Source organism: Peromyscus eremicus, chromosome 19, assembly GCF_949786415.1.
Source record: "Peromyscus eremicus chromosome 19, PerEre_H2_v1, whole genome shotgun sequence".
Lineage (NCBI taxonomy): Eukaryota > Metazoa > Chordata > Mammalia > Rodentia > Cricetidae > Peromyscus > Peromyscus eremicus.
Genome location: NC_081435.1, coordinates 45,212,954 through 45,285,042, shown reverse-complemented (window position 1 = coordinate 45,285,042; position 72,089 = coordinate 45,212,954). Strand labels below are relative to the sequence as shown.

General features: G+C 43.5%; 1 protein-coding gene across 1 annotated transcript; it reads right to left on the bottom strand.

Moving 5' to 3' along the window:
• Window positions 1-32,872: 32,872 nt before the first annotated feature.
• Window positions 32,873-60,346, bottom strand: Prrc1 (proline rich coiled-coil 1). The gene is made up of 9 exons (XM_059246393.1): window positions 60,199-60,346; window positions 53,312-53,434; window positions 52,328-52,717; window positions 50,803-50,963; window positions 46,739-46,841; window positions 44,660-44,823; window positions 40,364-40,467; window positions 37,767-37,869; window positions 32,873-33,261 (listed from the first exon to the last, which is right to left on the bottom strand). The coding sequence occupies exons 2-9, from the start codon at window positions 53,412-53,414 to the stop codon at window positions 33,052-33,054; spliced, it is 1,338 nt and encodes a 445-aa protein (XP_059102376.1). The 5' UTR covers window positions 53,415-53,434; window positions 60,199-60,346; the 3' UTR covers window positions 32,873-33,051.
• Window positions 60,347-72,089: the final 11,743 nt, after the last annotated feature.

Here is a 72,089-nt window from a genome sequence, read left to right as displayed (position 1 = left end):
TAAGTTATCTGAATTTGAATCAGCTAGTAAAATATTGTTCATGTAATAAAAAAATTATAGATTTAGGAAACTGTTTACATATTACTTCCAATGGCTGTTATACAAAATATTGGCACAGAGTTGGGCTATTTAACATTCCCTTTGGGAGAACCCTCCATTGATATCTCTTAATTGGCTGAGAATTATTATAAGTAGGTACCATGAAAGCAAATGTTTCTCTGTCTTTTTCTTGTAAGGGTATTGAGAAGAAATCGTCTTTTTAATCGATAACTATAAGAGGCCATCATTTATGTAATAAAGTAGGCAAAGAAATTCCAGACTGTACAGTGCCCAATGGCTGATTTACTTTAATTTCTGTTAGGTCTTTTATCATTCTCCATTTACCAAATTTCTTTTTAATAACAAATACAAGAGAATTCCATGGGCTGGTTGATTCTTCAATATGCTGAGCATTTAACTGCTCTTGTACCAGCTCTTACAAGGCCTGCAGTTTCTGTTGTTAAAGGCCATTGCTGAACCCATATAAGCTTATCTATTAACCATTTTAAAGGCAGAGCTGTTGGTGTCTTTGAAAGATCATCAATTGTTGTGTCCTGTTCTTGTACAATCTGGATAGCCGGTGACTGATCTTTATAATAATACCTCGTAATATTTCTCTCAGAAACATGTGTTACTTTATAGTTTGTTTCTGAGGTTAGAGGAATGTTAATCTGAGTATTCCATTGTTATAATAGATCACAGCCCCATAAATTCATAGCTACATTAGCCACATATGGCTTTAATTTTCCAATCTGTCCTTCTGGCCCTATACATTCCAGCCATATTGTGCTCTATTTCACTTGAGATAATGTTGCAGTCCCTAACAGCTGAACATTTAACTCTTGAGTAGGCCAATTTGGATGCCAAAATTCTGGTGCAATTATTGTGACATCAGCACCAGTGTTTATAAGGCTTTCCAAGAGAATGCCATTTATTCATATTTTTGGTCTTTGTTCATTTATAGAAGTTTGCAAAAAAAATTGCTTTATGATTTCTCCTGAATTTCCTGTTCTCTCTGCTACAGCTGTTTTATCACTCTGAGCAGCCAGGTTTATTCTAATAGGCATTTGGTTATATAAATCTTCTGAGAAGTGGTTTCTTCTATGATGGCAGGAAAAGTCTGAACTTAATTTGCCCTGGCAGCCTGCGTGAGGCCCCTCAGGGAGTTTCCCTACTGCATAGGCAAAGAATTACCTTGTTTGTCCTTAGTTGATACACATTCATTGGTCCAGTGTTTACCCTTACCACACCTGCATAATCCAGAATGGAGGGACATTCTACTGCCATTGTTCCTGAAGAAACATTGTTTCTTGAAATGCCCTGTTTACAATCCCTTTTCAGATGACCTTGTTTACTGCAATTAAAACATCTGACACTCTTTTACTTCAAAGCTCTTAATATAACCTCTCCTATCTACATATCATCATGGTCATGAGACTTAATATTAATTGTGTCCTTGATCTAATCCTCCAATGGTGCTGATCGTGCCTTTAACAGCCTGATTATTCTTTTGCATGCTGCAGTTGCATTCTCAAAGGCCAAAGATTCAATGATTATCTGTCTAGCTTATGAATTTGGTATCATGCTATTTACTGCTGAAGACAGCCTTTGTAAGAAATCCATAAAGGATTTTCTGCAGCCCTGTATGACTTTTCTAAATGATTCAATTTTCTTCCCTGCTTCCTCAATTTTGTCCCACGCATTCATGGCTGCCATGTGGTATAGAATTAAGATTTGGTTATCATATAAACATTGTCTGTGTATATCACCATAATCGCCTCTCCAAGAAGCTGATCCTGGGAAATTTCCACACCTCTAGTCCTACATTGTTGTTCTATTGTTTTACCTTCCTCTTTAAGCCAAGTTCTCCATTGAAATTGTGGACTGGGCTCTAGGACAGCTATAATTAATTCTTTCCAGTCCTGACAAATAATTCTATTACAAGTTGACCATGAGTTTAACATCTTCTTTACAAATGGAGAATACATACCATAGGATACTATAGCTTCTTTAAATCTCCTCAAATCTAACATTTCCACTGGAGTCCAGTTAGCTCATACATACCCTTGAGCATTTGGCAGTTCCTATGAGGTTACCAGGTAGATTAATATTTGCTGTCTGGAAACCTGAGGCTGTTTCTCAGTAACCATATAATTCAATGCTGAAATAGATTCACCTTTAATTTCTTCTGTCTAGGTTTGAATTTCTCTGTAATTCATGTTCACAGGTTTCCCTAAAGCTTTTATCTTGGCACTCAAATTGACCAAACTTTTAAATGCTAAATTAAAATGATCAAACAAATAATATTCATAAATGATGTTATGTAAATCCTATCAACATTAATTATCCTCTCATTTAATTGTTCCATTTTCAAACTGCTAATGTGTTATCAAACAGAGACCAAATTCCTTCCATTGTACAAATATTTCCCATTTTTAATGTGGAAAAAATTCTCTTTTAACTAATTTCTTCCTTTAAGATATCTTAATTGACTTACCAAGTCAGTCAACTGCATAGAACAGTAGAAGTCCAAGGGAACTTCAGAGCAGCTACCTAGTGTTGTAGCAGTCTGAGATGGGAATTCAGAGAGAGTCCACCACTCACCAGGAGAGAAAAAGCCAAAGAGACTCCAGCCTGTATTGGGTGGAGATCTGGCCTTGTACAGCTCCAGCCTGAGCCAGGGGCCTGCAAGGCCACAAGCAGCTTTTTTTTTTGTAAATCTGTGCCCCACAAGTTGCATGCCAAATGTAAAACAAATATTAAAAGGTCTTTATTAAATAAAAAACCCAGAGTCAGACATTGGGGTACAAAGCTGAGATATCAGAAAATTAGAAAGAAGTCAGCCATGTTCTTACCACTTGGAGATCCTCCACCAAAGAAACCTACTTCCTGTATACCCAAGCCTATTTATACCTTTCTGTTCTGCCGTCTCATTTCCTCTCTGCCTAGCTATATCACTTTCTCTTCTTGCCTAGCTGTGTCACTTCCTGTCTGTCTGCACAGACCTCCAGACCTTTATGGTTAACTAGTCTTGGAATTTAAGGTGTGTGCCACCATGCCTGGCTGTGTTCCCAGTGAGGCCTTGAACTCACAGAGATCCAGATGGATCTCTGCCTCCAGAATGCTAGGATTAAAGGTTTGTGCTACCACTGCCTGACTGCTATGTTTACTATAGTAGCTGGCTTTTTCCTCTGATCCTTGGATAAACTTTATTGGGGGACACAGATAAAATGTCACCACAAAGACTAAAATCATTCCCTGGAGTTCAATGTGGTGATATGGGAAGCCAGATGAGTCTTTCCTAAAAAAAAAAAAAAAAAAAAAAAAAAAAAAAAAAAAAAAAAAAAAAAAAAAGAGAGAGGTTTAAACCATAGCTCAGTTATAAAATTTCTAGTTCCACCCCATTTCACCACAAAATAACCCTTTGCGGCTACTTTTGTACATCCCCCTGCAAGGTAAATAGGCTAAACAACATGCAGTCTGTGGAAAGAGATTCTCCTAGGAAACAAGTCATCCATTTAAAGATGGCCTCCTCCACAGGTCAGGGGACTTAAAAACTGCAAGTTTCTAAAGGAGAAAAAATTTAACTTTCTAAAGTCCATGGAAGAGAACCTGCTGGCTTTATTCCTGAGGAGTCGATTAATTAAACTTAAGTCCCCACAAACTCCTCCAAATGCCAGTTCCAAATTAAGGAACATGAATGTTCATTTCAGTTTGACCTCTTTTTACCCGTTTTAGTACCTGGCAGATTTGTGGAAAGTAGCAGTGTGCTGATTGAACAGAAATGGGTATTAACCAGCTGGCAGAGAAGACGGAGTGGTCAAGGACAATCTCAGGCATTTACAGTTGGTAACTCCTCTTTTCATCCTGTACTCAGCGAAGCTCCTCTTTTCCACATGTTCATCTTTTACTGTCTCATCCTTTTTAAAGAATCTTCTACTTTTTATTCTCACCTTGAACAACTTCAACACCTGCCATAGCGGTGTGTTTGGGATAAGAAATTACTTTGAAGTGCTTCTGACAAATGGAGCTTGTTTATAGAATACCACTAAAATGTGCTCATTTCTTTTTTCAAAAGCATGCCAAGATGGTAGGTTGTTCATGGAGCAGACAAAGAGGCCATAAGTGCCTCCTCTACAGACAGTTTGGAGGACTGTGGCGCCCCTAGGGATTCAGGTCACACAGAGTTACAGCACTGGCTTTCACCACAGAAACCTCCACAGAGGTTCCTTTTCAGAACCTCCACCGTCTCCAATCATGTTTCCTTATTTATGAACATCAAAGTATGCATGAGTTTTTAAAATTATCTTGGAACTGAGATGGCTCATCTGTTAAGAGCTGAGTTTGGTTTCCACATCTGAGCATAACTCCAGCTTCAGAATATCCAGTGTTCTTTTCTGGCTTCTGGGTGGCACCAATGCTCACATACACATACCCCCATATACATAACTAAAATAGAATAGGAAATAAAATTTAAAAAGATCTTATTCATTTGGTATTTGTCCTCTACCTCTACCTTGATGCTTAAACTCTAAGGGAGTGGCCTTATTTGTAGACCTAGATAGAATAAGATATGGTACATAACAGAAACTTAATAAATCAAGTTCCAGCCTTATACTACAGGACTCTCATCTAACTTCTCATCCCATAGACATCACTAGAGTTCCATTTGACTACAAGAGACCACCACCCTTCATGGTATTACTATCCCAATGTTAATATTAACTATTAGTATTTGCATAGTTTTACTTTTCCACAAACTGATGTTTAATAGATTTAATGTACTGAAATACATTGAAGTGTTTTGTATCATTTAAGTAGTTCATATTTTCTAAGTTATATGACCACAATCAATTATTAATATTGAAGGGTCCAGGAACATAGAAATATAAAATCATCAGTCATCAGCTCTCAAGGTTAACTGCAAACAATGGCCCTCTGCTTTACAGCCTGCAACTCTGTCAACAGCCAGGGGTTAACTTTTAACCCCCTCACCCTTATAGCCAACAACTGCCTGGATCAAAGTTAATTTTTAATAGTTGTTTCTACATGACTTCCAGCATGCATCCCATGCCTGATGTTTCTACATGACTCCTAACATGCACTCTGTGCCTAATGCCTTCCCTTTTACTATAAAAAGGGGCTCATAACCCCCCCCCCTCCAACTGCCACAGCCTTAAAATCCAACTCTGGCTTGGTCTTAGCTAGCTGATAAGCTTTTGTGCCCTGCAGTGATGTTTTTTTATTTTTTATTTTTTTATTTTTTTTCTGGAATAAAATTTGCTTCTGGTTTAATAGACTTTGGTGGTCTGTCCCCCATTACCATGAGACCCTGGACCCAAAAAACACATTCAATTTATTTAATACTTAATTGGAACTATGAAGAGGGCACCTAATAATTTCCACTTACTCTTGACTATCCAATGTAAAGTATATTCTCAGCCTAATCCCTCTGGTGTCCAGGGACAATTTGATATCTAGCAAATCCCCCAACCCTGACTGATTTTTGTTTCAGAAGCACTTCATCACAAGCTGCCAAAATCCTTTCTCAGAGTTCCATGGCCAGCTTCACACATCAGGACATGGTACTATATTTCAGGTTCATGGGGTCCCTGAAAAAAACCATATGGTCAAGCTGAATGAAGTTGAACAATAAAAATAAAACCTTTGGAAAATCACAGACGTTGTAAAGAGTGAAACCCACACCAAGCCATTTGTTATTATCAGCCAGTAGTTACCATCTTACTACTAATGCAGGGACCTAGATGGTGCCTGGGATGGAGTAAGGACTTTGTGGTTGGTTACAATCGCTATTCTGGGAGTGTGGCTGAAAAGCCATCATTTCAGCCATGAGATAATACCTAAGCATTACCATTTTTTTTTAAATAATATGAGAAGCATGTGAAGCAGAGTGGCTCTGCTCAACATCAGGACCATGTCAGCTTGTCAGTCAGTATGTACAAACACTCACTAATTTGGGAAGGGGATGCCAGCCGGAGCTAAGGTCCTTGAAGTAAGTGGTATTTGAGTTCAGAGCCTATTTGTTTGCTAGCCACAGTCAGCTCTCTCCTTTCCAGAGATCAATTTAACTAGAGCTAATCTGCAGATAACTGGAATTAAGGACTTCCAACCTCTTAATATGGCTCACCCCACTTGTAGGCTTAAAAGAACACAGTGCTTTACCATTTTTTTTTTACCTCCCCCAGGCACAGAACACTTTTCCTAGCAGGGCAGGGCCTCCCCAGTCTCTCATGGATGGCTGTCAAGCAGAGTGAGGAAGTAAGTTGGAAATCCACAGAAATATGATGTCTATTTATTTATGCCTAGTGATTGGAGGGTGTTGAGATATGGTCTGGCAGTGTAACTCAGCTGGCCTTCAACTCATGATTCTCCTGCCTCAGTTTCCCATGTGCTGGGATTGCATGAGCATATCATCATGTCCAGTTAGTATTTGTTCACCTGAATAAAAGCCTGAGTTCTCTGAAAGGGAAAACTTCAGACACCACAATGTTAGTGACTTTTCTTGTTACAAAATACATGAGAAAGGCACCTTCATTAAAGAAATGTTTACTTTGGTTCACAGTTTGAAGATACAACTCATCATGGGGGAGAAGGCATGGCAGCCTGAGCTTGAGGTAGCTGGTCATATTGTGTCCACAGTGTGACCCATAAAGGAGTCGCACTGAGGGGTACAGAGAGGAGTGAACAGTGGAGCTCAGTTCCTGGACCACCAACCCATGCACTGGTGTTGCTCACAGAGAGAGTGGGTCTTCCCACCTCCATTAGCCCAATCTAGAAGCATTCTCATGAGCCAGGAAGTGTGTTTCTATTGTGACCCATCAAGTTGACACTTAAGTTTACCTACCGCTGACATGAAGCAGAGAGGATGAGTCATGAACAGTGGAGAGAAGGCAGTGGCTCCTGGAAATTCAGAGCCTCTGGCCATGATCTGGGCAAGGGAGACAATGGGAGCTGCTGGGCTGTAAGTCCTGGGATGCACCTCCACTTTCAAAGATGTCAATGAAGACTAAACATTGTGCTCAAAGGAAACACAATGGAAGAATGGGTTCTTTCTTACATGCTTTTGTCTTCACCTGGACAACAAAGCGATCTTAAAGGACTTGAGTGGCATTTGAAAATTTACATGAGGAGGTGACATCATTGCAGGCTATGTCTGAGAAAGAGAAGTCACTGTCACGGCCCAAGAGTTGACAATGCCCTGTAATGCCAACAGCACATGCTCACCAGCAGGACCACTGGATTTCTACTTGCCATGCACTCCAACCTCTCTATTCTCTCCCTTCAGTGGGAGTCCAGTGCTTCCACCAGGCATGGCCTCTGAGCACTGCCACATCTGCCGTCACCCCCACTTTGTACACACACTCACCATATTAATTCCAGGAGGACATAGTCCCCGATATCACCATCTCTGAAATCATCCGTGGGCTGTGGTCTTACTTAGATATTTCTGTATTTCTCAAATATGCCATGATAAGGGAACCATGTGCATGACTGTAGAAATAAAAAATATATTTGATCTCCCCGGGTTCTTGTCACAATACTGTTAAAACCTTGAAAGAATATCATGAGCGGATGAATGTTGTTATTATTCATTTGGAGCCTTATTTCGATCACATCTTAAGTTTATTCTCTTGAGGAGACTGAAGTAACATAGGTACCACCTAGCAAATGTCCAGATGGGATGGGTCACTTGAAAAACAATGGCACAGAGCTGGTGTCATCAGCATGTACCAGGACACAGGCAAAGGGATGGAGAGACAAGTCTCCATAGAAGCCACAGAACGACATGACCTGATGAACTTGGAGATGCCAAATGTATGGAGATATCGGGAAGGAGGAGAATACGCTGAAAAGACACAGAAGCTCCAGCTACCCCAGGTACACACCTCTCCCCCTGCTACTTCTCCATCAGGTTCTCCCTCAGCTGTGTCCTTCACAATAAGCCAGTCCACCGAAGTGTTTCCCTAAGTTTTGTGAATCATTCCAGCAAATTATCATTCCTAAACAGGGCAAGGGTGAGTCATGAGAAGCCCTAGTTAAGAACTGGCCAATCAGAAACACCAGAGCCTCAGACTTAACACGTGTCATCTGAAGAGAGGGCAGTCTTGTGTGGCTGGGTGCTTTACCTGTGGGATCAACACTAATTCCGTGTGCTGCCAGAATTGACTAAAGTATAGGATACCCAGCTGGTGTTTGGAGAGCTGGAGAAGTGTTTGGTGTGGAAAAATAACACACATCTGATTTCAGGTGTGCTGTGCAGTGTGATTACCAGGTAGTTATAGTCCCTTGGTGTGCACATGCTATTTTAAAAGAAAGCAAATAAATCTTCTCTCTAACTATGCCATGGTTTGTTTAACAATGGGTTCCATGCAGTTTCTTGTGAAACAGTTGTCTCTGGATGGTTCAAAATATGAAGGCAATGGCTGACATTGCTACTGTGGAAGCCAGCCTTTGAGCCTACACTGAATCATTGATGTCTCTTCCTAGTCTTGTTTTTTGGTTTGTTTTTATGGTTTTTTATTTGTTTGTTTGTTTTTGAGACAGAGCCTCACTCTGTAGTCCAAGGTGGCCTAGAGCTCACCACATAGCCCAGGGTGGCTTTGAACTCATGACAACTTTCCTGCTTCTGCCTCCCAAGTGCTGAGATTACAGGTGTGAGCACCCAAGCCTGGCTCTCATCTTGTTCCTTAATAAATAAAATGTAGTGTGTGAGTTTCCTCCCTTCAATGTGAGGTGCTGGACATACGCCAGACAACACACTGTTTACCATATTCAGAAATCGACAATGTCTCCTTGTTACCAGCTGGATGGAAGCCACATGCCCACAGGTTTCTTTTTTTTTTTCTTTCTAATTTTTAGTTTATGTTTTCATAAAAAGTAATAGTCTCCTTGTAGCATGTTTTTACACATACTTAGCTTGGTTGACCTTCTCCAGTTCTTCTCCCCCATCTCTGCCCTCTCTGTCCCTCCTTAAACATTTCTACATACATGTTTCACCTTTCCATTTTGTTATTTTATGTACTCTGTTGCCTTCTTCACTTCCTCCCTTGAAGTCTCCTTTTCCCTTCTCACGGTCTCCTTTCAGGTTTCCTGGACTGTATACACACAAATACACACACATACATAATACATACATACATACATACATACATACATACATACACACACACACACACACACACACATGTATATGAAGCAAGATACACATATGAGAGAGTATGTGCAGCTTTTGTCTTTTGGGGTCTGAGTTATCTCACTAAAGATAATCTTTTCCAGTTGCATTCATCTTCTAGCAAATTACGTACTATTTTTCTTTATATAGCTTTATCCCAGCTCTATTCAGCCCTCTCCTTTGGAAGCAGGCTAACACACTTCGGGACAGTACACAGGCACACCCACATTTTTTTTTTTTAACATGGGGACTAGTGATCTGAATTCAGGCTCTCACGCTCACACAGCAGGTATCTTATTCACTCAGACATCTCCCAAACCCCAAGATTTGAATTGTAGATACAAAAAATGATAAAGGTGTGCTCGAAGCATACAACAGGACACCTGTTTTCAGAGTCTCTGAGCAGACAGCACTGACACTTCACACAACAGATAGACTCCCTCTCTCACACACTCCTGTGATCACAGAGTCTCCTGATTTACTGATCCCTGCTGGAAAGTTGGATAAAAAGTGCCCCTAGCACTGCATATCAGTGCTGACCAGAAGTCCTGACTCAGCTGTTAGCAGTGGGGGTTGGTTTACGTTCTGAGTTAGTTCCCATTGCTGAAAATGTAATCATCTAAAATCGTGTGGATTTAACATCTCGCCATTCAGTAAGAAATCTAACTTGGGCTATCACTGAACCAGATAACCGATGGTTAGCAGGGCGCTCTTCCTTCTGGAAGCACTGAAGAAGAATGCAGCATCTTTTCCAGCACTGGGAGGATGCTCCGCCTTTGGTCCATGGCTCCTTCTGTCTCTAATGTCAGCACTGGGAATTTAAGCCATTTGTCACCTGGACTAACTCTGACTTCTTTCCTGCCACCCTCTCTCATTTTTCAGGTTCCTTTGGTTTCCACTGGACTCAATTCCGGATAATCTTTTGCTCTCAAGGTCAGTTGATTGACAGCTTTAATTCTATCAGCAAGCTTAACATCCCTCTGCCACACAAGTCCCTGGATTCCAGGGATCAGGCCACAAGCCTCTTTCTGGGCATTATCCTACATTTTACAAAGAAAGAAAATAAAGGCTGACAAAAATCTATTGGATAACAGGTCAATGATGGCAGAATGTGGAAGTAAAACAAGGATACAGGGAAGAGGGCACAGTCAACAAGTGTCTTGAGACTGGGGGACAAATAAATAAATTCCCCTAACATGCCAGGCAAGGTGGCTCACTCCTATAATCTCAGAACTTGGAAGGCTGAAGCAGGAGGATTGCCAAGAGAGCTCAAAGCTAGCCTGGATTACTCTGGGAGTTCCAGGCCAGCCTTGGCAATAGAGTGAAATTCTTTCTCAAAATTAGAACAAACAAACAAACCGAACAACAAACACTCAGAGGTAAAAGAAATACACTGAAGCCATCTGTGAGGATGAGCTTATTGTTCAGAATAAGGTTTTAAAGTCCCCTGCTACTATTATAGTAGGGCCTATTCCTCCTATTACTTAAAAAAAATATATTCTTCACATGTTTTGTTGCTATAATGTAAGGTACATGCTCATTTATAACTAGATCCTCTCTATGAATTGACTATGACTATATGATGACTTTGGTATCTTCAGTCACAGTTTTGTGCTTAAGGTCTGCTTTGCCCCAATACATGTAAAGAAATGTCTGATGGGGCAATGTCTTTCTGTAAGGCTGTGAATATGTGTTGCTCTGATTGGTTGATAAATAAAACTGTTTGGCCTATGGCAAGGCAGTTTAGAGGCAGGCAAGAAATTCAAAGAGAGAGACAGGAAGAAGGTGGGGAGAGATGCCAGCGGGCTGCCCAAGGAGAACATGTAATAGGACGCAGGTAAAGCCATGGAAAATGTGGCAATACATAGACCAATAGTTATGGGCTAATTTAAGATATAAGAGCTAGCTAGCAAAAAGCTTGAGCCATGGCCACGGAGTTATAATAAATATAAGCCTCTGTGTGTTTACTTGGGTCTGAGTGGCTGCAGGGCCCTGGCAATGGAAAAAACCCCAGCTACAATGTCTGTTCTCTATTGTTTTCCATTTCAGTGAATATCTGTCCTTAAAGCTGAGGTTCTTATAAGTAGCCTACAAGTGGATGATTTGGGGTCAATTGATGTGTGCTTTTTAAATTACATAATTTAAGTCATTTACATTTAAAGTAATTATGGGTGTATAAGATTGTTTTTCCATCTTGTTAATTTTCTGCTGGCTCCTTTGTTCCTTTTGTTTTCTCTTGTTACCTTCCTTTGTGGTTTGCTGGCATTCTTCAGTGTTGTGCCTGGCTTGCTTTTTCATCATTTTTTGTTGTCTTTAGATAAGCTTGTATAACATATAGCAGTCGTGTGTGTGTGTGTGTGTGTGTGTGTGTGTGTAGGCCAGAGGACAAACTTGTGTGTTGTTCCTCAGATACTGCTCTAGTTGTATTTCTGCAGCTCTGACAAACTCCACAACTCTCTGACTTGCGCACTACCTTCTTTATATAGCCTAGGATCACCTGATGAGAAATGGTGCTGATGACAGTAGGCTTTGCCCTTCTGTATCCATTAGTAATCAAGACAATCCCTAAAAGACATGGCCACAGACAAATCTGACCTAGACAACCCCTCAGTCTGGGCTTTACTCTCAAGTCACTGGAGGCTGTGTCAAATTGATAGTTAATGCCAACTGAAACAAGTGTTGTCTACCTTTTCCTTTGTTTCAAGACAGGATCTCTCACTGGCCTAGAACTTGCCAAGTATGATGGACTGGCTGGCCAGCAGTCCCGGGAAGCCACCTGTCTGCCTCTAAAGGGCTGGCATTGCAAATGCATGCTACCACACCCAACTTTTTTTATACAGGTTCTAGGGATCACACTTAGATACTGGTGCTTACATGGCAAGAGCTTTACTGAATGGTATGCCTCTCCAGCCTGGTAACCATCTTTTAAAAAGATAGCAATTTAACCCTGATCATACGTAAAAATTCTACTCTCCACATAGACCATTACAGGATTCTGAACGTGGCTGTGAACTTCGCCAGTGAGCTTTATTTGGTCACTTGTTTCTATATTTAACTTCTTTCCTTTCACTTCTGTTTGAAGAGCTCTCTTCATCATTTCCTGTAAAAAGTCAAGTGGCAATGAACTCTGTTATCTTTTGTTTGTCCATCCTTTCTGATGAAACTTTTGGGTGGGTAAACTATTCTGGCTTGTTTCTTTCTTTCTTTTTCTTTTAACTATTTTTTTTCTTTTACCACTTTAACAGGACAAGCCTTCTTCCTTTTGCTTCTAACAAAAAAATCTATTTGTCCTTGATTTTTGACAGCTTCATTCTAAAACGTCCTACTGAGACCTTTGTTGCAGTTTTGGAGTTAGTCTAGCTATGTTGCCTAGGCTGGCCTAGAACTTATAATGCTCCTGCCGTGGTCTTCCTGGTAGCACAGATTTCTGGTGTATACCACACCTTCTCATCAGTGAACTTTTAGGTTAAAATTCTTCAGTGAACTTTTGAACTTCATGTTTCTTAATATCCATAGCTTTCCTTAGATTTGAATTTTTAGACCTTATTTCTTCAAAGAAAGCTCTTTCCCTCCTCCTGTATCTTCTCTTCACAAATCTCTATAATGTTAACATTAGTTTTCTTGACTATTCTTTTTTTTTCTTCTCTGATGAGATATTTTCATAGGTCATTTCTTCCCACTTGATCAAGTCTGCTATTGACAGTTTTTATTATGTGTTTTCATTTCAAGATTAGGAATTTTACTTATATTTGAAAATTTAACTTTTTTTTGAACTTCTATTTTTGTTCATTTATTTTGTGATGTCTTTAAGTTGTCTATATTCTCTTGCAGCACAGAACGTCCTTAAAAATAATCATTTTGAATTCTTTGTTAGGCAAGCCATAGCTATCTAGTTCCTTAAGACCAGTTACTGGAATATTTTATTTCTTCAGTGATAACACTTTTTATTCATGCTTCCCTTCTTTGAAAGTCTTTTATTTGCTGCCTTTTTGACTGAAGAAGCAGTCACCTCTTCTGGCTTCTACTGACTTCAGGAGAGACATGGTCACTAAGGATTCCAGTGGTGGCATTCTGGAAATTTTTTTCACACATTTTCTTCCATACCTCTTGTTCCCCATGGGAATAGTTCCTAACAGTGTATGTTCTCTCTTGACTTTACAAAGCCAAGCCGGGTGCTGGGAGCCTCCCATTTGTGTTTCCCAAGGGTGGTACCCTGAAGTGTTCGTTCAAGTAAAGCCAGCTGTGCACACTACATGTTTACACTGATATTGACGTCCATAGGTGTGTGCTCAGGGAACTAGCCTGGTGGCGGGGCTGAGGCATGAAGATCATGAATCAAACCCACAGGCAGGTTGGTAGCATACAGAGTTGATATCAGGGCCTTCCTGTGAAGTCCATAGATCCTCTTGCCTGCTCCAACCTGTGACAGCCATTCATCCATTCAGGTCATTACCCATAAAATCTGGGTGGGATAAGGAAGACATGGACTTGTTGCTCACTCTCTGTACTCTCACTTTCCTCCGTGGGTGGGAACACTGGCTGGGGATGGATTTCCTGGCACTAGAAATGAAAGTGCTTTGACCTTCTTTAGTGCTTCTGGTACCAGGGCCGAGGGCCATTTTCCTTCTGCAGTGTCCTACAACCTCTGTACTGGATTCATCGTCTCCCATGTGGGAAGTCTCGTCTGTGAGTAGCTGGCCCAGTGCACAGCCCTTATGTAGAAAGAGGATGATAGAAAGTTCATATTGCATCATCTTGCCGTCACTTCTAACTTATAAATTCAAAGGATCAGGCTTGTTGCTTGGTTGAAGAGCTACATGGGTTCGTTGCCGAAATGACCCAAACTCCTTATCTTTACTCTGGGAAACATTTTCAATAATATACCCATTACAAAACACCTCAGGGTACCCTTAGTGAACCACCAGAGATAATCTTCATTCATAAAGCTTTTATGAGTCTCACTGTGTCCTGGGCACTACGCTATCTGCTGAAGATGCAGATAAGAAAAAGAGTTTTCTCTTCCCCTTAGGTATAGAGGTGTAACAATCATAACCAATGCAAGGTATGTAGTGTACTTGAGAGAAAAGTCTGTAAAAGGTTGTTGAGTATTAATGCAAAAGAGGAAATCACTATTCTCATTAGAAGACAGAGAAGGCAGAATACAAAGCTAAGAGTGTGATTCTAGAGTTATATTTATAGATCTGGAATTCTAGCCAGTGACAGAATATTTGCACATTAATTCCCTCATCTAGAAATGATAATCAGGCCAAAGCACAGTACAGACCATGTTACATGTATCACACAATTTTGTTTTCATGTTGAACACATCTCCTGGTTCCCTTGCAGGTAGGAGGTACCATGGATGATACGATAGACCATAAAATTGTGGGTAAAGTGTTGTGATACCAGTCATAAGCTCCATCCTCAAACACCAGGTAGTCTACATGCTTTGATTTCTCTACGCAAAAGACTGATGTCTTAGTCACTGTTCTATTGTTATGAAGAGACACCATGATCAAGGCAACTCTTACAAAAGAAAAAAATTAATGGGGGCTTGCTTACAGCTTCAGAGGATTAGTCTATTGTCATCATGGCAAGAAGACTGGTGGAAGATAGACAGAAAGGCAGGCAGGCATGCATAGCACAAGAGAAGTAGCTGAGTGCCACACCCTCATCCAAAGGCAGCAGGTATACACAGAGAGAAAGAGAGACAGAGACAGAGACAGACGGAGACTGGGCCTGGTGTGGGCTTTTGAATCCTCAAAAGTCCCCAGTGACACATCTCCTCTGCTGCGGGCCACAAGTATATGAAATAGAGATTCAGCTGTATATGATAAAGCTAAACCTAGAAGGGTCAAGGAATTCTTCTAGAGGAAAGTCAAATATCAAGGAATATTTGATGTTATTTGGCTTTTAATATATCAGTCTTCTGCTATGAATTTCTTGTGCACTTATATACTTCTAGGCCTTAAGAGAAAACAGTATAAACTTCTCAGATTTACTGCTAATCTGATCTGAACTAGGTAACACCCCTATAGAGCCTAGGAGACTGGCAGAATGCAGATGCATAGCTTTGCAAATGAAGCTCAGACCATCCCTTTCCTGCAGGCCTAGTGGCATTCCAGAGCTATTGACTCAGAACAAAAGGGATTTTTGCATATCCAGGTGTGAGTGAAGGCTGGGGAAGAGTTCCCCAGAATTCTGGGCAGAGTCTTGTGGCTGGGGAAAAGAGAACAAGGCAGAGTTTCTGTAGATGATAGGACAAGAGTGGCTCAGGCTGAGGAGTGAGGAGCAAGGAAAAATTTTTGTAGATTGTAGGTGGATTTGAATCAGGTCAAGAGAGGAGGAGAGGAAGGGAAGATGGAAGATGGAGGATTGGAGGTCAAGGATGAGATCAAGAGCATAAGAGCTTAGTTATTACTAGGACCATTAGAGGTCGGGAAAAGAAAGGACAGAGAGGAACAATTTATAAGAATAGAAATAAAGCTATGTAGATAGAATTTAAATGGACAAAAGAGCCCAGTAAACTTAGATTCTTTTCCCTCAGATTACCCCACTTCGGCCATAGTGTCTTCCCCAGGACTCTGAGAGAAATCTTCTCAGGGCAGGCCCTGGGAAAATTTCAATATCTGGTATTCCTCCAACAAGGCCACACCTCCTAATCTTTCCCAAAAAGTTCCACTAACTGGAGACCAAACATTCAAATATAGGAGCCTATGGGGACTATTCTCATTCAAACCACCACAACTTAGATGCTTCAGCCGTGTTGTGAAGGGCTCTTACAATCCTACATTGACAAGCTGCCCAAGGGAGTGTCCCTGAATGAGAATACAAAACAGTCTCACAGCAACTCTGAAACTCCTTTATGCAAATATCAGCCTATCCTGATGAATATACCTCAACCTCAAAGGCTGATGGGAGATGTAATGAGATCACAAACCCTCTCAATGAACAACAGCCATTATTGCCATCATTGCCATGATACCAAGAAGTGAACACACACGTAAGTAGAACTAGAGGGGATTTGCTGAGTAGATAGATGAGAGTAAAACTCACAGTAACAGGAGTAGTGGGAATTTTGAACAGACTTGGGGAAGAACAGCAAAGAAAGGAAGCTAGCTGGGTGTTGTGGTACATAATGGTGACCTAGGGAGGCTGAGCTGGGAAGATCATGAATTGAAAGCTGATATGGTCTGCACAGCCAGACCCTGCCTAAAACAGAGTTTTAAGAAAAGAAAAGAATGGGGACTGGGGATATAGCTCAGTTGGGCGAGTGCTTGCCTACATGGAAAAAGCTCTGGGACTATCCACACTGAAAAACTGAGCTTGGCGGCTCACAGTTGGGACCTCAACACTCAGGAGAGACAGACAGAAGGATCAGAAACTCAAGGGTGTCCTCACCTATGTGGGTCATTCAAGGCCAGTCTGGGCTCCATGAGATCCTGTGTGAAAAAGAAAAACTGAAAAGATAAAAGAAAGGGAAGAGAAGGAAAGGGAAGAAAGTGACAGAGAAAGGGAAGGCTGGAGGAAGGGACATGTAACAGATGGGGAAAAAAGAAAAAAAAGAGCCCCAATAATGGCCACCCAGCAGCTACTAGTGCTGCTCAGAGCAGGGTTCCTGGGCCCAGGGCTCCCGCTGACAGCCACTCACGGCTACTGCTGTTTCTCTAGAGTCCATTCCAGACCCAGGTGGAGACACGTGAATCGCTCATTTGTTATAAGCTGATGAAAGCTCCTTCCTGGACACTTGTTTTTACTACTTGGAACATGTTTCTTTCAGCACCTTCCGGTCACAGGAGTGGTCTTAGGAAAGGGTGAGAGCAGAAATCTCCACAGAGGCCGACTAACAAAGAACAGCACTCTCTTTGTGTCTGTCCTGGAGCTGTGAGGGAACAAAGGACAAATGTGCAGGGCTCTCCTATGGCCACTCCGAGCAGCAGACATGTCCCTGGTCCCAGAGTTGCTACTCATGGCCGTGCAATAATTTTTCCTGAGCTGTTCTGAGGGATGCTATAGCCTTGAGCACCTCACTTACCATCATCAAAACAGCCCAGAGGCTGCCTGGCATGGCGGGGGCTAGAGCTTAAACACTTCTTACTAGCTCTGCCAGACTTGCTAACTTTTGCCAAGCCAGCCCCCTAAGGACTGAGTCTGTGGGGTAGTTAAGCATAGGTCTTGCTTATGAGATAAAATGAAAATATCTCCCAACTGGAATGGACCCAATCAACACCATTTACAATACAATCTTGACAAGAAAAAAAAAAAGCTTCACATGTCTGATATCCCAGTAGTTGGTATTTCTAGGCAAAAGAACCACTCACGCCCCTCCCAAAATGGGAAGTGACTAAAACAAGAAAAAGTTAACATAATAGTCAGAAAAATAAAATGCAGATATACTGCCCAAATGTTCACTGCCACCTACAGGCCATGAAGCGTTCTTTCCCAGCCAGTCTATCCACAGTAGGCATTTGGGAGCCAGGCTACCAGCTAGTCCCAAGCTTCCAGGTGCCTAGTGTACAGAAATTAAAGTTCCTTATCCCGCAGTGCTCTTCTTCCTGAAAAGGAAATCATATCTACTTATGTGTATCTGTAATCAAAACCTACTTGTCTATGGCTTCAGAAAGACCCCACCAATCAGCCCAGGCTAGCTGAGGATTAGGACCGAGCCAACAAAGAGACCTATTCATTCCTCAGTACTTCCGGAGAAGCCTGTGGTCCAACAGTCTGATTACAGCCTGATTTTTAAAAGGACATTTCACAACTGCAGCTAAAGATATATATTTGTTCATTTAAACAAACACTGGGAGATAAGAAACCAGCATAAGAGGAAATGTCAGCTGTGATTGGCGCTTCTCTCTCTTTAAGACAGACCATTTGTGTTATCTAAAGAGCTGACTAAATAATCTACTCAAATGGCCTCCCACACTGCTGGACCACACTCCCTGGACAAGATACTGTGGAGAACTGGGAAAGTCCACTGAAGTGGCCACTATGAAAATGCCCGGAAGCCCCTCCCCCTTCACTGGCAGAAAGACTAGGGGAGGGGAGTTTTCTTCTTTTACTTCTTTGCTTTCTGTTTTTTCTCCCGTTCCCCCCATTTTGTGATGCTCTTTGCCTGCTGCTGTTTGATTTCATCTCATGTTCTTAAATCAAAGAAAAGAGAAGGAAAGGGAAGTAACATTTATTAAGTACCCACTTCTGAGACAAGGGGCTTCCAAGTATTATTTACTCATTCCTTCCATTGATTTAATCTGGGAAAGAATCTTGGCATGCTCCCAATGGAAGCATTTTTAATAAACTTTTTTTAGGCAGCAAAGGCAATTTATTAAGTACTCTATTTTAGGACATCAAAGTCCTCAATATGTCCAATATATTAAAATCTGCCCTCCCTGTGCGCTCTGTAGGGTATACAGTTTCTGTCTTTAATCCACACATACAAATCTCAGAGACACATCCTTTCTTTTCATCCTGTGACATGGACATCAGGTTTCATGGGCTGGCCTATCACCTCCCTCCCGCCTCCAAGGCCTTGACCACCTAAGTGCCCAGTGCAGTCATAGCTGGAGAAAAGACACCCAGCACCCTTCCAAATGACATTCTGAATTCCAGCCTTCCCTAACTAATGGTCCCCCTGTCACCTCCTCACCACCCTCCTTCTGTCTAGCTCAGTTCTTCCTGGCCCTAGGCTTGCATGAAGTAGAGTTATCAAGATCTACTCTGATCTCCCCTCAGCCCCACTGGTCCTTTTAATCTCCATAGAATGAATCCAGTCATACATCGGCAGGAAAAAATTAAAAGACAGACAGAATATAATCCAGAGTCGAGGGGGGCATCCTGGAGAGGTGATTGCGGCAATGGCCAAAGGGACCACTGCAGAGGAAAGCATTCTGACAGGGTAAGACTTGACAGTGGCCAGAGAAAGCATTGTACAGGGGACTGCCTCAAGAGGTAAGAATGGACGCTGGCCAAAGGGACCATTTTGCCAATTCATATGCTTTAGTAGGCTTTTTACTATCTCTCAAAGTCCCTGGAACAGACAGCTTTCCTGGGGAGTGTTTTCCTGTCTGGGTGGTAGACAGGCCCATTTGAATAAACTCTTATGTGAAGGGACATAAAAGGCTTTATCAACCAGAAAGCTTCCTGCTAGAGAGTAATCCTATGCTCTTTTTTTTTGGGGGGGGGGCATTTCAATACGTTCTATCGCTACCTTAGGCCAAAGACATGAATCAGATCCTATTCTTTTGACCAGTAGTCAAGATTCCCGAAGCTTCAGTTCCTGGTTTTACAATATGCTGATTATGGGGGGGTCCTCCCCAATAACCCCACTCTTCTAGATAACTAATATCTGAATAGTTACCTGGCAACCATAGCTGAGGAGAGGAGCAATGAAGAGTTCTCTCATTGCTCAGTGTTTTTCAAAGGAAGGCATAATTCCTTCAGTTTAAACATCTGTAGAATGAGACAGCTACTCCAATGGAAATAGGTCAGATTTATTTAGAAGATGTAATGGCTAATCTTGGTTGTCGATTTGACACACCAGGGAAGAAGGAACCTCAACTGAAGAATTGCCTCCATCAGACTGGCCTGGAGACATGCCTGTGGTACATCTTGATTGCTAATTGATGGAGAAGGCATCAGTTCACTGCGGGTGGCACTATCCCCTAGACAGTTAGGCTTGGGCTGTATAAGAATGTGAGCCTGAGAGGGAGCCAGTAAACAGTGTTCCTCTGTGACTTTTGCTTTAAGCTCCTATCTTGGCTTTCTTCAATGATGGACTATAACCTATACATGAAATAAATCCTTTCCTTCCCAAGTTGTTTTGGTCACGGTGTTTGGCACAGCAATAGAAAACAAACCAGGACATGCAGAATAGACGACCCTTATTGGACCCATTTCCATATCCATAGGCCCAGTTCCCAATCATCCTTCATACAGGTGCAGACTATGACTTCCTACAGAGGGAATCCGATGTTGCCTGCAGACTTGCATGTAGGGAAGCAGCTGAGCAGCCCCAAGTCAAACTTCTCCCTGAGTCTGCAGTCCTTGTCTCCTAGGTCTACCACCCGATACCTGCTGGCTACTGAGAACCACAACTCGTGGCTCTTGAGCTCTTGGCTCTGCACAGAAGAGGGAGGGGCTTACTATGCCCTCCATTTATGATGAAGTAGCTGGGGCCCAGAGAGCTTTCGGAACATCTCTAGGACACACAACTAGTAAACTGTGGCGCTAGGATGTGGACACCCCGACAATGGAGAGCCTCTTTCTCCCCCTGAATGCTATGGTGTGCCTACAATTCTCATGTGCCCATCGGGATGTGCTGTTGAAAGTTTACATACCTATGGACCTCACAACCTTGTATTCTAACCCATAATGCTCTGAGGATGGTGACACTGAGTGTCTGTCTACATAGAATCTACTAACTACCCAAAGGTATTCTAGATGTTTTATGCACTTACCTATTATACAGACTAAGCTAGGACAAAGATATTGATGAAAATGAGAAGGGCAGTCTTGGATCACTTGGATCAGGCTTTCTTGTTTTTTTTGATATGGCAATATTTGGTAAAAACCTCTCTGGGGACCCACAACCAAACATTAGGCATAGCTCAGTGAATTCTGCCGAAGAGGGCAAGAAAGGATTGCAGGAACCAGAGAGATCCATAACACCACAAGAAAATGGCCCACAGAACCAACTCACCTGGACTCATAGGGGCTCACAGAGACTGAACTGACAACCAGGGAGCCTGCATGGGATTGTCCTAGGACCTCTGCATATATGTTACGGTTGTGTAGCTTGGTGTTCTTATGGGACTCCTAACAGTGGGAGCAGGGGCTATCTCTGACTTTTGGCACTTTCTTTTTCCTCTCACTGTGTTGCTTTGTCCAGCCTTCATATGAAGGGATGTGCCTGGTCTTCTTATAACTTTATGTGCCATGTTTGGTGGATATCCCTGGGAGGCCTGCTGTTTTCTGAAGGGAAAGGAGGAGGAGCGGATCTGGGGGAGAGGGGAAATAAGGTGAGGCACTGGGAGGAGAGGAGGGAGAGGAAACTGCTTTCAGGATGTAATATATGAGAGATAAACAAACAAACAAATAAATAAAAACCTCTCTGGGGAAGATAGGACATTTTAAACTCCCTAAATGTGCTTGACCAAGAACCTTTTGTGTAGAAAAAAAGCATAGGACCATTGTTTTGCCAGGCACTCTCTAGGAGAGCTCTGGTTGGCAAATCAATTTAATATATTTTTCCATGCTATGCAAGTAAACGATTTTGCCAGATTTTGCTCCCCTGTTGTAGAAAGAAACAGGAGTTCTGGGAATAAGGCTGAAAGAAGGGAGGAGAAGGTGGGCTTACTCTTGGGGAAGGCTAAGCTTTCCCAAGCTCAGGCTTCTAATCTGCAGCATGGCTATGGTGCTATGTCCTGGCAGAACTGTGTCAGAGATGACGATGTTGGTTGTAAAAAGGGCCACGTGCACTCCAGCAGTGACTGTCATTCTTTATCCCATTGCTGCTTACAATGAAAATGTCACAACATTGGGTAAATCTTGGAGTTGAGTGGAGCCTAATTTTCTCCTTTTAAAAATAGGAATAGAATTCTACTCCATAGCTCATTCATCTACAAACTTTGGTCCAGTGAGGCACATGGTAGCTTCAAATGATGTGACATCTAGTTGTTTTCCTCAGCCAGCCCTCTCTCACACAGGGACATCTCCTCTCCCCTCAACTCACTTGCTTAGTCCTAGGGGAGGTGCACAGATTCCCAAGGCAGGTGGAACTCAGGATTTTGTTCCCCTTTTGAGCTGGAATCTAGCTGGATTGCTCCTGCTGGTCCTGAACTCATATGAGGTCCAGCTGCCTCTACCTCTTCTGTTGTGTATGCTCACTTCCTTTTCTTTCTTTTTATTTCCCATCCTTCCCCTCTCTATTCATTCATTCATTCATTCATTCATTCATTCATTCATTCTTCTAAAGAAGAACCAGGGATTGGGAAAATATCACAGATAGGCAACGGTGAGCCATTGTTTGTGTGTGTAAACTCAAGCATGGCTAGCGTAGAGTTCCAGTTCTCTCTGGCAAAGCCACGGAAGCTGGAGCACTTGCTGCTTCCTTAGGGCGTCGGCGTCTGCATCTGCACAGTCCCACACAGCACTCCTGAAGCTCCTGCCAGAGCACCTATTCCTTCCCCATTGTAGAAGAATATAACTTCCGGACTTCACAGGGCCCTAAGGACACTCCACACACTGTATTGTACAGATTTGTCATATAAAGGATAGCCGATGATACCAATTACTGTTGCAGGTCAGGAAATAAATTTGAAAAAAAATCAGGAAGGCTTTACACACTGTCCTAGTTTGCTTTCTATCTCTAATGAATACTATGACCAAATAGCAATGTGGGAGAGAAGGGTTTATTTCACCTCACAACTTACATAGAGCTCTTCATGAATAGAAGTCAGGGCAGGAACTCAAGGCAGGAGCCGAAGCAGAGACCATGGAGGAACACGGCTCACTGATTTGCTCCAGATGGCTTGCTCAGCCTCCTTTCTTATACAACCCAGGACACCAGCCTACGTGTAGCACTGCCCACACGGAGCTGGGCCCTCACACATCAACCATTAATTAAGAAAATGCTTTGCAGGCTTGCCTGCAACTCAATCTTATGGAGGCATTTTCTCAACTGAAGTTCCCTCTTCCCATACAACCTGGCCTGTGTCAAGTTGACTACTACTACTACTACTGATAATAATAATAAAACAGCACATACATTAGATGAGTACATAATAAGAGTCAGGAAAACAGCAGTGAAATTAGTATGTTGTCTTGTGATCTTGTGAAAAACATAGAGTCTTCAAGTCTCCAACTTACTAGATCCCGAGACAACTGGAGTGCTCTTTTCCTTCAGCAGCAGAAGTGGAGAGACTATGGATAGAAGTACGGAGTCATCTTTTAAGAGTCATTTCCATTTGAAATTTGAAGATGGTTCCCCTAGGATGCCTAGATATTTTACGTGCACCTGGTGCCCTCTAGTGACAGTGTGCAGGGTCTTCAGCAGCATTAAAGTTGAAGCAACCATTGTTATTTCTACCAGTTCTTGTGGGCAGGGGCAGAGAGGCATGTGTTGGAACCCCTTTCTAATTCAATTGGCTGGATGTCAGCTTGCATCCTGAGGTTTAGAGGTTAGGAGTCCCCATGCTTTTGAAGTTTCACTTTTCTTTAAAAAAAAAAAAGGGGGGGGTACTTTCTCACTTGTGTCTCTGGGAGCCCCCTGACTTGGAGTTGAGGGTTTCCAGGCTGCCTTGGGCAACTCAGATATCCTCCTCAAATCACCCAGTCCTCTCAGCTCCTCGAAACCAGGGGTTACAGAGCAGTTCTCCAACATCCCACAATGCCAGACAGAACGGAGTTTTTACCCTCTGTGAGCCCAGCTCCTTTCAGGTCAGCAGAGGACCAAAAAGTATCAAGGCAGATGCATTCTCCACAGGGAACACTGTGCAAGCTCCTCCCCTCTCCCAGCACTCCTTCCTTGGCCTGGGCTTACACCGTGTTGATGACTGCCACCGTCCTCAGGAGAGGCCTTGCTCTCCTCCCCACGACTCCTCTCCCTGCGGCACTACCACCAAGCTGTCAGTCTAGACACCATTGCTTCAACCTAGTTTAGCCACTTCCCACAGAGATGATTTTCTTCCTCTCCCAAACCCGATTGTCTCTCCCCTGCCATTCATCTGTTACACTGCTCCCAGCAATTTTTCACAACGTAAAACAATCTGTTCTGACCACCTTAGGAAAGACATGATCCAGTTGGTTTCTTGCCGCTTTCCTCCTCTTCTTCAGCACTGTCTGTCCTGTCCTACAGCGGCGCACAATTTGTCTCTGTGTAGAGATCCCTGGCTCTCTCGTATGACATACAATGGCATCTCCAGGAAGCACTCCTTCCTTGTGGCTATCCTGTGAGCCTACAAAGCACTTTGTAAGTACCACTAACAGGAGCCCTGCCAATGCCTGTCTCACTTCAGTCTGCTTCAGAGCAAACACCTGACTTAGGTTTTTGCAGACATCTCAGAGTTCCTGGCATGCAGTCCATATGTACACACACAGGGTAACGGATCAAATGCACACATACAGGTTGAGGTATATGGATCTAATCTTTAAGGTTTATTTAATCTACATCTCACCAGTCAAAACACATGTTGGAAAGAGCATATGATTCAGCACCCAACAGGACAGTTTGAATCTTTATTCCATCTCTTCCTAGTTGGGTGACTTTAGGCAAGAGAGTAACTCAGTCTTGGCTTTTGGCTTACAAAATGAGGTAGCATTTAGCACCCATGTAAGGTGAAACTAAATAAGACATTGTATGTAAAATTCTGGAGTACGTGAGATATGGTATGAACGAGCAGTCCTCAAACATGGCATAGTACCACTGAATACAGTTCTAGCTGGCTATTTTTTCCAAATTTAACTTTTTATTGGCTCTTTGTGGATTTCATATCATGCATCTCAATCAAACTCATCTCCCCATCCCTTCCCATCCACCCTCTACCCTTGTAACCTCCCCCGCTCCAGGATAAAACAAAATTTAAAAGAGAAAAAAAGACAAGAAAAATCTTGTCACAGAAGCTGTAGTGTGACACAGTGAGTTACACAGTATACCCTTTAGTCCATATTATTATTTGCAAGTGTTCATTGCCATGAGTCATTGGTCTGGTTGAGGCCTCTGGGTTTTGCTACATCATCAATACTGGGTCCTCACTGGGGCTCTTCTTGGATATCCTGTTGTTGTCCTGTGTCGTGAAGATTCTGCTGCTCTGGGTTTGCAGGACAGGCCTCCTCATGTGCTCCAACAGTTCATAGACGGGGAGGATGTTGGGGTGGGCCAACTCATAACCCTGGTTCTGGGGCTGGGTAGTTGCAGGGCTGGTCAGCCCACCTGCTCTCCCTCATCCTCAACACCGGGGCGAGTTCTCCAGGACTGCCCCGGCTAGACTAGCTCACCCTACGTAGTGAGCAGCAAGGGGCAGAGCTGCTTCTCCTGCTCTCTGCCCTCCGGTCAGCTAGCTCACACCTACACCACCAGGGCCCACTCTGCTATGTTGCCTAGGTGAGGTGTAGGGGCCACTCTGCCCAGTGCTGCAGCTGGTAAGAGGCAGGGCCACCTAGCTAGCTAATTGTATACCTGTATCTGTCCACTCATCTATCCATCCATCTGATACACAATATACATATGTACATGACAAAGAGGATTTAATCTTCCTGTAAAAATAAGGTTCAGAAAGTTCAGCTCTGAGCTCACACTGAACAGATCTGCTCTTTGCTCCACAGCCCTTCAACGCTTGTACATTTTCATCTGCATTTGATATAAACTGATGTTCTCTTTTTAACTAATGGAAGCTTTTTCAGTGATCAAGTATTACTTCATAGAAACATGTCCATCGCCAGGCGGTGGTGGCGTACACCTTTAATCCCAGCACGTGGGAGACAGAGGCAGAGGCAGGTGGACCTCTGTGAGTTGGAGGCTAGCCTGGTCTACAGAGTGAGTTCCAGGACAGGCTCCAAAGTTACACAGAGAAACCCTGTCTCAAAAAACAAACAAACAAAAAAATTAAAAAAGAAAAAGAAGCATGTCTACCATGCCTCAGTTCCATAGTGAAAAGCATGGGGAACTGTGGGTTTATTAATCGGGCATTTCATCATTTTTTTCCCTCCTATATGTGCACCAGAGCCAAGTCAGCTGAAAAAAAAAAGTGTGTAAGCGAAGTGTCACTTTCTCATCTTGTCTCCAAAGCTCCTGCTGCCAACACACATCTCATCTACCCAAAGTGGAGTGTTGTACTTAAAGAGACTTCAACAACCAGTCCACCCACAAGATACACACACTGCCCTCTTCCATAGCATCAGATTCAGAGCGCAATGCCTGACTGAGTAATTCAGTTTGAGGATGAAAAAGGGCATGGGGGCGGGGTGAGATTGGCTGTGAAGTCCCAGCTGATGGGACGATGGCTTGCGCCCTTTTAGAGCATTTAATATAGGTAAGAGGTGAAATGACCTGGCTCGCCAGCAAACAATTATGAAAATGTAAAAATGTGGTGTGAACTCTAACCCCACGTGCTTTCCATGATCAGCCTTCTAATTAGTGCTTCAGCTGCAAAACTCTTTCAGGTTTTCATGCTATGCAAAATATTTAAGAATTAAAAACCCAATTAGGTGTGTTTATTAAGGGAAAATGCTTCAACATTTTTGTGATGTAATTCTTCATATTAAAGAAACCACCGAAAACAGGGAAAGTTTAGAAGAACTTCAGGCTTTTGCACTTGGCTTTGGGTGTTGGGATGAATCTGAGGAAGGACAGTTCTACAAAGGGAAAATGAACTTACTTTTTTTGCTCTGGGAGAAAGCATAGATAAGCAGCCTTTTCTAAATGTCTGTAACAAGTTGTTCAAAAGATATTTTAAAGGGTAGCCAGTACTTCACTTCAAAACCAGTTAATGGTAAGAAAGCTCCTTCAGGGTCAGCGATGGAAGTTTATATCCACTTCCCCTCTCAGCTCCAGGACTCCATCAGCTGAGCTCTTAGGAAAGCGGTTTGATGAAGACACCCCATTAGGACTGAGTTTTCCAAGGCCTCCTGCTGTGGAATACTCCTGTACACTGTGAAAATGTGTTGCTCTCATTGATAATAAAAAGTTGATTGGCCGATAGCCAGGCAGGAAGTATAGGCAGGTCAGCCAAACTGAGAATTTTGGGAGGAAAAAGGGTGGAGTCAGTGGAGTTGCATGGAGACACAGAGGGAGCAAGCCACGCTGGAGGACAAGTAAAGCTATAAGCCACAGGGCAAAGCACAGGTAAGAAATATGGGTCAATTTCAACGTAAGAGTTAGCTATTAAAGCGCAAGGCCCTGGGTTCAATCCTCAGCTCCGGAAAAAAAAAAAAAAAAAAAGAGTTAGCTATTAACAAGACTGAGCTAATGGCCAAGCATTTATAATTAATATAAGCCTCACTGTGTTTATTTGGGAGCTGCTGGCAGGACAGAAACTTCCACCAACAGCCACCCACTCTCTGCACATTGTCCAGCTGTGGATCTCTGTATTTGTTCCCATCTACTGCAAGAAATTTCTCTGATGATGGCTGAGCAAGACACTGATCTATGAATATTATAGTGTCATTAGGAGTCATTTTACTGCTACATTCCATTAGTATTTTGTTTTCTCCTAGGTCCGTGATCTATCTAGTCTCTGGTTCTTGGGCATCCAAGCCATGTCGGGCATGGGTTCCATCTCATGGAGTGGGCCATATCCACTCAGATAGTGGTTGGTTACTCCCATAACTTTTACACCTGCATATCATACAGGCAAGTCACCATTGTATATTAAAGGGTTTGTAGCTAGGTAGATGCTTGCTGTTTTCCTTTGGTAGTGTGTAGCACACCTTCCAATACCATGGATGGATACTATTCAGTAGGGGTGGAGGCTCTAGGTAGGCACTACACCAACTCCTCCATGTTCAATGAGTTACATAGGTGTTGTCGTCCAGAATAGAGCCTTATCCTTAAATCTGGGTATTCCGCAGTCTGAGAAACCACAAATTAATTTACATTGGAGCATCACTTTTGAGTTCAAAACTGGATGTTCTTCCAGTGACATCAAGAAGTATTTTCGAGTAAATTTCCTGTGGGGCACTGCCTGTCTTCTTCTAGCAGTTTGTTTTAGGTTTCACAGAAACACTGAAGTCCTAAAGTGAACGCACTTGAAAGCTCCTTTACAATTTCCCTCATCTACAGTTCTAACTTCCTTGATGCTTTGTCTTACCAGTCTCACTTCTGATCTCAATTTCCTTTTCCCACCCCTTACTTCTGAAATTAAGTATAAATTCAATATGGCTTGTTCTTGTCTTCTTGTCTATTAAAAATAATAGTGTTGACCCTTGGCAACAACCACAAATCCCAATCGATATGTCTACGGTCTTCTGGCAAGATTCCCCACTGGTCTCCGATCCAGCTTTCCTAGCCCCACCTGGTCTACACAAAACAGAAATGTGCTGCTGGAGATGCCAGCCCACAGTAGCAAGTCCACTAAGGACAAAGGTCTTCAACAGAAAGGTGAGAGGTCTTCCCAAACTAACCGTAACTGTTACCATAACCAGACTTGAAAACAGTCCATACAAAACCTGAAGACACCGACAGCAACTTTACTCATAGCTGCCAAAACTCAGACAACTGAGATACCCTGTGGTAGATAAATGGAAGAGCATTCTGTGGTACATCCAGAGAGTATTATTTTTCAGAGCTAAAAAAGAAACGAGAGGCCGGGCGGTGGTGGCGCACGCCTTTAATCCCAGCACTCGGGAGGCAGAGCCAGGCGGATCTCTGTGAGTTCGAGGCCAGCCTGGACTACCAACTGAGTTCCAGGAAAGGTGCAAAACTACACAGAGAAACCCTGTCTCGAAAAACCAAAAAAAAAAAAAAAGAAACGAGAAAACAAACCATGAAAATGCATGCAGGTAATGTTAAATGAGTATTACTCACAGCAGCAGCCAATCCGGAGCGTCACAGATTTCCTCTATGATATCACAGCAAAAGAAATGCTCAGGAGACAGTAAGAGTCACACTTGCAAGTGGGTGGAGAGCTGGGGATGAAGAGGCAAAGTACTGGATTTCCAGAGCAGTGGCAATACTGTACTAATATTGTCATACCCATTTACCTAACCCAGTGAGTCTAAATGTAAATCATGGGTGGTGACACTATGTCAGCGCCCTTCATGAACTGCTGTGGATTACTATGGCAGTAGATGCTGACTATGGGTAAGGATGAATACTTGTGGAGATGAGTGAAATTCAAAACCTTGTACCTTTCTCCCCAATTAATATTGTTGATCCAAAAACTACTCCAAAACAAACAAACAAACAAACAAATAAATAAATAAATAAATAGGGCAGGTATAGAGGGAAAAAAGAAGTCATGCCCAGGCATTAGAGCTCTCTTCATGAGCCCTTGACTTCCCACCATTACCTGTATCTCCAATGGGGCTTCGCTCTATACTGAGTTCTCAGGCCTTCATGTTGGAAGCTGGTGCACCTGAATGTCAAAATTCTCTAGAAAGAAGGTGCTTGAGGTCTGATAATTTGTGGAAGTTGGTCACCAATTTAGAGCCAAAAATGAGTAAGCGACCATCTGATATATTAATACAAAGTAGCATTTAAGTCACTGCACTTTTGAGAAATAAGTCAAAGTATTTATTTATGACATATTTACATACTTACAAAATTGATTTCATCTAATACATCACTCTACATAATATCACAAAATGAATACAATATCCTAGGAAAAAATCTACACTTCATAATAATTTATGTTTAATTCAACAACTTTTACAATAGATTATCAATTTGGCTTCACAAATCACAGTCCTTATTTTTTTTTTCCTTCTTTTTGCCAAATAGCAAGAGTAAACTAAAGGGCAGGCTGAAGTAATTTAGTTGACCCTGAGTAACTGCTAATTTGCATAATTCAGAATAGATGTACATCGTGTGCTTTCATTTTTCTTATTTACCTACATTTAAGACGGCAGTATCTTATCTCAGAAGACTGAGGGAGGAAGAATGAGAAATGATGGCAAGGGAATCAGTAGAGAGAACTCCCAGCTTCTTAAACTTTTCCAAGTTCAGAAGCCCACGAGAGAGCTTCAGTCCACAGTTGTCTCAAAAACTGAGTAGGGACTTGGGGCTGAGGCTGGGGCTCTTCAGTAGAGCACTTGCCTAGAGTAAATGGGGCTCTCAGCTCCACAGCCAGTATTGTTACAAATAAACCAAGCCAGAGCAAAACAAGAAAAACAACAAAAACTCAAGAGGAAGACCTTGGAACTAAATAGCTGAGCAATCTCGTGAGGCTGATGTTCAATTATTTTTCCTGCTTTATTTTCCTACTGATAAAAGTAAAAATTCATTAATCGGTAGGAAAAAAACCACAAAAGCCCCCCCATAACAATGGTGTTTTTTTACCTAAAAGGTTTAAATGCAACAGCCGCCCGCCAACTCCCTAAAAATGTCAGTGTGGAACTTACACAGACACAGGCAGGAGGAGAAAAGGCGCAGGGACAGAAGGGCTGGGAAGGCACCGTGGCTGTGCACTGGCCAGGCCCCACACAGACTGAGCACGGAATCCCAGGATGACCATGGTTAGGGAAGATGAGCCGGTGGAGCCAGCCCGGCTCTGACATCCTCCACAGAGAATTCTGAGCCAGACCAAACTGTCTACAGAGAGATCAGACTGGATCACACAGTTCTCTCTTCCCTCCTCCTCTGCCCCTCCTCCCAGAAGGCAGACTAGGGAACAACAATTATCCAGTTAATTATCCAGTTATTAAGCCAGGGCGTAAGTCTGCCACTGTTATTTAGAACTCAAGAAAAACAATACCCAATGAGATGTCAGTGACATCCTGTGATTCTACTGACTGACCCTCTGAAACAGGAACTAAGACAATGCAGACTCAATAAAACAGTGAAGCGGAAAGTAGGGTACCTTCAAGATCTGTAAAATTTACTTGCCTTTGAAGTATAATAAAACACTATCATCCAGACAATACCCCATCAAATACTGTTAGACAAGGACAGTCCCCCCACCACCGTGTGTGTGTGTGTGTGTGTGTGTGTGTGTGTGTGTGTGTGTGTACACACACGCACGCGTGCATGTGTATTCTGGGGACTGACCCGAGGGCCTGACATTAGCTAGTGTTCCATCACAGAGCTACATCCCCAGACCTAAAGGACAGCTTTTAAAAACAGCAGCACAGCAGCGAGTGGTAGAGAAAGGCCCTTGCTTCTTTTTTTTTGTTTTTGTTTTTGTTTTTGTTTTTGTTTTTGGAGACAGTTTTTCTGTGTAGTTTTGGTACCTGTCCTGGATCTCGCTCTGTAGACCAGGCTGGCCTTGAACTCACAAAGATCCGCCTGGCTCTGCCTCCCAAGTGCTGGGATTAAAGGCGTGCGCCATCACCGCCACCCAGCAGGCCCTTGCTTCTTATGCATGAAGAAGCAATGAGAAGTAGTACTGTGGCTGAGTTACCCCGGGCCAGGTACATCATCACAGGCACAACAATACTTCCTTCCTGTCTAACTAAGCAACACACACAGTGCTTGGAGATTAACCGAGATGCACCTCAAAAGTAGCAATTCTCCTTCTTCTGTAAAAGTATCAGAAACAACATAACTACTAAAAAGCATTAGGGCACAGCACACTTCACATATAGAGTTCAACTGTGTAAGAAAAACTTTACTTAATTTTGACTTATGTAAACCCCAAATGGTAAAATATATTATTTCAGGGAAGAAAAAACATTCACTAAATGCAATGGATTAAATAAACTACATTGGATATAAAATCATTCCTTTGGAAACATCCATAAGAAATAAAGGCAGAAGGGCACAGTTAGAAAAGTTAAACTGTACTTAAGGCAAACTAGGAAACAACCTTAAACCTACAAGGCCCAGCCAGTCCACATCCCAGCATGGGTGAGCTCATGACTGTCCTCCCCCCACCCCCCGAAAACTGGGGAGCTATTGGCAGTTGATGGATTCTGAGGAATAGTCAGTTTTCAAGGGTGTAGTTCTTTGTAGGTAAACTGGTTGCTAGCCTCACACTTATTTGGGCAGTACAAACTAGACTTGGTGGATGTTAAAAAAAAGAGGACAAGAATTGAGAGCATGTAATGGGAAAGAAAGAGGGGAGGGGTGGAGGAGAGTGTTATTAGAACACATTAAATGAACTTCTCAAATAATAATAATATTAATAAAGTAACCTTAATTAAAGAAAACACAGACCATCCCCAAGGAAGAGGATGTCCTCTTACAGTGTGGAGGATGTGTATGGATGCAGGAGGAACTGCTGTCGTGAGAGCTGATTTGTGGAAGTGCTAACACCATTGTGCAAAAATAACACAAGGAGGATGCAGAGATGGTTCAGTGGTTAAGAACATTGACTGCTCTTCTAGAAGAGCCAGGTTCGATTCCCAGCACCCACATGGTTGCTCACAACCACCTGTGACTCCAGTTTCAGGGGTCTGATGCCCTCTTCTGGCCTCCTTGGGTACTGTACACACATTGTGCATAGACATACACATAAGCAAAACACCAATACACAAAATCACAAAAACAAAGTAAAAAAACAACACAAATACATTTCTGATCTAAAATGTACTTGGATGATCTGCCATTTAGTTTTCACATAGCAATGAAGAAAAATAAAACGTTATTTTCTGATATTCATAGTATAAATCTATAAAATGCCAAAATTTAAAACAAAAAAGAAACAAGTATATAACTTCCAGACTATGCATGTACATGACAAAAAATATCCATTCTGTTAATTTGGCCCATATTCTATAAAACATATGGAGCTGTGCACACACACACCCTGCCCCCAGCATCATGTAAGATCCATTGTTGAGCACGTGTGCACACAGATGAAAACAGGAAGCTAGCCTTCACACAGGCAGACCTCATTACATATTCTTAAGAATGATGAGCCAAGAACAATCATCCAATATGTGAGCATGGATTTCCACTTTATAGATTTGGTATATGAATTGTGCTGTAAAGATGTGTGTGTATTTTTTGAGAACTAGGATATATGAATCATGACAGTAAAGAGAGGATCTACTTCTTTTGTTTTACTGGAATGACACTGTGCCTTTATTTAAAAACATTTTTTTCTTTTGAAAGGACTGCAGTCTACAGGAAAGTTGTAAAAAGTGTTGGATTCATGGAAGCTATCCAGTCTCCTCTAACACAGAGCCCAAGGTGACGGCGGGTCTCCATTTCCCAGTAGCTGGTCTCACATGGGCCTGGGTGGCAGGCGCTGCTTGTACATGCCTGCCACAGCCTTGGCCGCGCTGTAGATCATCTGTCGGCGAGACATACCCGTGAAAGCAAGGTGCCAATCAGTCCGGCTGACGTTTAGCAAGCTCTTTTCTAGGACTTCACCCACTGTCACCAAAAGGCCTGACCACCTCAGATTGTAGTCCTGGGGAGTCAGGCTTTGTGCCTATGGAAAAAGGAAAGTGAGTTACTTGTCACATTGAAACAGCACTGGAACTCGCTGTGTTAGAAATGACACCTCAACATCTTGACTCAGCTCATTTTAATATAGAGTATGACAAACCCTCAAAACTCAGCTCGGCTGCCACCAACTGTATAAAGTTACAAGGGTCAAAGGAACCAAACCACACAGTACACACCTATTGTGTTAATAACAGCCTACCACACGCACTGTTCAAATGCAATCTGGTCTCCTTGTAATTCACATTTTCAGTGGTGCTGAGGCTGAAATATAGGGCTGAGTGCACGTTCAAGTCTTCAAAGAACTCCACTTGCTCATGACTCACTCTGAGGCCTTAAATTCTAGTTCTACGTCCAGGGTCACCTCATGTTAATAAGAGGTTTCTAAGATGATATTCTTATGGTCACAAAACTCCAAGCAGAGAGAGACTATATATTGAGTCTTCAGCCCATTTAAGACAGGACTTATTAGTCTGCAGAAGTGTCTGCAAACACGGCTGATGTGCGTCGGCTGTAGCTCTCAAGCAGCACCCAGGCCAGGCCAGGCCAGCACCCAGCGGCGCCGTCAATCACCACCCTAACCCAGTCTAACCCAGCCTGTACCCGCTTCTCTGAAAATCGCTTGCTCACACATAGGAGTGGAAGGCAAATAGATCCAAGGATTCAACAGCCAGGGTTTTTTTTAGAGTGCTAGCACAATCCAGAGAATATCTGCATGCAAAATGGATCTGCACTGTGCACAGATCCCCAACTAGTTGCTTCACAATCACCCAAGGGGCTTAAAAAAAAAAACAAAAAAAAAAAACAAAAAAGCTGGGCGGTGGTAGCACACACCTTTAATCCCAGCACTCGGGAGGCAGAGACAGGCGGATCTCTGTGAGTTCGAGGCCAGCCTGGTCTACAGAGTGAGATCCAGGAAAGGCGCAAAGCTACACAGAGAAACCCTGACTCAGAAAAACAAAAACAAAAAAACAAAACAAAACAAAAAATTCCTAGGACAACTAAATTGGAAACACTACAGCCCATTCCAAGACAAATAGTCAAGAGTTACATCAAACAGCTTCCCAGCAATCCTGACAGACACAGTGTAGCACTCTGCACGACCAGCACTGAAGTGGGCGTCAAAGAGAGACATCTCATCTTCAAAGACTCCCGGGACCCCGGGAGCCTGCTCCTCACACACCACACAAGTCCCCGGGACCCTGCTCCTCACACACCACAGAAGTTCCTGGGGGTCTTGCTATAAGATAGGTCCTGACTCAGTAGCTCAGCACAGGGGGTTGAGAAGCTTTTTATTTATTTGTTTGTTAGATCAAATGTGTATGTGATACCTGTGACACTGGGTCAAAGAGCATACTTCTGAGTGATCTGATACTGTTAAGCAAAACTTGGAGCAGCCGGGTTTTAGTGGGGATGGGGATTACAGTCTTTTAACAGATTTTTGCTAGGACACATACTGACAAGGACATTTAGAAATGCTTTCTAAACCCTTAAATTACTAAACTGTGACAAGGCACAGATGTAAGACATTTCAGGACAGATCAGGAAGCATGGCAGAGAACTCTTAAAAATTGTGATAGGGCTACTGATGGTTTCTGGTGGGGGTGAGGGTAGACTCAGTTTTCTTTAAGGAGCTGGCCACTAGAAGTTTGATCATGCTCCAGTGAGCCTATGAGCAACACAAGTTGGACTTGGTATATTTTTTCTTTTTTTTTTTTGGGGGGGGGACAGAGTAGGAGGGTGGACCTGAGAGGATGGGAAGTGAGTGTGATCAGAGTGCATTGTGTGAAATTCCCAAATAATCAATAAAAATATTATGTTGAAAAAAAGAGAGAGAAATGTGAACAGCTAGAAACAAAAGATATTTCAATGCACATAACTGTTTATCTTGGGAATTCTGAAACCACACAACAAAAAATTAAACAGAACAGGCAAACTCCGAGGCTTGCTGTGCACCTCCCCAGGCCTCCCCGACTCGTCTGCACGTGTTCTAAAGCATATGAATCCCTGTTAGTAAGGGGCCCACACTAACCACACGCTCTCTGACACCTGCAGTATGTTAGCGCTTTAGATGCATGCGGACATGTGGGCCTACTTCACTGTTAGAGCAGCATGTCCAACTAATTAGTCCTCAAACTAAATTACAATGAACAGTGGTCACACATCCAGCACGGGGCCAACAAACCTCTTTTGAAACAGGCCGAACAGTAAAGATTTTAGGTTGTGAAGCCAGTCTTCACCACAACTCCTCCATTTTGTCCTTTTGGTACAAAAGCAACTATATATAAACAGTCTATAAGTAGATCGGCAGGTCCATGCAAGATAAGACATAAAAACAGGCAATAGGCCCGAGCCGGCCCTGGGGTGACTGTGTGCTGACCCCACATCTACCTCAGCGTCTACAACGCGGTGACAGGAGTCATCTTAAACTCCAACAGTCCTCCTGCTGCTGTATCAGTAGACTGGAGATGGGCTTTGACTTTCCAGCACACACAGAGACTTCTAATCCTGATGAGCTAGGGCTGCTCAACGCAAGCCTGTTACTTCCGCAAGTCCCTTAACTCTGCTGAAACCCTTCTTTAGCATTCATGTAACTACACAGCTGCTTTGTGAGCCCATCTTCAGCTGTTTCTTCAGGACACAGTGCTCTGGGGTGTTCTGGGCTTGGTGGGGTTACCAGTGATTCCGATACCTGCTCTGAGCAGTGTGGGTGAGGCCTCACAGAAGGGGCTGCACAGAGTTCTGGTGTCCCACTGCCACTGTGAGCAGCAAGAACCAGCTGCAGTGTGTTGCAGATCTAGCTCAAGACATTAGTCAGTGACGTACTGCTGGGTGGCGCTCTTTCCCTGTAGGCTAATGGAAGCAATTAGGCTCACATGAAACAGGGCAGAGACTCCTCGACTATTAAAGACAGCAATTCTCAATCTAATACTTCTGAATCAACAGTGGTAAAACTTCTATCTTCCCAGAACCTGTCACATTATGTCCATTTTAAGTTTTATTAGAATAACAACATGCACAGCATCCGCTTAAAGCCTCCACACATGAGAACGATAGGAGAGTTTGCTTGACCTTCTGAAGAGAACTTAGGTATAAATAGGCTTCAGAAAAACCATCAAAACTCCAAGCATCTTTCCACACTGCAAACATAAGGAAGGATCACTAGCCCCTTTAGCAACTTTATGGCCACACATTAAACTGACATGTAACCACACACGTATTTTCTCAGAGAACACCAACTTTCTTCCCATATTGTCAAATGTCCATACACTCCAAATAATGGTAAAGGGGAGGGGGCAACAACTATCAGTTCATGGTACAGAGACCCCAATGACAGGCGCATCCATTCTGTTCATTAGAGAATTAAGAGAACGTTTACATCAAATATATACATATATATGAATCAGTTTGGAAACTGTCCATGGGCACATCATTAGGTCCATTTTTCAGCCAGCATATCTACAGGTAAATTCCTATCAGTTACATTTTTTAAACTTTATTTTATTTCATGTGTATGGGTATTTTGCCTGCCTGTACGTTGGTACACCGTATGCACACATCTGCAGAAGCATCAGATCCCCTGGAACTGGAGTTACAGACAGTTGGGAGCTGCCATGCGGGAACTGAACGCGGGTCCTTAGGAAGAGCAGCCAGTGCTCTTAACCACTGAGCCACCTCTCCGGCACTCATCTACATTTTGTTTGTTTGTTATTTTGGGTTTTTGAGACAAGGTTTAACTGTGTAGCCCTGACTAGCCTGGAACTTGCTCTGTAGACCAGGCTGGCCTTAAGCTCACAGAGATCAACCTGCCTCTGCCTCCCAAGTGCTGGGGTTAAAAGTGTACACCACTACGCTGGCTTTTATTTAACTTTTTAAATATTGACTTGTTACTAAAATGGACAACTAAAAAAGATGATTAGCTCCAAGAGAAGGGAAAGAGATAAAATAGTAGGAATAAAAATGAGATAAACAGGGCTGGGGACATGACTCAACTGATTAATGACTACTGTGTAAGACAAGGACCCAGCAGTCACTTACAAAAAGCCAAACATGAAAGCACATGGCTGAAATGCCAGTGCACGGGAAATGGAGACAGGAGGATCCCTGGGACTACTAGTCAGCCAGCCTCGCCTAACTGGTGAGTTTCAGGTCTTTGAGAGACTTGTCTCAAAAAACCACAAAGCAGGGTGGACAGCTCCTGCAGAGTGGCACCTGAGCTATCTGTCCTCTGGTTTCCACACATGCGACACTTCTGCACCTGCACCCACATCCAGACAACCACAGGTGGATAAAGGAAATGAAAACACAAAGTACATGTGAAACAGGGTTAAAGGCCAATGTTCTTCTGATTTCAGGGCCACAAACGTGAAAAAGGAAAATGGTATTTTCCCTGGTACAACCAGGAAACTGACAAGCACAGTAAAAGGGAAAGACAGAAGCAACAATCCCCACGATAAATACGGAGCATCACGACACGGCAAAGAAACCAACCTGCTGCACACACTCCACAGGCACTGGGGTGGCCTGAGTAAAGGCTTCCAGGCGGATGCCGTGCACGGGGTCTTCAACCACCAAGCAGCCGATGTCAAACCACCTAGAACACAAACAGGAGCACACTGTTTACACGCTAGATAAAATGAGAGTGGACCGGAGCAGCATACTGTTTACACACTAGAAAAAATGAGAGTGAAGAGACAAAAGGAAAAGTCGTACTTACTGTTCAGATTAAATACCACAGCTCTCAGAAAGGAAATGTTTTTCTAATTAGTTTGCATTTGGACAATCCATAAATGTAAAAATAAAATTACACGATTGTCTTAATTCCAAGAAGAGACAGGAAGAGAGTAACAAAAAAGAAAATTGAAATCACTGACCATGGGAAATTTCCTTCTTGCTAAGATGGGGGATAATGTGAATGGGGGTACTCAGATACACAGATGATAAAAAAGAATTACACTTATTTGAACATGCAAAGAGCTCCTTGTGGATAATATTTTTAAACGATACTTGCTAAAATACGGGGAAATTTCTAATACCAACTCTCACCAGCCTGTAGCCATCTAACAATGTTACTAATAAATCAAGAAATAAGCTCATTCAGAGGAAATAACCCTGTGCTTGATCCTCATGAACATGAGCCCTTCGAATCACATGTTCCAAGGTAGGGTCAGTCTTTGAAAACACACTCATGAAATCAAGGTACTTTTTTCCATGGAAAGATACTTACTGTAGATTATAAAAAAAAAAAACGAGACATCATAAACATACTTAAGATAACAGCATCAGAATTCTAGCTACCCAAAATATCAAACAACCCTGAAATGAGTTAAGTACTAAGGGCATATGGACAAGGCTATGTTCAATGTCTCCATCTTTTAAAAAATAAGTACCTTTAACAAGCACAAGGAATTACATAATGAATAAGGACATAACACTTACATTTTTAAAAACCACTGAATAAGACAGAGCAGCATAAGCAACTCTGCAGATTAAAATGGTACTTTGTAATGTCTCAACATTCCTATCTTGAAAATGTTTTAACTCACGAATACTGAATAATATTTATTCTACTTAACTACTCATCAAAATTCCGTATTTTGTTTTAACAATGTTCTCATTCAAGAAAGTGTAGCTCAGCTCAGCTAAACCTTGTTCTGCCTCATTTTGCCTGCTGTGGGCACAGTGTCCAACAGGATACTTACTGTACTGACTCAAACTGAGGCAAGCACCTTGGCATCCCGAGAAGCTGCCCTAAAGGCATGGCAGTCTCTCTCTATCACCGACACACATGAGAACTCCAGTCCACCTCTGTTCTACAGAGCACCACCTCCACCAGACCCTGCAGCCTGGGACCTGCTTTCCCAATCCCTTTACTGTGAACATGCAGTCACTGCCATGTGCCCAACGCCCTTCCCTTTCGGTCCCTGGCAAGGGAACTTTCAGAGTTCCCTCTCCTTCCTAAAGTCCTTCAACAGGATCACAACCAGGTCTGGGGGTGGGGAGAATCTCAGCTGATCACTTTTGATCACTAGGGATCTGCACCTTCCTTTTCCGTGTGTAAGGCAAGGTGAGAAGAACATGATGGACCGTGGTTCCAAGGCAGTTACATTTCCCAGAGCAAAAAAAGGTTCACACTAGATTCAGAAGCCACGAAGAGACCACCTACCGTCACAAAAAGCTGATACTTAACACATTATTAAGAACATTTTTGTGCACTTCACACTAATCCAAAACTAACAGCAAAATCTAGATCTGTTCTTCACAGAATACTTCCCCTGGTGTTACTCTGTATGTGGAAGAAGACAACAGACTACTTTTTCCAACTTAGCATCAACAGATGACAACATCTGAAGAGCACTAACCACGTCTATCTGGTTCTACTCCTTTTACCCAACAAGCACATTTAGAGGTGATTTCCCTTTTAGGTGATGGCTTTCCCTGGCAGATGTTTTTTAGGTCAGTATAGGCCAGATTTTGCAAATTATGGTTACAAAATGCTAGGTAACAAGTAAACAAAAAATTAAGACAAATATGAAACCACCATGCAATTATAAATGAAAGTAGAATTCACCAAAGCATGGTTGTTTATTATAAAGTAATAATAACAACAGCATTTCCAAAAAGATTTTTCCTTTAAAAAAAATCTATTAAAAACATAGAGACATAGAGCCCCCAAAACAACGCTGAACTGTGATTTCCAGAGACCCCTTAAAGCTAATCGCACAGTGCTGTGTAACTCTAGCCTACTAAACACATGCAGTCTTCCTGCCTACATCTCCAACTGTGAGTCCCCACAGGAAGCAGTGTGCTTACTCCCGGTTCAATTCCACCTACCCAAGCTGACATGCACTGTATCTCATATTCGGTCCTAGTGTATCAAGTGGTTGTCGGCAGTTTGAGAAGCAGGCATCACTCTGCACCGCTCCATTACAAAACGAACAGTGAGAAGTGTCAGCTGAGCATGGGAAGTCCCACCATCAGAGCAGACGCTCCACTCTGGCTTTAGAACAGGAGACACCTTTTCTAGGCATGCCACGTGAACTCCAGACACAGCTGTGCTGACCCCCAGGGCTCCCAGCATCTCTTACTTGTCGGGCAGCAGCTCAGCAATGAAGTTCTCCACCGACACGGCAGTCTGCTTTTCGTGGATGGCGCCAGTTCTCCGCAGGCTGTCTATGCGTTCCTGGGCACCCTGAGCAAAAGCAGAACAGGCTGGAAACCAGTTTCTTAAAACAGTATTAATATTAAATATCCCGATTCTTAGTTACATAACACATGCACATATTTAACATATACACTCACTGTAAACATTCAAGCAATGCCAAGGTATAGAGCAGTGGTTCTCAACACAGGGGTGACGACCCCTTTGTGGGTCTAAGGACCCTTTCACAAGGATCACCTAAGACCACTGGAAAACACAGTTCTTACATTATGATTCTTGACAGTAGCAAAATTATAGTTATGAAGTAGCAATAAAAACAATTTTACAGGTGGGGGTCACCACATATGAGGAACTATATTAAAGGGCCACAGCATTAGGAATGTTGAGAACCATTGGTCTACAGTAACAATATCCAATGGGATTCCCTTGGTATTAAGTTTAGAGTACATTTTCCAAATTATTCCTTCATGCAGTATTGTGTTGGTTGCAAGTTATTAAATAGATATTTTAAAATTATAATTTCTAACTGACTACTCATATAAGACAGCCTTATTTTTAAATGCTCATTTAGCAAGAGGTCATCTTCCAGAATAAAAACCTTTCAGCCCTGGTATCTGTTTGGTTGACTGACTCTTGACTTTGGGCTTGTGACCACACCTACACTCAACAAGTGTCTTTCCAGTTTTTCTAATTCCCTTTTAAATACACATGCAGCAACACTGAACACTACTACAATTAAACAGTCACATGTGTATGTGGTACATGGAAACTGATTCAGCAGAATATCTGTCATTCATAAATCCAAACAGGTTTGAGAAACCTGCACATAACTCAGAGCTAAGGGTCTGTATTGGGGAGCAGGGCAGCTAAAGTCAGATTATGAGGGCAGGCTGCTGTATCCAACTGTTACCCGAATCATCTCATGAACAGCAGTTACAAATGATGTGATAAAGATGTTCAAAGGGCAAAGGCTGGGGATGGGGGGTGGGGCTGCAATCCCAGCACTTGAGAGCACAGAAGGAATGGGAGTTCCAGACCAGCCTGGACCACATAACAAGACATAGTCTCAGATACACATACAAAGACCTATTTCTGAAAAAAAATCTAGCCAAGAATAAGATTCCCCCCCCCCCCCCCCCGAGACAGGGTTTCTCTGTGTTAACAGTCCTGGCTGGTCCTAAAACTCACTCTGTAGCCCAAGCTGGCCTCGAACTCACAGAGATCCACCTGCCTCTGCTTCCTGAGTGCTGGGATTAAAGGTGTGTGCCACCACTGCCTGGCTGAATAAGCCTATTTTAAGGATAGAAGAGCTAACAGGAAAAAGAAATTGAAATGACATGATGACACACTTAATTCTTACACCACGATTGGGAGACAAATGAACGAAGAAGTGGCAGCTCCATGAGACTGGACTCAACAGCTTCAGACGCTGGCTTGGAAAGGAGAAAGACAATACGATTCTACAGCAGGTGAATGCTAGCTGTCTAATTTTGATCACTTATGTTTCCTAGGCTCGGCATTAGGTGTAAACAAACAAGTATTCAATAAGAACTTGCCATGTGAAACACCAAACAATGGAAAAGCCAATCTTGAAACCTTGACAAGCAGACACTCAGTCCAGGCGAAAGATTTGTCCCCACCTTTCAAACAAAACTCATTCATATATATATGATGTATATATGTATGTATGTATGTATCTTAAGGTTTACATGTATGGTGGGTATATATTTATTTTTCCAATTGACCAGTTTCATTTCTAGATTAGACAGAATGCAAACCCTACAGGCAGAGACTAGCTTTATTATATGGCACAAAGGACTTTTTCCTAAATGTACCCTGGTGTCAAAGTCAAAGGAAACATTACATGCTCCTTTACAAAGTTTTTAAATGTAAATATAGTTGATCCTCAATAATTTTAGAATCTATACTGGTGAATTCAGCTATTTACTAAAATTTATTGGTAACTGCGACATCAGCTGTGCACAAAACTACGAAATGATTAGATGTCTGTCCTGCACATCTCCAGCCGAGATACACAAATGCCACTACCTTCTTGTTTAAGCTCACACGTTGTCACGAGTAGCTGCTGCTGTATGTGGTGCCACCTTTTGCATTTGTGTTGTTAAAGGTTGCCACCTTTTCCAAGGGTCCCAAGGATAATGCTGAAGTGCTCTCTGAGGCTGCTAAGCACAGGAGGGCTCTGAAATACTTAAAGAGGGAAATGTGTGTGCTAAACAAACTGCATCCAATCAGGAGTTGCAGGACTGCTGGCTATGACTTTACTACAATGGATATACATACCAATATCTATTTGCAAATGTAAAGCTGTATCTGAACAGAATCAAACATTAAAAAAAACTTCTACGTTGACAGTCTGGCAAAAAACACTGTGGCCAGAAGCCTACAGGGACCTAATCCTTTTTCCCTTGGTAGCAAGAGTACCAGACTCACTAACAGGGTATGTGGCAACCTCACAGGAAAAACCTCAGCACACGTGTGTCTTGCAAACAAGACGGAGTGATGGAACAGAGACAAGAGGAGGCTGCAGCTGGGGTCCTTTTCTCATCTGAGGAAGTGGAAGGCAGGACTGCCTGCCGCCCACTGGGATGAGGTAGGACTGAGTACAAGAGAAAGAAAGGTTTCCTTCTAGACACGCTGAGCTTGGGACAGTCACGTTCAGGTGTCAAAAAGGCAACTCTTACATAAACTAAGAATTCACGAGCAGTCTTAGTGGCAATAGGAAGCTCAGTATCTGCATAAGAGGCAGGCGAAGGCCAGGGCCAACGTGAGGTCAGCAAAGGATGCATGGAGACAGAGACCAAGAGGAAGCGGGGGAGAAAAGGAGGGACCAGCACCGGAAGCACAAAGCAGACAGAAAGCAACAGATGAGCTCGGACAAAAGACACAGGAGTGAAAAACAGACTAAAGGAAAGTCAGGCCTGGTGCTGCACATCTATAATCCCACAACTCTGCAGGTGGAAGCAGGATCGGGAGTTCAAGGCCAGTGTTGGCTCCCGAGTAAGTCTGAGGCCAGCCTGGCTATCCCAAACTCTATCTATATAAACAACAGAGAGGATGAGCACCTGCCTGGAAAGCCCCTGATCAACCAAATAAACAGCAAGCCATTACTGGTGGCTTGAGTGCACTCTTATTAGGACAGGGAAGTGCAGAAGTGTGGCTAGGCAGTTGGAAAAGCACAGAAAATTAGACAAAAATGCTCAGAATTCCTACAGGAGTTTTATTGCACAAGGAAGCAAGCATGGTAGAATGACACAGGGGAAGTGAGGTCATAGAACACAGGGTAAGTGACGACACGGAATGACACAGGGGAAGTGAGGTCATAGAACACAGGGGAAGTGAGGACACAGAACACAGGGCAAGTGAGGTCACAGAACACAGGGGAAGTGAGGTCACAGAACACAGGGGAAGTGAGGACACAGAACAACACAGGGGAAGTGAGGTCATAGAACACAGGGGAAGTGAGGACACGGAATGATACAGGGGAAGTGAGGTCATAGAACACAGGGGAAGTGAGGACACGGAATGATACAGGGGAAGTGAGGTCATAGAACACAGGGGAAGTGAGGACACGGAATGATACAGGGGAAGTGAGGTCATAGAACACAGGGGAAGTGAGGACACGGAATGATACAGGGGAAGTGAGGTCATAGAACACAGGGGAAGTGAGGACACAGAACACAGGGGAAGTGAGGTCACAGAACACAGGGGAAGTGAGGTCACAGAACACAGGGGAAGTGAGGACACAGAATTTGCTAGGATTTCTCTTGCTTTAGGATAGGAAAATGTTTGGATGCCATCAACTTCATTTGTTCTGACATGATTGTGTCCTTGTAACAATGTATCAAGAGATGTGTGTGTGTGTGTGTGTGTGTGTGTACTGGGACCCAACAGATAGTATAATTTCAGTAACTGACTTGAAAATCAATACTATGTTATAAAGATTCCTTTCAAGATCATCTATTCTTTTTGTTCTTTCTTAATGCCACTGTCATCCTCCTCCAATAATCAAAACCTAATGGAGATTTCATTCAATTAAAACTCCTTTATATCTTCATAACATTACAGTGTTGACTGACAAACGACAAAGCTGGTATTTCAGTATATAAATACGCAGCAGTTCCACACAGAGCACAGGATTGTTACCACAATTATGGGCAATGAACTGCAGGTCCCATCCTCTGGAAAAGCTTTTATTACTCACCTTTAATCCAGCCGCATAGCCTACTGGCTGTGGGGCGATATTGGACTGTCCAGCTTCCCCCACAACCACAGCTAAGCCAAAGACCTCCTGGAAGGCATCTCGGACAGCAGCCACCTTCACTTCTTTATTTGAGGTTACAACAATATCCAGTTCACCTCCAGATTCTACAGAAACCAAAAGAAATCTCAAATCCAAATTTAAGCAGTAACTTTCTAGACAGTCCACCATAGGCTTACACTGTATTTACTAATTGTTAGCAGCCTCATACATGTGAGCTAGGCTGGCAGACCCTTACCCACCATGACACAGCTGCCAATCACTACTGTCAGGACTCAAACCCAGGTTAGACACAAATCCTCTCTTTATCACACCATCTGATACAACCACACCCATTTCCCACCCTCAAACCTCAGAGCACGCTATTCCAACATGTGCTTACAACCGAACTCCCAACTTCCCTTGTGTTTTAAGGATGGGGACTCAGCACATCATCTGCAGTCTTACGAGCTGAGGCTAGCACACACCTCCTACTGGCTCCGAGTCGCCTGTGGTAACTAGAGCATAGTCCCTTGGTATTCTATGAATGCTCCAGAGCACATTAGCGCTGTCTGAAGCACAGCCTGCTGCAAACAGCTATAGGAGAGGGTACCAGGAGGAGGAGAAGTCAAAGGCTGAATCCTACACCTTCTCATTTACCAGCTTCATCACCCTGAGGAAGACACAGGGCTGGCTTCTTTGTAGAAAAATACCTGCTACCTCAATGGCCTTGCTCTAAGTACTGACTTCTAATTTGGTATGTCCAAAGGAACAGCAAGAGCTCCAAAAATGTTCATTCCTTCATTCAAATACATACATGAGAAGAAAAGAATTACATAATTTAGTATTTCCAACTAGATTGGTGTGGATATATGAATATAAAATAAATATATGCAGTAAAATCAAATTTATGAATCCTTTGGATGGCTACAAACAGGAAGAATTCTGTGGGGTTTTGGGTTGGTTTGTATTTTGTTGATTTTTGAGACCATGAACACACTATGTGGCTGAGGCTAGCCTCCCACACCCCACTTCCCAAGTGCTGGGATTACAGGCATGTGTAACTACACATGCCTACCTGATTTAACTCCTGATTCAACTTCTATTACACAGGAAGCAAAGGAGACATATATAGATATAGATGAATGGTACATGTATAAGTAAATTCATCTGAGCGCCCACCAAGTTACATGACCCCATATAGTAACTTACACCTCTCCAAACCCAAGTTCCTTACCCCAAACTGAATGAAAATACATGTGTCACAGAGCTCTTCTGAGCATCAGTGTCTAGAACAAGAATTTGGAAACTGTAATCTCTAAGGGTCTTACCAATGAGCATGTATTAGACAGGAAATCACCAATGGAGTCGAGACAAGCTCTTGGCTTTTCACTGTCACTAAAAACTTCTGTTCCAGTATCTAGTGCACAGCTCCAGCTTGCCAAGAGTTTCTACAGGATTACTGATGGAGTGCTGGCCTAGCTAGTCCCTATTTGTTCGTATACTGGAAATGTACACAAAAATTAAAGAGCAGTATGCCTATGTCAACTGTCTCAGCTATCTAATGAGAGCTCAAAAACAGCTAAAACAATGTTCCCAGCACACTTAGTAATCAAGTTTTATTAAGTGCTAAATTAGCTTCCTCTAAAAATATTATTCCTAATTAAGTATAAACACATTTGATTAAAATAGATAACTAGAAAAATTGCCAAAGCAAGTATAAACAAAGTATCACTTGAAAGTTAAAAACGAATAAAGAAAAATCAATATAAAACACTAAAAAGATATAAAAATTACTATCAAATTACTCCTTCCTAATTCCAAAGTTCATACTATGAAGTCCTAAAACTTACATAATGATGACTAAGAAAAAGATAAATGAGTTACACCAACACGCAGATTGAGGATGAATTTGAGTTAAGAGCACAGGAGGAATTTCTATCAATTACATGACCATCTGAAATGAACTGAAACTACAATTGTGCGTGACACTGATGAACACTCTAGAAACGTGGCCCACACTAGGCTCACTTATATACATACTGATATATGGAGCCATGCCGGGGTCCAGCGTCGTAATCATGCTCTCCACTGAATGCTTGGTCTTGTCAAGCACAGATTTCACCATAGGATTCCCAGCTACACCCTGCAAGCAAGATGCAAATATTCAGTTCAAGCAAAGAACATCTTGACTTTCCTAAGCATGAAAGAACTTCTTAAAACTTAATTTTGAGAATTTCATAAATGAAAACAATTTAGTGAGGTCATACTACCCCCATTTCTCTCTCTAATTTCTCCCATGTTCCAACACACCACTCCCAACTTTGTGTCTTTTCTCTGATAACCAACTAAGTCCAGTTAGTGCTGCCTATCTGTACATGGATGTGGGGACACCCCCGGAGCATAGGAAACGTACCAGCGGCCACTTCATAAAAAAGAACGATTCTCCTTCCCTCAGCAACCGCTCACTGCTCCTCACTAAGAGGGAGAGCCTAGAGATCATCTACCTCATCTATGCTTAAATGTGCGTCAATGAGAGATGCATAGCTGGTCACAGGGCTGGGAATGAGAGACGATGTCAGCCCCGAAAGGGACACACCTGTGTTAACCGCACTACTACCAAGGACCAGGAACATCACAGACAGGAGGGGAAGATTCTGAAAGCAAAGGATGGGGAAGAGTGCTAAGAAACAGTGCTCCCGAACATGGACGGCTGCCTCATCTGTGAGCGCACAACAGCTGGGGATACCTGCAAGACCAACACAGGAAACTCGTCAAGTTTCCCATGCATCCGTGGACCAGCACTTCTAAAAACTATACAACCGTACTTTTGGAATCTGTAAGTAAAATGAGGTCAATTGATGTCAAATTCCTACTGCAATCTAAGTAGTGCTCTTGGCTTCTTCCCTTCACACACAGAAAGCAGGCCAGCAGCAGCCTGTAGAGGATTCTGGAACAACACTGTTTGAAAAGTGATAGTCTGAAATGTGTTTCAGTCATAAATATATTTATAGGAGAAACTTGCTCCTCAGGGGTCCAAATAAGGATTGTAACCATGTGTCTATATAAGTGCGTACTTTGCTCCTAAAAAGATAAAAGCAGTAAAAAATAGTTCTCACTTTTATCCCCCAGAATAGTTCCTGATTACCTTAATGCATAACTTTGTCCTTCACATCTTCTACTCAAGCTCCTTTCTTGTACCCATTCCCAAAGCCTCTCCCTTAGGCAGCTCTCCCTTCTTGAGTCTTCAGACCAACAGCACCATGAGCTTTCCACCCCAGAGTGGTCCAGCTTTCCTTCTTACACTCTAACTCTTCCAAAGTAAGTGGGGCGCCCCCTAAGGGGCATCCAAAGACTACAATTTCCTCTTTCCAACTCACCAAGGAGATGACTGAGAATAGGTGAGTTCAAAAGAATTAAGTTTAAGACTGCCAGGCAACCTCACGAAAAAAATCACGTAAGTTGATCTGGGTATTACAACTAGCAAAGGCCGTCTCTTTACAAAGCAGGAAGAAAGCTGTAGTTTCTATATGAGAAAAGACTTCACAGAACAGAGATCTAAAAAAGCAAGTGTTTAAGAAGACCAGATTCCTGAAACAGGATCACACTAACCACTTAGTTTAAAACTGTGTTTAATGTATGTAACTAAACTGAACAGCTTCTCAGCAGAACACTGGGAGGAAGTTGGCAGAATGAGTTCAAAATTCTTTTTTCTTAAGAAAAAAGTGGAGAAGACCAGCAAAGCAAATCTCAAGAGAAACCAGCGGCTCCCAGCACCGGAACCAGCGGCTCCCAGCACCGGAACCAGCGGCTCCCAGCACCGGAACCAGAGGCTCCCAGCACGGTATACTGCTGCCCTTTCTAACCCACACTTTCCTTTTCATCACGGAATGATCCACACACCCACCTGAGCACACAGCGAGCTTCCAGCATGCATCAGTGGAATGACCAAACCCAGCTGCAGTTTAAATGGTGTGCTACTATTACAGAGATAGGTTCAATGGGATAAAAGACAAAGCCCAGAGACCGGCACTAATGTGTAATTTAGTAAATAAAATAAGGGGGACATAGGGTCCCTGAGGGGATGACCTCAAAATACTCCATTAAGAGGCTGGAAAACACTTAAATTTCTCTATCTTACATGGTGTACTGGAACACATCAGCTACATTGAACTACTCAGGGTGGAAATTGAAATGGTTAAAAAAAAAAGATGGAATGTAAAGGTATTCTTTCAGCATATAGAATGGAAATAGATTCACAGAAATGACTTCTGAACACTTAAGAACCTTTGTGTTGAAAAAGCATAATAAAATTAAAATGTAGATTAAAATGGAATAGGCCATAATATGTACATCATAAAATAGCATTGCTTTATAGTCAGAGTTCTTAACAAACTCAGTTAGAGAAGCAAGCCTCCCAACTTCAAATTGGGCAAAGATGAACAGAGAATCCAGAAAACAATTCCATGGGGGGAGGTGCGGAGGCCAAACTTAATAGCAAAGAACTGAAAATTAAAACATGGTTTCAAGGTTGGGGGTTTGGCTTTTAAAAGGAAAAGCACTTGTGTCACATGAGGACCAGAGTTGGGATCCCCAGAACCCACACAAAAAACTCAGTGGGTGTGGTGGCCTTATGTAATCCCATTGCTCAGGATGGAGAGTCGGAGCAAGCTGGCAAGCCAGACTGGTCCAAACCACAAGCTCCTGGTATAGGAAGAAAATGGACCTAGATACATAAGGTGGAGAGCACTCATAAAGACACTCTGTATCAACCCTGGGCCTCCACATGCAAGCATGCACTCATGCACATGTATGCACACAAACATACATACATACACATACACACATACACACACACACACACACACACACACACACACACGCATGGGCACCAAAAAAGATCTCAAATGTTTCTGTCTATTAAACCAGAAAAAAAACCAAAAAAAACCTATATTTCAAATTAACATCCCTTGCTGCCCTGTGAACAATTATGGAACAAGATATGCTGGTGTAGCTCCTGGAAAGCAATATACAGGAAGTTCTAGGGCATTCACTAGGACTTTCATCAGGAACTAATGATGTCAGAGATGCCCATCAAGATGTACATACAAGAGTGCTCATTAGTTTTATTTATAAGAATTAAAATCAGAAGGGATCACTGTACAGCTCAGTGGCTGCATCATGTTAATCGGGCCTAAGGGTACAGGCCTGTGATCCTGTTACAAGCCAGGCTGAGGCAGGAGGATTGCAAGCTTCAGATCAGCTCGGGATACTGAGTAAACTCCAAACCAGTCTAGTCAAATTGATGTGACTCTTTCTCAGAGTGAAAGTAAAAAGAGAGCTGGAGATCAGGCTAGTAATAAAGTGCTTACCAGTGTGGGTAAGGCTGCAGGTTCAGTCTGCAATACCAGCAACAACAACAACCAAAAATGTACATGTTTACATCTTTCTCAAAGTTAAGTAAAATGATTTAAAAACTTACAACCAGATAGTAGTGGTAACAAATTTGTAAAATAAAACAGGATAAATGCAACAGCATTGATGACAAGAAGTTAATTAAGAAATACATTCTAAAGAAAGAATATTCAGAGCTGGAGAGATGCTTCAATCAGTAAATGCCATATAAGTACAAGGACCTGAGTTCAGATCCCAGCACCCATGTGAAAAGTGGAGCGCTACAGCACGTGTCTTCACACCCCAGCATTGGGACGGGCATAAATGAGAGGATCCTTGGAGCTCACTGGAAAGCCATCCTAGCTGAATTGGTGAATTCCAAATTCAATGGCAGAACACACACACACACCTGTACACACACATACATCCATACAAACACATGCAGACCCCAAATACAGAAGAGGCAAAGACAGACAGTTTTCCAGCTGGGAGGACACTAATGGAGTCTTCTAGAAAAGACACAAAACACAATGCTCACGTCACTAATCCACCTGGATTCTTAAGAGAATAAGTACATGTGTATAGACATGCATAGACAAAAGGCATCACCAACCACAGAAATCCTGTGTTCCCTTACCCTACACTGTGTTCCTCTAATGGATACTTGTCAACTTTAGAATTAGGACAGTCATTTGAAAAGCAAACCCCCTTACCTTGATAAAACCCCAGATCCCACCAGCAGGTGCATCATCCTGGCCTCTAACAATTCTTGGATCTTCCTGTTCCTCTGGGAAAGTAATGGCTGATGTGGTTCCAGGTCCCTGTACCAGAGATGTCATACTGGCTTGCTGAGTGATGGGGGCTGGCATAATACCTAGTCAACGGCAAAAATTTAGTTGGGTAATTTATTCCACCAATGTTTTCCTATAAAAGGATGTATTATCATATGAGAAGCTCAAAACAAATTCAATCACAGAACTACTTAAGTACCTAAAGATGAAGTTATTAACTCAAACCTTTATAAAAATAAATTTAAAAAAGGTATTTTCCCCTTTACATAGGTTTATACCAAGTGACCTGAAAAACAACAAATACAAACACACTCATACACACACAGGAGTGTGTGTGTGTGTGTGTGTGTGTGTGTGTGTGTGTGTTGCTATTTGTCCTACTCAGCATTTGGATGATAGTTGGACTTCTAATCTCCTTAGTCCATAGAAGTAATTGAGCACTCAAACCCATCGTTAAATAAAATAAAATAAAATAAAAAATCACTACACATACTCCATATACTTCCAAAAGAAAACACCCATTGGGGCTGGAGAGTGAGTTCAACTGCTAACAGCACCGGCTGCTCCTGCAGAGGACCCAGGTTCAGTTCCCACATGAGGCGGCTTCACAGCCATCTGTAACTCCAGTTGCAGCAGATAAAACACCTTTTTAAGCCTCCTAAGGTGTCCACATACATGTGGTACCCATACATACACTCAGGCACAGGCACAGGCACACGCACACACACACACACATACACACACACGGACATGCCCACACATAAAATAAATAAATCTCTTTTAAAAACACAAATAAACACAGATAAGCATGTAATACCTATGTTCCATAATAAGTTTTAGTTGTAAAGATAGGTTAATTTGGATAATAAATAATCAAAGCTAAAGTGCTCCTTTACCCTAACATGATGAACAACAGAAGACAGCAAAGATTATGTTTTGATAACTTGTTTCTAACAACCACACTAAAAAAGGGGACCAGGGACGATGTAGTTGGCCTAAGAAAAGAAATGGCCCAGTATCACCCACTCCGGACACGTGGGACCGGCTAGATAAAATCTATCCCCTAGGGAAGTTACTTCTGATATAAAAGCAAACTATAATGTACTCTTGGATTGCAACCTGCAGCCTATCAGTAAGTAACAAACATTAGCATGGAATATGGGAATTCTCTCTCACACCTCAAATGTCAATTGTACATCAGTTTTTATACCACACAAAAACTACACAGTAAGTTACATTAGTTTTACTGTTAATAATTTAAGTGACCAAAAGATGAGCGTGGGAAGCTCTGGAAGTCAGAGTGAAGACTAGATCCTTCATGTGGAGAAAGCAAAGGCCCATGAGCAGCAGATGGCCACGTCTATACATACAAGCACTTTACTGTCCACCTCAAATCACATCAGAGCCGTCAAACACGGCTGAGTGCGGGGGACAGTGGAGAAGTCACCTGTGACTGGAGGTGCAGAGAAGGACGGCATCAAAGGCGTCTGGGGCGCTCTCCCGGCATGGCCCCTCGTGATGTCGTAGGCTGCACCCACGGAAAATCCCGAGATAGGAGGACCCGAAGGCGGCGTGGATAAGAGGGCGCCGGAGGCGGAGGTCGCAGGTGGGAAGGGGGCTATGGGGGGGCTGCTGAAGGCCGCGGCAGGTGACGGAGACATGGAGGGTGGCACCGAAGTGCCACTCAGGGGGACCGAAGGAGCTGGGGACAGCGGCACAAAAGGAGGCGGTGCCGACGGCTGCACAGGGGGCAGGGATGGCTGAGGCGTGGAGTACGCACGGGGCGGCAGGGACTCCATCCCGGACACACCCGGAGATGAGAAGGAGCTGGTTGCAGCTAGAACAAAAAAATAAATAAATAAATAAAGCAGAGAGGATAAACACACAGAGCTGAAAAGGCTTTTTATCTCATTTTCAACCTCCCCTGCGTGGGAAAGTCCTAATGTGGTAAGCCAAGCATAATAATTAATTTTAAAGGTGTAATTTTCACTTGTTCCTGAGTGCAGGCTCCGGGATCCCACTGGGGAGGCCGCACAACTCCGGGGCGGCACTGTCCGGAGCAGACCTTCCTTCCCATTAGTTTGTGCCTCGGGTAAGAAGGTCATTTTCATCCCGATTGGAACACTAAAACCTCAGAGAGATTAATCCCCACACAGTCACAGAACATCAAGGACAATGCTCTGAAGGCCGGCTAGGAGGAGGGTTTGTAGTGAGTGTGAACAGGGCGAGCGAACCTGCTGCCGGCCAAACACACACCTGCTCACCTGTGACAGGCAAGGCTGTTTCTCTGTCGTGGTTTAAATGTAAGAGGACTATGTCTTCGCACCCCGACAAGATGAGAGAAGCATTAACAAACACATTCTTAACTGATTCAGAGAGACCAGTGTCTTCCTCAGCCTCCACCCCGCCAGAGGTCAGGCCCAACACCCACCTAAGTGAACCTCAGTGGAGGGCATGGCGGCGGCGGCCAGGCCTGCAGGGTTCAGGGGAGGGGTTCCAGGTGGAGTTGTCTCTATTCCGCTTTCTTCCATCATTGTCCCTCAATTATGGTGCACTGCAGAGACATAAAAACGTGACAGGCTTTACACAGGGGCAGCAGCTCACACAGTTAGAGAACAATTAAGAAAGATCACAAAGAGGCAAGTCTGCCTTTACGACTTAGAACACAACCACATCTTGAGGAAGGGCTTAGCAAAACTCCTGAGAGACGGCTGTGACGACCCATCTGGTCACGGCACTTGTGCTCCTGCAGAGGACCCAAGTTCAGATCCCAGTGCCCAAGCAGACAGCTCACAACTACCTGCACTGCAGCTTCGGGGTATCTGACACCCTCCTCTAGCCTCCAAAGGCACCAACGCACATGTCACACACACACACACACATACACACACACACACACACAATATTAAAAAAAATTTTTAGTACCTGAAAAAAGAGTCTGTATAATCTTTGGGTCTGGTTCATTTCTGTGTGTAATTTTTCTTATTTGCAATCATTTTTATAACAAAGTTTAAATAAATTTAAAAAGTCTATGAAATTACTTAATAGACAAATATCCTGACATTTCCCTATACATATTTTACAACTTGGAAATAATTTTGTGTTAACCATTAACCATTTTATCAATGAAGCTATATATTTTAAATAGTAGAGTGCCAAGTCGATTTGGCCACTTGAATCCTGTTAAGAGTCACATGCAGGTTTCAGTTAAGATGCTTAAAATACAAACATCTGATTTATCTTTGGAACCCTCTTCTTCCCTCACAAAACATTCTATGTGGGCTACTCTGTTAACATTTCTTTTTAAAAGTTAAATTTGCTTGACTTTACAAATGCACTGTTTCCCCAATACATTCCATGTAGGCTACATATATTAACATTAAAAAAAAAAATCAAGATGTGTTCAGCTCTATAAACAGGCTAGCCTCCAGCCTGGTCCACAGCAGCTTTGTAAAGTGAAATGGTGTGGCTCAGGTGTTAGAAGTTGCCTGTAAAAAGTGAAGCCACAAGAAAGTAAGGTCCTAACAGATGATGATGCACACCAAATACAAGAAAACATCCTCACAAATCAAAGTGCCTTCTCAGCACTCAGCTTCACGCCCACAATCTGTGCAGCTCTCAGCCCTCATCAGAGAAGGTCTTTTTGCACTGGATGGCGGTTAATGGAGAGACTCGGACGTACTGGAAGCCTAGAAAGTAAGTGACTGTGGAGTGCTCAGCCTCACAAGGACCAGCTACGTAACACCCCTCCCACCAAGACGCAGGGAACATCATGGAACAGGGGGTGGAAGACTGTAAGAGCCAGAGCTGGAGCTGCTATGAGACAGTGTCGTCTGGACATCATGGGGCCACAAGACCTGCACAGAATCAAGCCAGTCAGTTTCCAGCAAGGATGGAGGGTGGCACACCAAGCCCCGCCCTCACAGAGGGGCTGAGACAGTTGATGGCTGTCGGGAGAGGTGGGGAGACTGTTTTCTTCAGACTGCTCCACACCCACCCCACCCCACACACAGGCAGCACTATTTGGAGGTGTGCGTGGGTGGGGGTGGATATGATTCTATTAAAAAATTACAAGTCTTAGAATTCATCTTAAGTGTACAACAGTGTTAACTATAGTCAACTTGACAGACTCTGGAATCACCTGAGAGGAACAGCCCCAGGGCACAGCTGTGGGCATTATCTTGACTGTGTTTACTGCAGTGGGAAGATCTGCCCACTGTAGGGGGGACCATTCCCTGGTTGGGCTCCCAGACTGCAAAAAAGGAAAATGGGAGTTTATCATCACCAGGATCATGCCATTTTGTAAACTTCATTTTGGTTGATTGGTAACAATTCCAGTAACTACAGGAATTTGATTTCTAGAAGTAAATTAACTTGTTCCATAGAGTACTGATTATTCTACCCTGTGGACCCCAGGAAAGACATTTATTGATCTCTGACATTCTTTCCATCACTGCTCACCATTCTCTAGTCAGAAGTCTTTTAACTCCCTGCCTTCTGCCTCTAACTACCCCAGCGAGGAAGCTGATGGTGGTCTGATTCTTGCAGAGACCCCTCTGCAGGTCTTTCTCCCTGAATAAGGAAGGGTCTCATCCCCTGGCCTGTCTTTCCTTCTTGCTCACCTTCCATTTGGTGACACACACACAGAGATGGTGTCTACGCAAGAGAACCTGAGAGGCAGAACAGGGTAAGCAGGGAGCAGGGCAGAGGCCAAGAAGATAAAGGGCTGGACTGAGGGAACCTTTGGACCACAACCCGGAGCTAACTAAGTCTCTGAATGTGGTAGTGCAGTGTTGTCCTTTATCCAGGAGCGTCCACTGTCAAAGGGCACTGCAGCCAGGCCGTGCTGCAGGAAATTACAAGACATCTAGGCTTCAGAGAAGTGTTTAGTCCCAGGGCAGATCATTTTATCCTAATTTTATGTTTATAAATGTTTTGCCCACATCCTGTGTACCATGTGGGTGGCTGGTACCCACATATCCGATATTTCCGATGGTCTTAGGTCTAGACCTCTGGAAAAGGGAGGGTCGTCTGACCCCCAGTTGAGAACCACTGCTCTAGGAACTTTAGAAGAGTGTTAGCCCATGGTCACAGGGAGAGATGAAACGACTTCCCAAACAATAAGCACCCCTTTCCTTGAGGGGTCCTACTTAGCAATGGAGTACCTTCAAGAGGACTGGGACATCTCTTCAACATGATCTGAGGGAAAGCTCTCCACTGAGCTGGAGTTTCTGAAGGGTCCATCTGGCTGAGGGTCAGAAAGAAGGCATCTCCAACGGGAAAAATCTAAAACACTCTCCCAAGGCTGAATCAGCCATTGGCTGATGGGAAGTCAATGGATACGGGCCCTGTTAGAACTGCTTGGGGCCCGGCTGGAGTAAGGGTCGGGGGGTGGGGGGCAAAATCTAGAACAGAACAGATTGCATCTGAGAAAAACCCATGGAAGGGAGGTCTCTAGGTTGGGAAAACAGTTCACTGTCCACTTACAGTAGGGACAGTTACAGGGGGGCTGGTGGGGGTCAAAAGCATCCACTGCCAAGAATCAAAGAGTGGTGAGTGAGAAACTGTAGACTAAAGGATGATCATAACTATCCTTCTGACCAGCCACTGTCAAGCGCCTGAAGGGGTGGGATGGGGCACAGCAGGAAAACAAATCTGGAACGCTGGTTACTGTAGTTACAGAAACTTTTAAACTGGTGTGACCACGGCTACCAAGCAGCAGTGGGCATCCGTTCATCAATCTCTGCTTCCTGATTCTGGATGCCACGTGACCTTCAAGCCCCGCCGCCTGGAAGTCTCCACCATGGTGGGCTATGCCCTTGAACTATGAAACGAATAAGCCCTTCTCTCTCTGAAGTGGCTTCTGTGTTTGTTGGAGTGTTTTATACGGCAACAGGAAAAGAAACTCAGACGGTACAAAACCAGCTCTAAACATGCAAACTGGCTCTTGATGTTTTGACTCAATGTTCAGCGAAGGCAAATTGTTTGCCAAGCACTGAATTGAGCTAAGCAAAATCCAGTCAACATAGAGACTTGTACAGGACACGACCAAGGAACAGTACCAATACCCAAGGATGCTGGTACAGTTCAACACAGTAACAGCAACACACAGCAAGGCTGGATTCTATATGCTGAGGCTGAGAACACAGTCACGCTGGGCAGAAGAAAGGATTCTGACCGAAAGGTCTGGGGAAGGTGCCCAACTCTCGGATGAGCTCAGTTCTGAAAGGTAAACCCAATTTCCATAAGTCAAGGAAAGAAAGAACTTAAATCGGGAAAGGGGAGGCGTCCAGAAGAAAAGTGGGCACACTGCAGGTATAAACACTAGGGACAGCAGAGGGAGTAAGACAGTCATGAAAACCCAAGTGACAGAAGAGGACTGAGGGGCAGCTGGGGCCCAGATGCACAGCCTTCCTGACAGAGGTAAGGAGCTGGCCCTTTTAAGAACAGAAAGGCACTGGAGCTGAGGAAGCATCTGTCTTTTCAGTCTAACTCTTCTGAGATTTTAAACCCATAAGATGCAAACACAGTAGAGTTCGCTAAGCAAGCTGATCTCGGTCACAGCTGCTTACAGAAACTTGCAAATATGGAAGGCACGGCACTACTAATGGCTCTGGAGAGCTTCCCCGGACTTTGGCTGTTTTTAGTTATTTCTGAGTATATGAGGTGTGGACAGTTCTGTGAAGCTGAACCACATTCAGAGACACCCATCGTCACCACAGTTAGGACCCACAAGCACACCATCACCCCAAACTCCCTCACTGTACTCCTTTCATCCTCCAAGCATAAAACCGTCAACAAAACACTCTGGGTCTCTCACTTTCTCTCTTCACAAAGGTAAAATAAATAAAATCATACCCTGAATAACTTCTTCATATTTGGCTTCCCGCCCCCCCCCCCCCCCAACACACACAGAAAAATGTCTGAAATTCATCAAGGTTGGTCCACTTCCATTCTTGATAAACAGCATTTCCACCTCACAGATGCTGTCAGTCCACCCCCAGTTACTGACAATCCCTATTTGTGTTTTGAAGACTCCTTTGGGCTGGGATTCTAACTCAGTGGTGAAACACTTGCCTAGCAAATGCAAGGGCCCTGAATCTAACCACTAATACCATGAGGGGAAAAATAAAAAATTATTCCTTTGGCTGAAATATGTACACTGGACCACTGGGCACAGACAGCACTCGGGTACAGAAGTAGTTCAAACAAGGTCCACCAATACCCTACACTAAGGATAACCATAACCTCATATCCCCTAGGGTTTCCATAACAACTTCTGGTTGTCACAGGGCACTGCTGGTATGTATCAGGAAGTGGCTCAAATCCCCATAATGCACATCTCACAATCCACAAGAATCTTATGTCCCCAAACATCCATAGTGCCAGGCTGAGACTCTGTAGCCAAAACTAAGGCGATGATGGAGGTGAGAAAGGAGACAGACGTGAGAAACATTTAGGGGTAAGACTCATGGAGTGCCCACAAAGAATAAGAGGGGTTGGCATAAGTTACACACTTAGACAGATAATGGTGCCAACAGGTAGGACCCAGAGCTCTGTAAGAGGCCAAGGAGTTTGATGGTGTCTTTTGGGGGAAATCATAAAGTATTTCCCCTCTAACTCAGCAGGAGCAAGTTCCTGGGAACACCTGAAAAGGGACATCAGCTGGGTCTGGAGTCCACACACACCACAACCCGCAAGTGTCATCGACGGACCAACAGTTTCTGATACCCTGCTCTGCGCTCTCTCGCCTAAGAAGAGCACACCAAGGTAAAGGGACTAACTACTACTTAACGCCAAACTTTCTTTCAGTCATGTGGCCAACTAACCTGCAGAAAATAAGACCAGCAGAATAGCAGGGAGAAATGAGGACACGCTGGCACTCAGAAGCCGCCAGCATTTCAAGGTAGGAATGGATGACAGCGCTAAATACTGCAGAGAAGCCAGAAGGGACGCTGTGAATGGTTCCATGGGTTCGCTAAATTACAGATGATCTCAGAGCTGTTTCCAAAGAGGGGAGACTAGGGAATGGCTAGGATCAAACGGAGAAGTAGAAAAAGACAAATATGTACCCCACCAAAGCCTGGCTGTGAAGAGAGGAAAGACAAGGCATTCCAGAGGCTAAATATAGGCCTATTCCGGAACTACCTGGACAAAGACAGATGACCTGGGAGACAGTCATATTTGTCACTCATATTCTTGAGGCAGAAGCTACCCAATCCTTGCCATGGCTAGTTCCGATTTAAAGATAATCCCATCTCTCAGCAAATGCATGGGCAAAAGAACTCACCTGAGACACGTAATCAATTTCTTTCGGACCTTAAAAGCTTTACTGTTTGAAGAATGGCTTAAACACAACACTGAAATATACTTCGCAGACATAAACATACCCTAAAAAAAAAAAAAAAAAAAAAAAAAAAAAAAAAAAAAAAGAAGCAGCAGCCTAGTATGATAAACAACAGAGAAGCATCTGTTGACAGAGCTTTTGAGGAACAAAAGTAGTCCGAATGCATCAACGTTACAGGAAAAAGAGATGGAAATAGTTTAGAAGATTAGTCCTCAGGCGATGATCAAACCGCTCTTCGAATCGGTTTGCACCTACTCAGGTCTGCAGGAGATGGCTACTTTTAAGCAAAACGGGACAGTAGACTTTTGATAAATTCAGAGCATCAGAAGCTATTCCTGTTGATCTTATTGATGCCCTACGTTTGCCTCGAATACCACAAGACGGAGGTCAGCGGTCTGCCATTCTCTGTGCAGAGCCCAAAATAAACTTCCCTGCGCATTCAGTGATTCCAACGGTGCTCATATACAGCACCGGGAGTGCCCCAGAGCGTCAGGATCGCGGACGATTCAAAGCTACCTCTCAAATCAACTGCTGTGACAAAAACTCTCGGACCTGAGATCTTGCCGTTTAGGAAACAAGCAAGCCTGCAAATCCGGCTGAAGTGGGTCCGGGTGGAAGGGCCCTGCAGGGCGGCGCTGGCCACTCGCGGGCATCCCAGGAGGAGGCACGGCGTCCCACCGGGGCGGGTGGCCTGGGCAGTCCGGGCAGCCTGTGCCACGTCTGCAGGCCGGGCTGGGCTGGGCGAAGGTCCGCGGGCCTGGACACCCGTGCACGCGGGGGAAGGTGCAGGCGCGGGGAGCCGGGGTCGGGGCCGGAGCGAGGCGGGGATGGACCCCGCTCTCCCGACGAGCGTCCCCGCCGCCCGGAGCCCCCACACTCCAACGCCCGCCGGCCGGCCGGTCGGCCCGCCCACCCGGGGCTCGCCCCAGTCCCGGGGCCGCCGTGCGAGTCACCGCCAGGCCGGCGCTCACCTGGGTCCGAGCGAGCGCCTCTGCGGAAGCTGCACACGCGGGGGTCGGGGTCGGGGTCGGGATGTGGGTGCCCGGCGCAGGGATCCGGCTCGGCGAGGACGAGGAAGACCGGAGGAGCGCGCGTCCCGCGCCAAGATGGCCTCCGCGCCGCCCCGCTGCCACGTCGCCGCCACGCCCCGCCACGCCCCTCGCCACGCCCCCTCCGCGCCGCCCCACACCCACCCAGAGCTGGCCCCGGTGCACCGCCGCCCACGGCGCTCCGTCCCGCCTCCCGGGCAGGCCGGGATCAAAGCTTTCCACGTAGCAGAGGTGGCCTCCCCCGAGAGAGGCACTGGGCACTGGAAGGGCGGCAAGTTACCGGCCGATGTTCTTCTTAAGTAATGCACGATATTTTATTTAAAAAAAAGAAAAAAAGGGAAGAGATGGAAGGAGGGAGGGAGGGAGGAAGGAAGGAGGGAGGGAGGGAGGGAGGGAAGGAAGGAAGGAAGGAAGGAAGGAAGGAAGGAAGGAAGGAAGGAAGGAAGGAAGAAAGAAAGGAAAGAAGGAAGGAAGGAACCCCTAGAGTTCTGGAGCAACTGCCTTATTTTATAAGCACCTGAAACAATTAGTGTACGATAACCAACAACGTATATTAAAGGAACCAATGAATGAAATGTAAAAGGGAAAAGAAAGAATTTCACAATCAAATCTTAATTTGGATCTAAAGACCCCTTCCTCTGCAACGTCCCCTTGTACGAACTACCTAGTCTCCTTATTTCCATCTATAAAATGGGAATAATATTGTCCAGCACTAACTCAGGTAGGTAACAAAGTCTAGTAAACCAAGATGAATGAAAGGACCTTTAAAGCTGCCTGGGGTTGAACAAAATGAAGAATTATAGCTTTTGTTTTAGCTGGAAATTTTCATTCAGGGATTTATTCATAGATTTGAAATTGATGCATCTCTTGAACTTGGCAGCTTTAAACATTCTACAGTTCTTCGCTGAAAACTAATAGTATTTAGCAGTTCCCTGACGGTAGGTATGACTGCAGTTCCCTTAGTTACCTTATCCACTCAGAATGTGTGTAGGTGGCTGGCTGGGTTACTCTTTTAAATAGCTTTGTTTGGGGCGGGGCTGAAAGCAGATACCATCTCCATCCCTTTGCTCACACCCTTAGTAGTTATAAGGTATGTTGATTTCTTCATTCATTTAGTAAATATTAATTAATGGCTGCAGTGTGCTGAGCCTTGGTATGCTGCAACAAACAAGACAGGCAAGGTCTTCGTGCATGGCTTTCCTTTAAATAGGACAAAAGTCCATGAGCTAGAAAAACAACAAGACAACGCAAGAGTAATGTGACATGGACTATACTTTAGGCTCACCACTTAGGGGTGTGGGATGAAAATGCAAGGCTTGGTGTAAGAAATGGGATTTGAGCAGAAACTTATCCCAAAGCAGGCTGCGGTTATCTAGACAGAAGGAAGAACATACAGGGAGTTAGGGCAGGGGGTGGGCTTTGTCACAGAGGAAGTCAGAGACCAGTAAGAAACAGGACAGTATAGCTGGAGTTATCTACAGTCCCGCCCAGGCCTGCAGCCACTCAGACCCAAATAAACACACAGACGCTTGTATTATTTCTTAACAGATGAAGATAGGTCTCTTCTGTATCCCAGAATCTAATCAATATTTATATGTATAATTCAACTATTATTTGGCTTAAAAGGGCACATTGGGAAATGTTATCATTTTTACTATTTTCTACAGAGAAAATATTTTCCAGTTTCAAATAACCTTGGACTTTTGAATTATAATCTGTTTTTATGTTCAAAAAAATAATAATAATAATAAAACAAAACAAACCAAGAAAAAAGGGAAAAAAGGGAATAAGGGCCTAGAAAGCAAATGGGTGAAACAAAAGGGAGCCTTTTACATTCTTTATTTTTAAAAAATTTTTAAATTTATTTTGGTGGCTAGAGAGATGGCTCAGTGGTTAACAGCACTGGTTAAGAGAAAATATTGTACTGTTTAAAATAACCCTGGACTTTCGAATTATAACCTGTTTTTATGTTCAAGCTATCTGTGTATTATTTCTCCTGCATGCTGTGGGATGTTCTGTATGTCAGATGTGTTGCTCTGATTGGTTAATAAATAAAACACTTATTGGCCAGTAGCCAGGCAGAAGGAAGTATAGGCGGGACAAGGAGGAGAATAATTCTGGGAAGTGGAAGGCAGAGTCGGAGAGACACGGCCAGCTGCCGCCGTGACAAGAAACATGTGAAGATGCTGGTAAGCTACAAGCCACATGGCAAGGTATAGATGAATAGAAATGGGTTAATTTAAGATATAAGAACAGTTAGCAAGAAGCCTGCCACAGCCATACAGTTTGTAAGCAATATAAGTCTCTGTGTTTACTTGGTTGGGTCTGAGTGGCTGTGGGACTGGCGAGTGACAGAGATTTGTCCTGACTGTGGGCCAGGCAAGACTGGAAAACTCTAGCTACACCTGCAGTTGTACATAAAATGTTTTACATTTTAAAAAAGGACATATATTATTTCAGTTTTAAATCACACCCTGATCACCATGTGCCTACAGCACATGGAGAAGTAAAAAGATGATCCACAGAGGGACAGTGGTGGCTTAGACTGATGGGGGAAGGTATGTAGGCTAGACGTGTCTTGAAAGTTGAGCTACTTTAATTTGCTGATGGCTCAGATTTGGACCCTAATCATTGTTTTTAGCCATGGCAGTGGCTCAAAGCAACAGATTTTATTCTGTCACATTTCTGGAGGCCAGCAGTCCAAGAACAATGTGTCACCAGGGCCACTCTCTACAACTTAGGGGAGAATTGTTTATGTTCCTTCCAGCTTTGGTGGCACCGGATGTTTCTTAGCTTGTACCAACCTACCCACAGTCTTTGTCCCTGTGTTCATGTGGCCACCATTCTTCCCGTGGTGCTGTGGCTCAAATCTCCTTATTTCTCTGTAAATGTATTTCTCATTGTATTGAGGACCCAGCCTAAGTCTGAAGAAACTTGGAGAACTTACAAATACAGATACACATATCTTTTTTTTGGGGGGGGGGTCACTATTCAACTGATTATATAGACAAAGGGGTGGGAATGGATGAAATACATTGAATTGTAATATAGATTTGGAACTTGTCAATCTCTATTTTTTATTTTTATTTTTGTTTTTTTGGGAGGGTTTTGAGACAGGGTTTCTCTGTGTAGTTTTGGTGCCTGTCCTGGATCTCGAACTGTAGACCAGGCTGGCCTTAAACTCACAGAGATCCGCCTGTCTCTGTCTCCCAAGTGCTGGGACTAAAGGCATACACCACCGCTGCCCAGCTTTGAACTTGTCAATCTTTAATAGCATGTATACATAATGTATCCATTACTTTTTTGGTTGCTATGACCATAAATCCCTGACAAGAGTCAACTTAAGAGAGAAAGTGTTCATTTTGTTTTCTAGTTTAAAGGTTTAGACTATTTTGTCAGACTAGGCATGTGGCAGGAGAATATGCCCTAATCAGGAAGTGGGATTATGCTAAGAAACCTCAAAGTCCTCCTGTGGTGATATATTGTGTACCCTAATAAACTTGCATGAGGATCAGAGGACAGAGCCAGCCACTAGATTAGACATAGAGGCTAGACAGTGGTGGCACACACTTTAATCTCAGCACTTGAGATCTCATACTTTTGCTTGGGAAGCACACACGCCTTTAATCCCAGGAAGTGATGTCTGGGCAGAGAAAGGTATATAAGGTGTGAGGAAACAGGAACTCACTCTCTTGGGGCTGGGGATTCCATAGAGGTAAGAACTAGTGGCTGGCTGCTTTGCTTCTCTGATCTTTCAGCTCTCACCCTGATATCTGGCTCTGAGTTTTTTATTAAAAGACCATCTAAAATTCGAACAACATCCTCCACAGTTGCCCACTTCCTCTAGCTAGGCACCACCTGAAGCTCTGCCCCCAGCTAGAAACATGGGTCCACACATATAAGCCTATAAGGGACATTTCACCTTCACACCACAATATATGGTATGCTTTTCTTACCACTTTTCATTTGAACTTCTTGAGAAGTTTATTTGACAGATACCGTTATTCTAGAATTGTAAATGAAATAAAAATGAAGCCTTTCAGGATTGCAAGTAGAGCTGGAATTGAAACCCAGATTTCATAGATGATACTCCAACTGCTTGCTTACTTTCCGGGTGGTAAGGAAATGAAATGTGTTCTTAGATGAGCAGACTATGAGGGGAATTGGCAGGGAACGGCAACTTAAGGACAAAACAAAATACTACTGTGATGGTTAGCTTTTATCAACTTCATACAACCTACGGTCACCTGGGAAGGGTCACCTGGGAAGAAGAAACTTCAATTAAGAATTGCCTCCAACAGATTGGTCTGTGGTCATGTCTATGAGGCATTTTCTTGGTTAGCGATTGATGCAGGAGGGGCCTAGCCCATTGTGGGCAGGGCCACCCCTGGGCAGGTAGTCCTGGGTTGTGTAAGAAAGCAAACTGGGGCTGGAGAAATGGCTCAGCTGTTAAAGGCTAGGCTCACAACCGAAAACATATGAAGGCAAACTGAACAAGCCTGTACGCAGCATTCCTCAGTGGACTCTGCTCTAATTCCCACCTCCAGGTTAAGCCTTGCATTTATGCCTTGGTTTCCTCAATAGAAAAATGGAAAAAATAAAATAAAATGAGCGATACCTTGAAACTGAAAGAAACCCTTTCCTCCCGTGTTACTTTTGACCAGTGTTTTATCACATCAGAAGTGAAGCAAATGAGGAAGACTCCTCAAGGGTGCTTCTTTTTTAGGTTAATGATAGCTAAAAGAAATCTCTAAGACTATTGGAGTTTTTGAGCACCAGAGTTCCATAGCAGGACTGATCAATCTCTCTCTCTCTCTCTCTCTCTCTCTCTCTCTCTCTCTCTCTCTCTCTCTCTCCTCGAAAACATGGACAAACAAAACCACACCTCACTGGAGTCTCTGTTCTAGCCCAGCTAGAGTTAATAGATCTGCTTTTAAATCTTCTTAGGACAGTTCTGAATGTCTGTAACCTTCATATGAGTATCCAAGAAGGTATTCACAGGTGAATGGAAGACAAGGCTGATTGGGCTTCTGCAGCATACCTGGGAAGGGAGGTGCTGTTGATCCTGGTTGCAAATGATGGGATCTACTGAGAGCACAGCTCATGAGCTGCACTACCAGGTAGGACACTTCCTATGCTGTAGGGGTGTACTCAAGATATAGAGGTGCACACACACAGTCATATGAATACAAGGTGTAGGTTGTTTTGGCAACTAAGAAAGAGGGTAAATCTTGCCACAAATATCACATAACACACAGTTGAACTGAAAAATTGTGTGGTGCACATAAATTTACTCAGGCCCACACATGTACACATAAAATGGAAAAAAAAGTACACCAGTGAAGTAAGCTGGCTGGCCAGCAAGCCTGGATATCTACTTGCTCCTTCTCCCCAGCACTAGACTTACTACTATGCACTGCCACACCAGGCTGTTGCTGAAGTTATTTCCAGTCCCACCTGGACCTGCAGCCACTCAGACCCAAATAAACACTCAGACGCTTATATTGTTTAAACTGTTTGGCCTAATGGCTCAGGCTTCTTGCTATCCAGCTCTTATAACTTAACCCATTTCTATCAATCTATAAGTTGCCACGTGGCTTGTGGCTTACTGGTACTTTCACATCATGCTTCCTCTGTCTCTGGCTGATGACTCCTGACTCAGCCTTCCTGTTGCCAGAATTCTCTTCTCTGATTATTCCGCCTATACTATACTTCCTGCCTGGCTACTGGCCAATCAGCGTTTTATTTATCAATCAGCCAGAGCATCACATTCACAGCATCCCCAGCACCAGGCTGTTTTGCCTTTGTTCTTGTTTTTAACATAGGTTTTAGAGATCAAACTAGGTCTTTGTGATTGCAAGGCAAGCATTTTACAGACTGAGCCATGCCCCAGCCTCACCAGTAAATTGTATTATTTTAGCTGTTTGTGTTGTGTGTAGGTGTGCTATACTGTGAAAGTGTCAATACCTGTTTATTCCCCCCCCCACAAAAGGCCATCATCATCACAGTTTCATTCTAATTGCCTTGAAAGACAAAATAATTTATTTTTATAAAATACATGCTTATAAAAATTCTGCCATCCTGTGTTAGCTGTGGTTATCAGAAAATAACCAAGAATGTCAACTTAGAGGAGCAAAGATTTATTTGGGGGCCCGTGGTTTCAGAGATGGCAATTCATGTTCAATTGGCTCCGTTGCTCCTGGGCCTGAGACAGAGGGTGAAAAGATTCTCAACTCAGAAGAGCTAAGAAGCAGGGGTGGGGTGGGATTGGGTAGAGTGAGGTGGGGTATAGTGAGGGTGAGGTAGAGGTGGTAAGGCTCTAATATCCCATTCAAAGGCACCCTACTCTGTATTGCTTTCTCCAACAAGCCCCTCCTCTCTAACAAACTGTCCCATCTCCCAGTAGCACCACAGGCTGATAACCAAGCTAACCTTTAGCACATGGCCTTTGGAAGACATTTTGGATCCAAACCCTAACAGGCCCTTTGTTTTCCACATGGAAAAAAAAAAAGGCAAAGACCCAGTTCCACCTTGCTTTCTAGACTATTCCCTTGTGCTATATTCCTCATCTCAGGGACCAGTCCCAAGGACCTGTTCAGCCTGAACCTGAAACCAGGTGACCTTCACCCAAAGTGTGCATTTCCTTTCTGTCTTCTGCTAACAGGAAACTCTCAGTGTTCAAGGCCCAGCTCAAAGTTTCCATCCACCATACCAACCTTTTCACATTGTCTTATCATCGGGCTCCATGCCTGTATTCCCTACTCATTTAGGAACTGTGTTTAACTGCCACTACATTCAGTGCCACTGAAAGCTGTTCAGAGTACTCACTGAAGTAAAAATCTAGATTTAGTAAGGCCCTTTGGCCCCTCTTCTGAATGCTGACTCTTTCCTCCTGTCCCAGAGTGACTTTCCTTGAACACCCAGCTCCTCCTGATATGACAACAGAACTATTTGTTTACTGTCTACCTTTCACATTATGAAAACAAGCTTCGTGAGCACGTCCATCTGTTTTGTCCCCCCATTGTATCCCCAAAGTTAGTCCCCTATCCTCAGCAGGCACTCAGTCAGTCTCTTTTAAAGGGGTGAGTCTGAGCACTGTGTCAGGAATCTGCCTCAGAGTCCTGCAGCCACTGTTGCAGGGTGCTCTTATCATTCTTTCCAAAGGCCCACAATTGTGATTAAGTCTAATCAAAAGCATGATCTCAGAGGCAGTTTAGTTCTTCATTTTCTTCATATACATAAACTTCTTGTCTCTCGGTGGGAAGCAGTTAAACTTGGCCGCAGAAATGTAGTCTGTGATGGAAGTTAAGATTCTTTATGTAATTGGCCATCATAGATAAATGGCTTGTGTATGGGTTAAGTTTTAGGTGCCACGGTTATGAGAAATATTATAAAATCTTCACACAACCAGTGTTTATTGAGTAAAGCTCTGTGCTAGAAGGCAAGGCCAGCAGCAGCACGAAATAATTCCTTTCCTTTTGTCCTCTTGGTCATTGCTTTTCTAAAGATTTTATTGGTTGAGAATTTCATGCAATGTGTTGTGATCATAGTCACCTTCTCTCCCCCAGCACTTCCCAGAGCCCTCTCCCTTCTCAACCCACTCAGCTTTCTCCTTTGTCACCCCCACCAGGGCCACCTTGTGATACGAGATATTCTTGGATGTGTGGCCTTCTACTAGAGCACAGTCAACTCATTGGGAGTTGTACTCTTAGAGAAAGCTGACCCTTCTCCAATTGCCACTAGCTCCTCAGCTGGGGTAGAATTTTGTACCCAGCTTCTCTCTCCATGCTAGGATTTGGTCTGGCTTAGACTTGCACAGGTCTTGTGCATGCTGTCACAGCTGCTGTGAGTTCATATGGGCAGCTTCCCTGCTGTGTCGGAAAGACACGGTTTCCTTGTAATTATCAACTGGCCTGACTCTTACAGTCTATGTGACCCTTCTTCCACAGTGATCTCTGATCCTTTAGAGGAGGGAGTACAGTATCTATGTCTGTTTAAGGCCGAACATTCTACTAGTGCTGATCTGAAGAGCTCATCCCTTCTGACTAGATGTCGTAGAGCTGGAAGGCACTGTGCAACCTACCAGAGGAGAAAATTTAATCGTAAGTCATGCCCAGGTGTGAACTCTGTGAACTACAATAATGACTGACCAGGCAGGACATGCCCATTGTGCAACAGAGGCATGAGTGTCATAGAAATAACCAACCACTTTCTGATTGGGTTAAGATCTACTCAACATGATGAAACTCATACCTGGCACCATCACCAGAGGTCACAGGCTGTAGTAGAAAACCTACAACTATTATTCTGCTAGGAGAGAATTTAGTACTATTATTCTGCTAAGTGGACATTGTATTAAACTAAACGCCTAGTGACTTACACTTATACCCATAGATTAAGGAGTCTTCCAGCCCTTATCAGAGAAGCTTTTGTTTGCAGTAGACAGTTGTCAACACAGAGACCCATAACTGTTAAAGGTGCAGAGAATAAGAGACTGTGGAATGTTCAGTCCTACTTCTTTTCCTGAAGAAGGTGATATATGGCAAGAAAGGTATTTGCTCAAAGCATGAAAATCTTGATGCTATCTCAGACATGCACACAAGTATGAGGGAACACAAACTGGGTGGCCTAGCTGTAGTTCATGAAGAGCCCTCAAACTTTAAGAAAAATTGTATATACATTGCTGTTTTGCCTGCATGTATGTCTGGGTGAAGGTGTTGGGTCCCCCTGGAACTAGAGCTACAGACAGCCATGAATTGCCATGTGGATGCTGGGAATTGAACCCGGGTCCTCTGGAAGAACAGTCAGTGTTCCTAACCACTGAGCCATTTCTCCAGCCCCCCTCAACCCTTTTAATACAGCTCTAGGAGGAGAGTCATTGCAGTTGGCAGTCAGGAGAGGGGCAGGTGGCACTTTCACCTTCCCCCATCATGTTTCCTCGTGCAGGATTACTTTCCCGCAAGATCCTTTCTTACCTTGCATGCATAATGATGCACCAATCTCTTCTTTATCATTTACAAATAGTAAATAACTCTTACAAAATGCATTATTTTCTTTTAGGTTCTTCTTCTTCCTCTTCAAGAAGTGCCTATTTCTTACAATCATCGTGAGAAGTATCTTTAACGAGGGCAAATATGACCCATTTTATTCCTGCTATCTCATGCACACATAAGAAACAACACATTCCTCCTGCAGAGAAGGGTAGGGAGTATTGTACCCATTTCTTGAAACCCCCAGAGACCACCAAGGAGCCAGTTTCCAATGCAAGCACATAAGAGTCCTTTTATTCAGGTCCAACCTGGGCCATCACACGGCAGATGGAAGGAAATGTGGCAGAGGCCACAAGCCCAGGTGTAGAGAGTTTTTATAGGGAAAAAACCACAAACTGGGAATTGGCAACTTGGGATTGGATAGATGGGATATGGGGCAAGGTGATTTTTTGAAGCTATTGGTCTAGACTTTAGGTGCAAAACTACATTTGAAACCATTGGGTAAGACTTTTGACGGGAACCACAACCTACTGAACAAGATTATCTGGACTGCTCAGCAGGATTATCTAGATATCTTCAAGGGCCATAAACTGCAGACAGGATGTCTGCAGGAGCATACTGCTCTGTATTCATTCAAGTTGTCATGGCACATTCCTGAGGTCCTTCCTGGAACTGAGTACAGCAGGTAGTCTGAGATGGTGGCCCTTTCCCTAAGATGGAACCTGTAATGTCCAGGCTAGGCCTTCACAGGAGCAGCCTGTACTCAACAAATCATGAACCTTTAGAGTTGCAGGAATCACTGTCCACTGCCCTTACTACTGTCATCATTCTCCACACTCCCAGCTGTGGTGATATTTTATTTGTGCTGAAATGTGGTGATATTTTATTTGTGCGTTAATAAATAAAGTTTGCCTGGAGATCAGAGGAAATAGCAAGCCATTTTAAGAGAACACAAAATTCAGGCAGTAGTAGCACACGCCCTTAATCCAATCACTTGGCAGGCAGGGTCTGTGCATTCAAGGCCACACTAGGGAACAGCCAAGCATGGTGACACAGGCCTTTAATCCCAGTACCAACCAGAGAGACCTGGAGGTCTGTACAGACAGGCAGTGACAAGGAAGTGAGGTAGCTGGGCTAAGAGCCAATGAGAGGGCAGAACAGCAAGGCAATAAGGTGTGGGTAGACAGGAAGTAACTCACTTTGGAAGCTGCGGCATGGTGAGATAAGGTTAGCTGGTGGCTATCCCTGTTTCCCTGATCTCTAAGGCTTTCACCCCTGTATTTGGCTCCGTGTTTTTTTATTTAATAAGACCACTTAGAAATTTGTCTACACCCAACCCCCACAGTACCAGTAAAAAAGGTCAACAAACAGGCTACTAGGCTAGGCTGTCTGGCCAGCAAGCACCTAGAGATCTGCTTTTCTCTATTGTCTACAAAGCACATCACCACATGTGGTGCTCTCTGTCTCCTCTCTCTCTCTCTCTCTCTCTCTCTCTCTCTCTCTCTCTCTCTCTCTCTCTCTCTCTCTCTCTCTCTCTCTGTTATACACAGACCAGAGGTTTATGTTTGGGTCTTCTTCTATTGCTCACCATGTTATATTTTGAGACAGGATCTCTCACTGAACATGGAACTCAGAGATTAGCTACATGGGCTGGTCAGTGAGTTCCAGGGATCTGCCTTCCTCTGCCCTCATAGTACTAGGGTTACAGATACATGCCATGGCACTCAGCTTTTGACATAGGCCCTGGGGATCTTAACTTGGATCCTCATATTTGTTTATGCAATAGGTACTTGATCTACCGAGTCATCTACCCAGCCCCCACACCTGGTCTTCTGTGTGAGTTCTGGTGATTAAACTCAAGTCTTCATGCTTGCAAGACCAGCACTTTGCCAGATAAGCAATCCCCTAGCCCATTGGTACATTGCTTTTAGAGACTGCCAGTCTCAACATACAACCTACTTACTTACAGGCACGAGAAAGAATCAGCTGTTACAACATCTGTGCCTGCCTGCCTGACTCAGGATCTTCCCAAATGCAAACAGTTGGAGGATAAATTCATCGCTTTATTCATGAAGCTATTTTCAAATTTTGCCTTTTCTATTTTAATTGTATCATTCAGCAATGAGAAAAAAAATTCCTGACAGCTATTCCCACTCCACCAACTCTATTAATCAAAACTCCAAGCATTCTGGGGCTTTCCATTGCCTCTTGCATCATGCATTCACCACTGTTCTGATACTAGTTTAAGCTACAAGTCTGAAATCGTGACATAGACTTGGATTTCTGCACACCTCCACCATGTTAATCAGATGAACTTTGCTTTCTTCTGCCCCCTAATAGGAGAATAAAGTCCAAACCCTTTAGCCTTGATTTGCCACTGTACTAATGATACAGGATTTTTCAGAGCAGTAGACTTTTCTTGGCTCAGTTGTACTTGACCCAAGGACCTAAGATGCCCACACACTCACAGGCATTGAAGATCCAACAGCTCTTAGTCCGTTGTATCATAGCAAAGAAGATTAGTGGTGAAAACTCTTGGGACTAAGTTAAACCCAACCAGGGAGAGATAACTATGCAATGTCCATGAGATGTCCAGCTTGTTAGGGGTAGTTGAAGCCCCATTTGTGCATCTGCCTCCAGCTTCGGCCTCAACTGTCTGCTAGCTGTGAGTCGCTGGCTCATGTTGCTACCTTCAACCTTGAAGGTGTCCCAAGTACTGCTAGTTATCCAAAACTCTTTCTGTTCTCACAGTCACATTATCAGTGGCAGCTACACATTTTGCCAGGGCAGACAGTTAATCCAATCACAGACACCATGCTGTAG

Coding starts and splice junctions, on each gene's coding strand:
- Prrc1 (XM_059246393.1), bottom strand. CDS start 53,414: ATGATGGAAGAAAGCGGAATAGAGACAACTCCACCTGGAACCCCTCCC. Junction 46,842..50,802: donor GGATCTGGGGTTTTATCAAG/GTAAGGGGGTTT, acceptor TCTTGCTTGCAG/GGTGTAGCTGGGAATCCTAT. Junction 33,262..37,766: donor CTGTGGAGTGTGTGCAGCAG/GTTGGTTTCTTT, acceptor CTTTTTCCATAG/GCACAAAGCCTGACTCCCCA.